This window comes from Entelurus aequoreus, linkage group LG27 (assembly GCF_033978785.1).
Source record: "Entelurus aequoreus isolate RoL-2023_Sb linkage group LG27, RoL_Eaeq_v1.1, whole genome shotgun sequence".
Lineage (NCBI taxonomy): Eukaryota > Metazoa > Chordata > Actinopteri > Syngnathiformes > Syngnathidae > Entelurus > Entelurus aequoreus.
In genome coordinates, this window is record NC_084757.1 from 24,431,065 (window position 1) to 24,503,153 (window position 72,089).

The 72,089-nt window shown below is 36.9% G+C and overlaps 3 protein-coding genes across 6 annotated transcripts in view; 1 reads left to right on the top strand and 2 right to left on the bottom strand.

Annotated features, from left to right (window-relative positions):
* Positions 1-19,605: 19,605 nt before the first annotated feature.
* Positions 19,606-29,741, bottom strand: sec22bb (SEC22 homolog B, vesicle trafficking protein b). The gene is made up of 5 exons (XM_062039355.1): positions 29,513-29,741; positions 25,493-25,602; positions 25,260-25,420; positions 22,967-23,113; positions 19,606-20,376 (listed from the first exon to the last, which is right to left on the bottom strand). The coding sequence occupies exons 1-5, from the start codon at positions 29,585-29,587 to the stop codon at positions 20,222-20,224; spliced, it is 648 nt and encodes a 215-aa protein (XP_061895339.1). The 5' UTR covers positions 29,588-29,741; the 3' UTR covers positions 19,606-20,221.
* Positions 29,742-44,627: 14,886 nt separating this feature from the next.
* Positions 44,628-65,120, bottom strand: npl (N-acetylneuraminate pyruvate lyase (dihydrodipicolinate synthase)). 2 transcript variants are annotated; one of them, XM_062038534.1, is made up of 12 exons: positions 64,964-65,120; positions 64,759-64,835; positions 61,410-61,483; positions 53,868-53,955; positions 53,473-53,530; positions 52,180-52,255; positions 52,014-52,106; positions 51,779-51,924; positions 51,645-51,691; positions 47,536-47,620; positions 47,424-47,463; positions 44,628-47,334 (listed from the first exon to the last, which is right to left on the bottom strand). In XM_062038534.1, the coding sequence occupies exons 2-12, from the start codon at positions 64,824-64,826 to the stop codon at positions 47,189-47,191; spliced, it is 921 nt and encodes a 306-aa protein (XP_061894518.1). In that variant the 5' UTR covers positions 64,827-64,835; positions 64,964-65,120; the 3' UTR covers positions 44,628-47,188. The 2 variants fall into 2 exon arrangements, with proteins under 2 accessions (XP_061894518.1, XP_061894519.1); XM_062038535.1 differs by having other exon boundaries at positions 64,759-64,831; positions 64,964-65,110.
* A 1,745-nt stretch (positions 65,121-66,865) lies between these two features.
* The window catches only part of edem3 (ER degradation enhancer, mannosidase alpha-like 3), a 34,868-nt gene continuing 29,644 nt past the window's right edge, over positions 66,866-72,089 (top strand). For all 3 annotated transcript variants that reach the window (XM_062039288.1, XM_062039289.1, XM_062039290.1), the window contains exons 1-2: positions 66,866-67,712; positions 67,799-67,844. In XM_062039288.1, the coding sequence (XP_061895272.1) occupies positions 67,624-67,712; positions 67,799-67,844 (135 nt within the window). In that variant the 5' untranslated portion in view covers positions 66,866-67,623. The remainder of the gene's footprint in view (positions 67,713-67,798; positions 67,845-72,089) is intronic.

Sequence of the window (72,089 nt, forward strand, 5' to 3'; positions counted from 1 at the left end):
GTTGATATCGGTATCGGTAATTAAAGAGTTGGACAATATCGGAATATCGGATATCGGCAAAAAGCCATTATCGGACATCCCTAGTTACTACCCACCTCTGCATCAATAGGGCCAAAAGTTGCAGAACAAGGAAAAGTGATGATAACCATAGAAAGAATGGCACTTAATCCAATGGAACAAAAGCAGTGTCTCATCCTGGCTGCTCAGTACAATATGAGCGCTGTGATTAATTCAATATGGACGAATATGTCTTCACCAAAACGATGCTAACCTAATTAGCGTGTTGCTAAAACCCCAACGGCCAACTGAGACAGGACTAATTGCTTCCGTCTTAATTTACCGGAAGTGAGTCTTGAGTTTTGAAGCAGCAAATATTTCTGCAACTGAATTTTATTACATTGAATAACAGTTAATTTAAACACGATGAATTTTGAAACAGTGTATTTTATCAAACATAATTTAACACATGCAACGCTACCGAGGCACGACGATGCCGGGGGTCGTCTTTCCGGGATGCGGCAGAACGACAGGAAGCAGCTCGCGGGTAAGAAGAATGATTTATTTGCATAAATCATTGAAAACAATACAAAACAAACAAAACGAGACCTAAATAGAGGTATTTGTTTCATGTCTCTAAGACGTTCCTACCGGAAGTTACAAGCAGTTTTGTCTGAGTTTTCCTCTGAGGAGCAGTTTTAGGTCGGTTTTTTTCAAAAATTATGTAGAGCACAATTTTGAGTTTTGGGGTTCGGTTTTTTTTTTTAGATCGCAATTTCTACCAGTCCCGATGTGTGTGAGAAGTTTGGTGAGTTTTGAAGTATTTTAAGGGGGTGAAATTACAGCTCAAAAATCAAAAATTAGTGTTTTTAGTCATTTTTTGTCTTGAAGGGGAAATAGCCAACTTCCTGTTGGTTTTCGCCCGAAGAAGTGAAATTATGAATTGTAGGTCTAAGTGAGACCTACATACAGGTTTTTGTTTCATGTCTCTACGACCTTCCTAGTGGGAGTTAGAGGCAGTTTTCTTCCTAGGGGGCGCTAGAGCGCAATGTGGATTTTTTGGGTTTGGTTTTTGAATAACTTGATCTGGCACACTTTTTGAGTGTGTGTAAAAAATTTGGTGAGTTTTGAAGCATGTTAAGGGGGTCAAAGTAGTGCGCAACGGAGCGGAAAAAAAATAAAAATAATAATAAACATTACAAATTCAATAGGTTCCTTTGTAACCAGTACAAAGGACTCCCTTGGGGAGTCCTTTGTACAGGGTACAGGGCGGACCCTAATTAAAGCTGCAAGCAGCGATGGACGGGACCGACTTTGAGGGCTCATAAAATCCAAACCGGAGCAGTAATTAAAACTCTTTCATCAACTTTTAATCAGAAGGGTTCAATCTCTCTCCTGTGCTAATTTGAAGCCGACACGACAAATGCGTTTAGAGGAGATAATGTTTGAAAAAAGGTGACTGTTTTTACTCAACTTTTCTTTTGAAGGGGGAATTGCAAACTTCCTGTTGATTTTTGCTGGGGGTTGTCAGTGTATGAAATCTAGGTCGAAGTGAGACCTACATAGAGGTTTTTTGTTTCATGTCTCTACGACATTCCTACTGGGAGTTAGAGTCAGTTTTGTCTGTGTTTTCTTCCTAGGGGGCGCTAGAGCGCAATTTTGAGTTTTGAGGTTTGGTTTTTTGATTAGACCGCAATTTTCGCCAGTCCTGATGTGTGTGTCCAATTTGGTGAGTTTTGAAGCATGTTAAGGGGGTCAAATTACAGCTCCAAGAGGCGGCGGTATAATAATAAAACGCTAGAAATACAATAGGGTCCTCTGTCCCAAAGGAACTCTGTCCCTAACAAGCGTGCCTAACACACGGGAAGCTAACAGGGTAGCTCACAAGGCGTACTAAGACGGGACTTAGCGGAAGTAAAACACAGGGAATCAACGTGACAGTTGCATACAGCAAATAAATGCACCAGGAAGAGAGAGGCGAAAAGGCAGGACGAAATAGCTCTCTGATTAGTGCCCGGCAGCAGGTGAGCGTGCCCAACACTAATCAGAGGCAGGTGAAACTAGTCAGCCCCGCCTGAGGGATCGGAGGTCCGTAATATCATGGCTTACGTGCAGTGATTTCTCCAGATTCTCTGTACCTTTTGATAATATTACGGACCGTAGATGGTGAAATCCCTAAATTCCTTGCAATAGCTGGTTGAGAAATGTTGTTCTTAAACTGTTCGACGATTTGCTCACGCATTAGTTGACAAAGTGGTGACCCTCACCCCATTCTCGTTCGTGAATGACCGAGCATTTCATGGAAGCTGCTTTTATACCCAATCATGGCACTCACCTGTTCCCAATTAGCCTGTTCCCCTGTGGGATGATCCAAATAAGTGTTTGATGAGCATTCCTCAACTTTCTCAGTCTTTTTTGCCACTTGTGCCAGCTTTTTTGAAACATGTTGCAGGAAAACTTGCCAACCTTGAGACCTCAGAATTAGGGAGATATTCAAAAGGCCCGCTGGGTGTCATATAAATATATACATATTAGGGGTGTGGGAAAAAATTGATTCGAATTCGAATCGCGATTCTCACGTTGTGCGATTCAGAATCGATTCTCATTTTTTTTAATTAATCAATCCAACAAAACAATACACAGCAATACCATAACAATGCTATCCAATTCCAAAACCAAACCCGACCCAGCAACACTCAGAAGTGCAATAAACAGAGCAATTGAGAGGAGACACAAACACGACACAGAACAAACCAAAAGTAGTGAAACAAAAATGAATATTATCAACAACAGTATCAATATTAGTTACAATTTCAACATAGCAGTGATTAAAAATCACTCATTGACATTATCATTAGACATTTATAAAAATAAAAAATAAATGAACAATAGTGTCACAGTAGCTTACACTTGCATTGCATCTCATAAGCTTGACTTTTATTTATTATTTATTAACCTTTATTTAACCAGGTAAAATCCCATTGAGATCAAAGATCTCTTTTCCAAGGGAGACCTGGCCAAGAGGGCAGCAGCAAGGTTACATTAAAAACAGTAAACAAATACATAAAACATCACATTTACGACATTAAAACTTGCTCACATAACACATGTGCATACAGACAAGGTAGACTGCAGTCCTTTCACAGAAGCTTTAAACTCATTCAACGTAACAAGGGTTTGAAGTTTAATATTCGATTGTAGGTTATTCCAAGCCTTCGCTGCTGAAAACCTAAATGCTTTCTTGCCCAGTTCAGTTCTTACTTTGGGTACGACAAATTGCAGAACATTCATTGAACGAAGATTGTGACTTCCTTGTTTCTTTGTTAAAAGACAAGACAGATAAGATGGAGTGATACCCAGAATGGTTTTGTAGATGAAAACATACCAATGATTGAGGCGTCGAGCACTTAAAGATGTCCAGTTAACCATTGAGTATAATACGCAATGACAACACACTGTGTCTAATATTTTCACAAAGATAAAATAAGTCATATTTTTGGTTCATTTCATTTAAAAAATGTACATTATTGCAATCAATTATAAAAGCTTTTTACAAAAATCTACTACTCTGCTTGCATGTCAGCAGACTGGAGTAGATCCTGCTGAAATCCTATGTATTGAATGAATAGAGAATCGTTTTGAATTGGGAAAAAAAATCGTTTTTGAATCGAGAATCGTGTTGAATTGAAAAAAAAAAAAAGATTTTGAATCGAATCGTGACCCCAAGAATCGATATTGAATCGAATCGTGGGACACCCAAAGATTCACAGCCCTAATACATATACATATATATAATATAATATAATATATATATATACACATATATACACACACACAAAAAAACAACAACTTGAATTTCAGTGTTTATTTATTTAAACGTATACACACATGTGGTTGTATTTGAAGGTGCAATGCTTCGCAGCCAGTAGCACGGCCCTTGAAGGAGCAAAGGTATGGGCAGCACCTCTGAAATTTAATTTGCAGGAAAGGAGTGAGTTAAGGGTTGAATTGTCCATCCTCGTTCTATTCTCTGTCACTATCTTTCTAACTATGCTGAACACCCTCTCTGATGATGCATTGCTGTGTGGCACGCACAAAAGTGCCTTCATCAAATGCACCAGAGTCTGGAATCTTCCATCTCTCCCTAGCATGGCCCAAAACCTGTCAATCCTTGCTTCCTGAGGAAGATCTTCCCTGCCAAGCACTTGGTACTCCACAACTTCTTCCTTAAAGGCCTACTGAAAGCCACTACTACCGACCACGCAGTCTGATAGTTTATATATCAATGATGAAATCTTAACATTGCAACACATGCCAATACGGCCGGGTTAACTTATAAAGTGCAATTTTAAATTTCCCGCTAAACTTCCGGTTCGAAACGCCCCTGAGGGTTGACGTATGCGCGTGACGTCAATCATTGAAACGGAAGTATTCGGACACCATTGAAGTCAATACGAAATAGCTCTGTTTTCATCTCATTATTCCACGTGATTCTGGACATCTGTGTTGGTGAATCTGTTCAACTGACTACGTCACGCTACTTCCGGTAGGGGCAAGCCTTTTTTTTATCAGATACCAAAAGTTGCGATCTTTATCGTCGTTGTTCTATACTAAATCCTTTCAGCAAAAATATGGCAATATCGCGAAATGATCAAGTATGACACATAGAATAGATCTGCTATCCCCGTTTAAATAAAAAAAATTCATTTCAGTAGGCCTTTAAGGCTATCCAGGTCCAACCGCAGCTGCGGCAGAATTTTCCCTATCTCTATAACTGCAGATGAAAATGAGCAAATTAAGCAGAAGTGAGCTGGGGATATAATTGCTTGCTTTCTCTGGTCTTATCCTCTAAAACTTCTGAAATTGATTATTAAACAACTACCGCCATCAATTAAAAAAGGGGATGCACCTGAGTTTGGGGAAAATTGATGCCGTGATTCTGGGTCCAACACGGTCAGGTTTTGGAGTAGCAGTATTGTTGTCCGGGTGGAAATCGGGAGAAATTCGTGAGAATGGTTGCCCCGGGAGATTTTCGGGAGGGGCACTGAAATTCGGGACTCTCCCGGGGAAATCGGGAGGGTTGGCAAGTATGGTTGCAGGCATGAAATTCCAAATGAGCTAATATTTGCAAAAAATAACAAAGTTTACCGGTTCGAACGTTAAGCATCTTGTCTTTGCAGTCTATTTAATTGAATATAGGTTGAAAAGGATTTGCAAGTCAATGTATTCTGTTTTTATTTACAATTTACACAACGTGCCAACTTCACTGGTTTTGTAGATCAGGCTTATGCGTTTTATTGTGTGTATACTAACAAGAGTGCTAACTTATTTTTACACTTGCAACAATACGATATTAAAGGCCTACTGAAACCCACTACTACCGAACACGCAGTCTGATAGTTTATATATCAATGATGAAATCTTAACATTGCAACACATGCCAATACGGCCGGGTTAACTTATAAAGTGCAATTTTGAATTTCCGGGGAAACTTCCGGTTGAAAACGTCTAGATATGATGACGTTTGCGCATGACGTCAATGGTTGAAGCGGAAGTATTCGGACACATTGTATCCCAATACAAACAGCTGTTTTCATCTCAAAATTCCACAGTATTCTGGACATCTGTGTTGGTGAATCTTTTGCAATTTGTTTAATGAACAATGGAGACTGCAAAGAAGAAAGTTGTAGGTGGGATCGGTGTATTAGCGGCCGGTTGCAGCAACACAACCAGGAGGACTTTGAGTTGGATAGCAGACGCGCTATCCGACGCTAGCCGCCGACCGCATCGATGATCGATGATAGCATAGCTCTGTGAGGTCCCGTAGCTAAGTTAGCTTCAATGGCGTCGTTAGCAACAGCATTGTTATGCTTTGCCAGGCTGGAAAGCATTAACCGTGTAGTTACAGGTCCATGGTTTAATAGTATTGTTGATCTTCTGTCTATCCTTCCAGTCAGGGACTTATTTCTTTTGTTTCTATCCGAAGTTAAGCCCGATGCTATCACGTTAGCTCCGTAGCTAAAGTGCTTCACCGATGTATTGTCGTGGAGATAAAAGTCACTGTGAATGTCCATTTCGCGTTCTCGACTCTCATTTTCAAGAGGATATAGTATCCGAGGTGGTTTAAAATACAAATCCGTGATCCACAATAGAAAAAGGAGAAAGTGTGGAATCCAATGAGCCCTTTTACCTAAGTTACGGCATACTTGCCAACCTTGAGACCTCCAATATCGGGAGGTGGGGGGTAGGGGGTGGTGGGTCGGGGGGGGGCTTGGTCGGGGGTGGGGGTGGGGGGCGTGGTTGGGGGCGGGGGGCGTGGTTATTTACAGCTAGAATTCACCAACTCGAGTATTTCATATATATATATATGTATGAAATACTTGACTTTCAGTGAATTCTAGCTATATATATATATATATATATATATATATATATATATATATATATATATATATATATATATATATATATATATACATATATATATATATATATATATATATATATATATATATATATATATTTTATTTACATAAAAGCAATACTTGAAAATCAGTGCTCCGGTGGCTATCCATTAGATGGCAGTATTGTCCTGTTTAACTTCTCCGTTCATGATGAGTATTTACTCATCATGAACGGAGAAGTTAAACAGGTTAAGTTAAACAGACTTCTCCATTAAACACGGTGGCCGAAAACTGCGCAGTTGTGCACTCTACTCTCTAAAAGCCCTAGATGTTATGACGTCATTGGGCAGGCAAGCTGTTTATATTGTGGGAAAGCGGACGTGAGAACAGGCTGTCCCCACTCAGTCTCAGGTCCGCATTGAGCTGGAGGGGGCGTGGCCTCCAGCTCCGGCTGAATACCGGGAGTTTGTCGGGAGAAAATCTCTGCCGGGAGGTTGTCGGGAGAGGCGCTGAATACCGGGATTCTCCCGCTAAAAACGGGAGGGTTGGCAAGTATGAGTTACGGTCAGAGTGAAAAAAGATACATCCTGCACTGCACTCTAGTCCTTCACTCTCACTTTCCTCATCCACAAATCTTTCATCCTCGCTCTAATTAATGGGGTAATCGTCGCTTTCTCGGTCCGAATCGCTCTCGCTGCTGGTGTAAACAATGGGGAAATGTGAGGAGCCCTTCAACCTGTGACGTCACGCTACTTCCGGTACAGGCAAGGCCTTTTTTATCAGCGACCAAAAGTTGCGAACTTTATCGTCGATGTTCTCTACTAAATCCTTTCAGCAAAAATATGGCAATATCGCAAAATGATCAAGTATGACACATAGAATGGATCTGCTATCCCCGTTTAAATAAGAACATTTCATTTCAGTAGGCCTTTAATTTAAGAAATGTGAAATGTCATGACTGTTGACAGGTTAGCAAATAAAGGTGTTAATATGGCCAATGTTTGACACTGGAACAACATGTTCTGTATAGAAGAAAGTTCCGGTTCTGCTGCATCTGCCACACACTTGACATCAATTATGTCTCTCCATTCATGCATTCATCTTTTTTCTTTCATATGACCCCCCCCCCCCCCTGTGTTTTGGTTTTGGTGTGGTCCCCTCTTAAGGAGACCACAGTGACCTCTGCCAGGGAGTAACCCACTGTAACAAATCCACACATTCTGATCCCTGGACATATTTGGATGTCGCCTTCCACGGAAGTGAACACGGCTATTTCTCCCTGGCATTAACACGCATGCAGGGGGCTAATGCCAACACATAAACAGGCAAAATAGGTAGTCTGCAGGTCTTATTCCGAGAGGTCACGCTAATCTGCAGTAGATGTTTACCACATGGACAGGCCGGGAAGAATGGACAATAAAAACACTCTGCAGCTTAACTAAATCACATCGTCTGGTGACAATTTTGTCAACTGCGAGAGTGAGAGGTGCTCTTGTTGAAGGTTGCATCGCAGGCGTGTAGCTCAGTGTCACGCTCAACGTTGCAGAGTGCAAAGTGAATGTGCGCCGCATATCTCCTGGGGATAATTGTATCATAAATTCACAGGCTGCTAAAAGACAGGCATGGCAGGAATTTACACTTCAGCCTTCTCTTTCTCACAGACTGCACAGCATTCTGTGTGCGTGTGTGTGTGTGTGTGTGTGTGTGTTTGTGTGTGTGCTTGTGTGTGTGTGTGTGTGTGTGTGTGTGTGTGTGTGTGTGTGTGTGTGTGTGTGTGTGTGTGTGTGTGTGTGTGTGTGTGTGTGTGTGTGTGTGTGTGTGTGTGTGTGTGTGTCGCATAGGACGACGATAATAATAAGCCAGCTGACAGACTGGAGTGGAAGGCTGGAGAAAAATTCTAGATAAGTAAAATAATTCAATTATAACAATAATAAAATATCAATATAAAATCAAGTGACTATAAAAGTAACATAATTCTACAGGTAATTTTAGAGTGTACTTAAATTGCATTTGTATTAAAAAATAAATAAAAAAAGAAGCTAAAATTAGATTCTGACCCTAATAATAAGCTGGGGTTGTTGTAACAGATTAGAGTAAAAGGTTGGGGTGGAAAATGTCATTATAATCACATATAAGCATGATAAAATTAATAATTAATAAATTATAATTAATATAATTAATAAAAAAGAAGATTTTGTAAGTAACAAAATTACATATATATATATATATATATATATATATATATATATATATATATATATATATATATATATATATATATATATATATATATATATATATATATATATATATATTTATAACTATTAAAAAAAATAAAATAAAAGTATGTTTGCAAATGTACACTACCGTTCAAAAGTTTGGGGTCACCCAAACAATTTTGTGGAATAGCCTCCATTTCTAAGAACAGGAATAGACTGTCGAGTTTCAGATGAAAGTTCTCTTTTTCTGGCCATTTTGAGCGTTTAATTGACCCCACAAATGTGATGCTCCAGAAACTCAATCTGCTCAAAGGAAGGTCAGTTTTGTAGCTTCTGTAACGAGCTAAACTGTTTTCAGATGTGTGAACATGATTGCACAAGGGTTTTGTAATCATCAATTAGCCTTCTGAGCCAATGAGCAAACACATTGTACCATTAGAACACTGGAGTGATAGTTGCTGGAAATGGGCCTCTATACACCTATGTAGATATTGCACCAAAAACCAGACATTTGCAGCTAGAATAGTCATTTACCACATTAGCAATGTATAGAGTGTATTTCTTTAAAGTTAAGACTAGTTTAAAGTTATCTTCATTGAAAAGTACAGTGCTTTTCCTTAAAAAATAAGGACATTTCAATGTGACCCCAAACTTTTGAACGGTAGTATATATATATATATATATATATATATATATATATATATATATATATATATATATATATATATATATATATATATATATACAGTTTAAACTGTGTGGAAATATTCAAGACTTTTGTAAAAAAACATCTGCTTTGTTTTTAATGAATTATTTGGCTTATTACGCTACTGTATTTTGATGTTGGTCATTATGGTGTTACTTGAAAAGCAAATTGTTTTCTGAGGTGGTCCTTGGTGAAAAAAGTTTGACAGCCACTGTTTTAGGCTTTGATGGAGGTGTGTGTGTGTGTGTGTGTGTGTGTGTGTTCCCTACTACGTTTCTTCCTGGTTATCTATGACATCAGCATGACTTTTAAGCAAACATGCCGTGATGGGAAAAAGATAATGTATCTCTTGGCTTTTATTGCAGGTAAAGCTCTGCTGTTTTTGTTTAATGTCGTAGTGCAAAATTATGACAGCAAGGTGTGATGGGACATCTATGATGAGGTGATAAAGACTCCACAGACCCAGGAGCAGGTCCTGGCTTGTGTATAACACTCTCCCACCCCCATCCCTCCTGTGAGAAGTTCCCTGTTCCCAGGACCCGGTGTGTGTACGTTTGGGGGGCAATAACTCACCAGGTCCACTTCACTTCCTCTTTCGGCCCTGCGCTCTTTTTTTTATTTTTATGATCTAGTACTCTGCCGCGCATCTGCCTTCTAGCAGCTTCCCACTGCTGCTATTGGACTAACGCGAGCTGGAGGGAGGAGGATGCAGCTGGGATGAAGTGGTCAGCTCCAAGATGGATTTTTTTTTCTTCTCCAATTGCAGCCACCACAGATGACTAAAGAGTGTAGTCTGCTTTTTACTAGCGCTCACAACATGCCTTTTCCATTAGAGCTAGAGAAAAACAGAAGCCGAATGTAAGGTAAGGTACAGTCGTGGTCAAAAGTTTACATACACTTGTAAAGAACATAATGTCATGGCTGTCTTGAGTTTCCAATCATTTCTACAACTCTTATTTTTTTGTGATAGAGTGATTGGAGCACATACTTGTTGGTCACAAAAAAACATTCATGAAGTTTGGTTATTTTATGAATTTATTATGGGTCTACTGAAAATGTGACCAAATCTGCTGGGTCAAAAGTATACAAACAGCAATGTTAATATTTGGTTACATGTCCCTTGGCAAGTTTCACTGCAATAAGGCGCTTTTGGTAGCCATCCACAAGCTTCTGGTTGAATTTTTGACCACTCCTCTTGACAAAATTGGTGCAGTTCCGCTAAATTTGTTGGTTTTTTGACATGGACTTGGACTGACATCACATGGGCAAAGATAAGACCTTCTGGAGGAAAGTTCTGTGGTCAGATGAAACAAAAATGTAGCTGTCTGGCCACAATATCCAGCAATATGTTTGGAGGAGAAAATGTGAGGCCTTCAATCCCAGGAACACCAAACCTACTGTCAAGCATGGTGGTGGTAGTATTATGCTCTGGGCCTGTTTTGCTGCCAATGGAACTGGTGCTTTACAGAGAGTAAATGGGACAATGAAAAAGGAGGATTACCTCCAAATTCTTCAGGACAACCTAAAATCATCAGCCCGGAGGTTGGGTCTTGGGCGCAGTTGGGTGATCCAACAGGACAATGACCCCAAACACACGTCAAAAGTGGTAAAGGAATGGCTAAATCAGGCTAGAATTTAGGTTTTAGAATGGCCTTCCCAAAGTCCGGACTTAAACGTGTGGACAATGCTGAAGAAACAAGTCCATGTCAGAAAACCAACACATTTAGCTGAACTGCACCAATTTTGTCAAGAGGAGTGGTCAGCCTTGACATTATGTTCTTTACAAGTGTATGTAAACTTTTGACCACGACTGTAGATTGAACCAATGTTCATGCAAACAAGTGAGATTCGACATGTGTTCAATAAATTGAGAAGTTATAATAAGAAAATGAAAAGCATCGTAACATAATCAGCAATACAGCATTGTGGTAGTAAAACCATTTGATATGTTGAAAAATAAAAAAATAAAAAAATAAAATTGTGATATTTATATGAGCTTGTGTGACAGATATGAAGTAAACACTAAAAATAAGTTGAGTTGGGTGAAAGGCTATGAAAACAAATTAAATACATAAACAACACAAACAGAATAAAAAACATTCCAAAAAAAACGCAAGGCAATGCAAAGTCACGTAAAGTAAGGCAACTTTACATAAAGTAATGCAAAGTAAATTATATTTATGTAGCGCTTTTCTCCAAAGATTCAAAGTGCTCTACATACTCAAACCCATTATCTAAAGTCAAGTTAAAGTCCCAACGATAGTCACACACACACTAGGTGTGGTGAAATTATCCTCTGCATTTGACCCATCCCCTTGTCCCACCCCCTGGGAGGTGAGGGGAGCAGTGAGCAGCAGCGGTGGCCGCGCTCGGGCATCATTTTGGTGATTTAACCCCCCACTTAACGTAAAGCAACACAGAGTACTTTAAAGTGTTGTTAAGCTACGCAAAGTAACATAACGTAACATAAAGTAAAAAAAAGTAACAAGTAATGCAACGTTACACAAAGTTAAGCAAATGTTTTTATAATGACGCAGAGTAACATTAAGGGACAAAATGCAAAGTAACGCAAAGTAACATTAGCTATTTCACTGTAATGTTAAAGGCTTTTAAGCAACACAAATTTTCCTAGAGGGGCGTTAAGTTTCGCAAAGTAACAAAGTAACGCAAAGTTACACAAAATTAAGCAAAATTTCGTAAAATGAAACAGAGAAAAGTAACACAACTGAAAAAAAAAAAACACAATATAGTGCAAAGTAACGTAAAGCAACGAGCTAACACAAAGTAGTATAAATTACCGTGGAGTAACACAAAATAACATTAATGTTAAGTAATGAATAGCAACCTAATACAACGTTAAGAGATGCAAAGTAGAAAAAGCAAAGTAACCTAAAGTAACATACTGTAAAGTAACACCATTTTTTTTTTAAAGCTAAGCAATGTCATGTCGAGCAACGCAACCTACAGTAACGCAAAGCAACGTAAAACATTCAAAGTAACGCAAAATACCATGGTGACAAATATCGTAGCGTGCCGAAACGTACGTTGTTTCACATAACGCTATGTAACGTAACACCATGCAACGTAACACCATGTAGCGTAACACCATGTAGCGTAACACCATGTAGCGTAACACTATGCAATGTAACACCATGCTACATAACACCATGTAACATAACACCATGTAACATAACACCATGTAACGTGTAACACCATGTAACGTAACACTTGGCAACATAACACTAGGTAACGTAACACTAGGTAACGTAACACTAGGTAACGTAACGCCATGCAACGTAACGCCATGCAACGTAACACTATGCAACGGAACACCATGCAACGTAACACTATGCAATGTAACACCATGTTACATAACACCATGTAACGTAACACCATGTAAAGTAACACCATGCAACGTCACACCATGTAACATAACACTAGGTAACGTAACACTAGGTAACATAACACCAGGTACTAGGTAACGTAACACCATGCAACGTAACACCATGTAACATAACACCATGTAACATAACACCATGTAACATAACACTAGGTAACGTAACACTAGGTAACGTAACACCATGTAACATAACACCATGTAACATAACACCATGTAACGTAACACCATGTAACGTAACACCATGCAACGTAACACTAGGTAACGTAACACCAGGTAACGTAACACCATGTAACATAACACTATGCAACGTAACACTATGCAACGTAACACTATGTAACGTAACACCATGTAACGTAACACCATGCAACGTAACACCATGCAACGTAACACCATGCAACGTAACACCATGCAACGTAACACCATGTAACGTAACACTAGGTAATGTAACACTAGGTAACGTAACACCATGTAACATAACACTATGCAACGTAACACTATGCAACGTATTACTATGTAACGTAACACCATGTAACGTAACACTAGGTAACGTAACACTAGGTAACGTAACACCATGTAACATAACACTATGCAACGTAACACTATGCAACGTAACACTATGTAATGTAACACCATGTAACGTAACACCATGTAACGTAACACCATGGAACGTAACACCATGCAACGTAACACTATGTAACGTAACACTAGGTAATGTAACACTAGGTAACGTAACACCATGTAACATAACACTATGCAACGTAACACTATGCAACGTAACACTATGTAACGTAACACCATGTAATGTAACACCATGCAACGTAACACCATGTAACGTAACACTAGGTAATGTAACACTAGGTAATGTAACACTAGGTAACGTAACACCATGTAACATAACACTATGCAACATAACACTATGCAACGTAACACTATGTAACGTAACACTATGTCACGTCATGTCACCAGTTTGATTCCACCCTTTTATAGTTGATAATAAAAAAATAATTAAGGTTATATGTAAAAATGCTGATTGTAAATTATTTTTTCAGGATTAATATGAGTAAGTAACGTTAAGCAAGACCTATTTTTACTTGCCAAACTAAACTTTAACGACACTTTACTTTAAAATGATCAACTCCCACAAAGAGCATGAGAGTGAAGATTTTGGACAGGTGAAAAAAAATGTCCAATCGTCTGCATTTTCCACTTTGATGGGTTTTAACGGTTGCACAAGACTCATCTGTCTGTCACTCTGTCTGTGGGTCCTAGGGTCTGTGGGCGGGTGGACAGACTCTTGTGTCTTTGACAGGAAATGTATCTTACATAGTATAGTAAGGGACTTTTTTTTTTTTTTGCTTCTTGAGAAGTGAAAAATTAAAAAAGGAAGCGTTGCCTGGCTTCGTTTGTATGTGTGTGTGTGTGTGTGTGTGTGTGTGTGTGTGTGTGTGTGTGTGTGTGTGTGTGTGTGTGTGTTTAGTACGTGCGCTGTGTCGCTGACCCCCTGATCACTTCAAGTATTTTAATCCAATCAGCTTCGTTTTCACATGACTGTCACACACTGGCCGCTGCCATGGCAACCTGCAGAGAGGAAGGAAAGTGTAAGAGAGGGGCTGCAATCACTGACATTTAAACCTTCACACACACACACACACACACACACACACACACACACACACACACACACACACACACACACACACACACACACACACACACACACACACACATATACAGTATATACAAATGTATTCTGTACGTATATATACACACCTATATGCTGCAGACCGCCACTTCCTCGAAAGACGAAAGTGAAATAAAGTAAAATGAAATAAAATAATTGATCTGGAGTCGCACATCACAGTTATGGCTGCCTTCAACAGGCCACTTGTAATTGCAATATAAATAAAACAATACAATAAAATAACTGATCTGAAGTCGCACACTGCAGTTATAGCTGCTCTCAATGGTCCACTTGTAAGTGTGAATGAATAAAAAATAAAATAAATCAAATCAAAACATTATGCATAAAATAAAATAAATATTAAATTAAATTACATTAAATATTATATTAAATTTAATTTAATTAAATCCCTGATCCCAAGTCTTGCATTCATTTATTTATTTATTTATTCTGCAGTTGCAAGTCGCAGATGTTAAGGGCAGATGTAACTGAATAAAAAATGTAATTACAATAAATCAAATCAAATCAATATACAATAAATACAATTAAATATTAAACGAAATTCAATGAAATATGAAATTAAACTAAATTAAATTAAATTAAACTAAATAAAAATAAAATAACTAATTTGGAGTCTCACATTGCAATTATAGCTGCTCTCAATGGTGCACTTGTAAATGTGAAAACATAAAAAATTTAATTAAAATAAATCAAATCAAAACAATATACATTAGATAAAATAAAATATTAAATGAAATGAAATATGAAATTAAATTAAACAAAATTAATTTAATTTAATTAAATCCCAGATCCCTGATCCCAAGTCTCGCATTCATTTATTTATTTATTCCGCAGTTACAAGTCGCAGATGTTATTGCGAAATAAAATGAAAATGAATTGAAACTAACTAAAACACTGATCGGAGGTCTCACATTGCACATCACAGTTGTGGCTGCCCTCAACAGGCCACTTGGAAGTGCAATATATATAAAACAATAAAATAAAATAACTGATCTGAAGTCTCACATTGCAGTTATAGCTGCTCTCAATGGTCCACTTGTAACTAAAATTACATTAAAATAAATTCAATCAATATACATAAAATAAAATAAAATATTAAATGAAATGAAATATTAAATAAAAATATACAAAATAAATAGATAAATTAAATTCCTGATCATAAGTCTCGCATTCATTTATGTATTTAGTCCACAGTTACAAGTGGCATGTTAAGGGCAGATGTAACTGCGAAATGAAATGAAAATAAATTAAATCTAACTAAAACACTGATCTGAGGTCTCACATCGCAAGTTCCCGTTGCCCTCAAGGGGCCACTTGTAACTGCGAAAACCATCCAAATGTGTGATGGCCAAGTTATACTGCACGACTCCTTTCATATTTCATTATTCGTCACGGAAACATTGATCTGCAATCAAAAGTCAAGGTGACAATTTGATTACATGCTATATTATGATTTTATTGTCATAATTTTATTGCATGATTTTTGTATCCCTTTAATTTAGGTAGCCAGGGACTGCAGATGGAAATTAGCTATTTAGCTATAATCTGGTACAGAACATATCTGTCTTTGAGCTTAATGTTTCTGTGCATTGTCCCTTCAAATTAAGACTAAAACTAACAAGCAGATATTAAAGTTCAGCTATTAAAAAAATCCTTTTAAAAAAGGGTTAATTTATGTGGTGGGCCAGATGTGGCACCGGGGCCTTGAGTTTGACACCCGTGCTTTACAGAAACCCTTTATGTTGGACTTGTGGGGCGTAGACATTTCAAGGAGTTCACTTTTTGCAGGCAGTCGACTGCAACACTAAAAGGATGACATAAGCGTTGGCAGGATGATTGAAAGGAAGGTTTGCACGCTTCTGATCATCAAAACCACTGCAACGAAACACAAAATAGCAAAAGGCAGATAAAGTGAGACATATCATCAAAACCAACTTCCTCTCTCTGCAGAGGTGAAAAGTTGAGTCTGTGCCCTGTGGTTGGTTTTTTTGGCACACTTTCACCCCCCTCCCCCTCCCTATATTACATGTTCTACTTCATCATGTTGGTTCTTGTTTTTTAACCTTCTGTTCAGCATCTTTGTTCTCCCACCGGAAACTGCTGACAAGAGTTTTATTTTTTATTTTTTTAAATGTAACTTAAGGTTAAATGATGATATAGAGAGAACCCTTTTCTCAGCTACACAGTAATCAAATGTCGCCTCCTGCTGTATAAAAGTGGTATTGAACAGATGCTCTCTTGACCCAAGTGCCCCTGGCTGTGGACCTAAATGTATGCAATTTGGGGAAATATTGACTTAATTTTCAACCTTGCAAAGCTATACATACAGCTATATTTTAGTAAAATGTGTTAAAAGTGTGTGTGTACATACATACATACATACATACATATATATATATATATATATACATATATATATACATATACAGACATACATACACATATATATACACAAACATACATACATATATATATATATATATACACATGTATATATACACACACATATGTATACATATATACACACACATACATACATACATACATATACATATACATGTATATATACACATACACATATGTATACATATATACACACACATAAATATATACAGTATATAGAAACACACATATATATGTATATATATATATACACACACACAGACATACATACACACATTTATATGTATATATACACACATGTTTATATATGTATGCGCACACACACACACATATATATATATATATATATATATATACACATATATATATATATATATATAGCTATATACACACAGTATTAATTGGTGAATAAGACAGGATAGACTAATTTATCCCACGATGGGGGAAAAAATAAATAAACATGTGTATATATATATATATATATATATATATTACTAGTATATAATAGGTATCAATTTTAACTATTAAAGATCGTATTATTATATTTTTTTATAAGTAAACAATAATTAACAATTAATTTAAACAGTTTAAACAATCCTCAGCCTTCCCGGTAAGGTCTCTATTCAGGTGTACTGGAGAGGAGGCTACGCCGGATAGTCGAACCTCGGATTCAGGAGGAACAGTGTGGTTTTTGTCCTGGTCGTGGAACTGTGGACCAGCTCTACAATCTCGGCAGGGTCTTTGAAGGTGCATGGGAGTTTGCCCAACCAGTCTACATGTGCTTTGTGGACTCGGAGAAGGCATTCGACCGTGGGGAGTGCTCAGAGAGTATGGGGTATCGGACTGTCTGATTGTGGAGGTCCGCTCCCTGTAGGATCAGTGTCAGATCTTGGTCCGCATTGCCGGCAGTAAGTTGGACACGTTTCCAGTGAGGGTTGGACTCCGCCAAGGCTGCCCTTTGTCACCCATTCTGTACATAACTTTTATGGACAGAATTGCTAGGCGCAGTCAAGGCGTTGAGGGGATCTGGTTTGGTGGCTGCAGGATTAGGTCCCTGCTTTTTGCAGATGATGTGGTCCTGATGGCTTCATCTGGCCAGGATCTTCAGCTCTCACTGGATCGGTTCGCAGCAGTGTGAAGCGACTGCCATGGGAATCAGCACCTCGAAGTCCGAGTCCATAATAATCAATATTTTATATATATACACTGTATGCAGCTTAAATGTAATAGTTGAGCAATACTGTTAAAGGTATTATACATTTTTATGACAACAAAATACAATTCATTTGTATTAAAAATATTTAAAAATAACAATATATAATTAGGTTTTATTAATAATTTATTAATGTATGAAGGTAGAAAATAATAATCAAGCAACATTGTGAAAAAGGTATTATTCATTTTTATAATTAAACACTTTGCTAAAAGTAATAATATATAATTATGTTTTAATATTTTGTACAGAAATATTGTACTATATGTATTTGTATAACTAAGGAATACAATTCTTTATTATTTAAAATATTTATAAATAATATACAATTAGGTTTTATTAATATTTTATTCACATATAAAGGTAGAAAATATTAATCAAGCAACATTGTGAAAAATGTATTATTCATTTTTTTAATAAAGAACACAATTCTTATTAAAATTAGCTATAAGTAATAATATATAATTATGTTTTAATATTTTGTACAGAAATAAACGTATTATATATATTTGTATAACTAAGGAATACAATTCTTTATTATTTACAATACTTGTAAATAATATACAATTGTTTTTATTAATAATCAATTGTATAAATATATGAAGCTTAAATGTTAAAATCGAGCAACATTATAAAAAATAATATATATTTTTAAAACAAAATAATAAAAACATTTAATATTAAAAATATGTGTGTAATAATATACAATTGTTTTTATTAATAATCAATTTTATAAATATATGAAGCTTAAATGTTAAAATCGAGCAACCTTATAAAAAATATATATTTTTAAAACAAAATAATAAAAACATTTAATATTAAAAATATGTGTGTAATAATATACAATTGTTTTTATTAAGAACTGTTTTGCCAATATATATATATATACAGCCTAAATGTAATAACTGAACAATCATTTTAAAAAGATGTATTTTTTAACAATTCCGAATATAATTCATATTTACATTCACAAAAATAGTAATATTCCTAAATATTGTATTCATAATCAATTATGCATGTACTATTTGACATGTTTATAAGGATTTATCACCATTACAACATTTTATTAGTTTGTTACCATGATTATACAGTAGCATAGTACGGTAGCATTGTATCCTATTCACCGGTTTCTCAAACTGTGGTACGTGGGCTCTATCTAGTGGTACGCCAAAGAATAACTTTAATGATTAGTGTTTTATTTTGAAATATTCAAACACAGTATTACTGTTCAAACTGGGTGTGATATTACAGTGGCCAAAATATTAAAAACTTCTGCCTTGTTTTTGATTCATACTTAGGCCTACTACGCTACTGTATCATAATGTCGGTCATATTGGTGGTCCTTAGAGAGCCTCAGAGTTCCGTAAGGTAAAAAAAAAAAAAGCTTGAGAACCACTACATTTTTATTTGAAACATAACTGTAGTATTTAAATCTATCCCTGAAAGCTTGTTGAAAAAATAAAATAATGTTTTTGTTGTATTATTTAACAAGCACACAATGTAGTCACACAGCAACTTGTTGATAAAGGCTAGACTCGAGCCCTTAGAGAACGGAGGCGCGTGCTGTGCAAACCATTTTATTCATCATCGCGAGCAGACAAACAGAAAAAAAGAGCTGGTTTGTGTTTGCTGCTCAGCCTGAAGCCACTTTTGCATTTACATGAATAAACTTTGTACAAGATAAAAAGGGAGAGCATATATTATCATCTTTCTTTTTTCACTGTTTTTTTCAAGGTTGCTGGTCAAGCTAGAAATGTCACTATGGTGGGAAAATAATAATCTGCCATTAAAATAGAAATAAAAATAACATATTAAACGGTGTTATGATCCGATTATCGGTACGTCAGTCAAATAGTGAATAGGATTAGCAATACCCACTCAGGATTTTCTACTAGACACGATACAGTATGTAAGGTGGTTACTGAGCAGCTTGGAAAGGTGTGGAAATTTACAACAAAAGTCCCTTCATTTTCCCTCCACTTTTGCACGCCATCACCCTCAACAACACCCACTTTCCACTATTATGAAAGTGTGATGCAATACGCTATCAGAGCGCGCGCAACTAAACGGGAGGTGATATTGTTTGTAAGGTCATATTAAGGATGCCGCTTTTAGTGAAAGGGTTTTGGTTTTTTTGGAGATGCCGAATCGCTCGCGTACGTTTCCCTCCTTGAAGCTCAGAGCCACCAGAAGCGCACGTAGACGATGAGCATGATGAAAAAGACGCCGCCGGCGGCCAGCTTGGCGTAGGTGGAGCGGGTGTTCAGGTACTTGGCGTCGCTGCGGTACTTCTTGGACAGGGTGGACAGGTTGCTGGCCTTGGAGTCCAGTGCTGAAGCAGGAAAATGCCAAAACGTCATATAAGTTTACTAAGCACTGGTTTTCTTGGTGTTGTTTCAAGCTAGCTCAGCGGTTAGCTTAGCTATTAGCATGCTTGCTCCTGGCATTTTTAGCCTCGTCCTCCAGTGATAACGTACTTGATAATGATACTAAGAATTGCAGTTTATTTGCCATAATAGAGGTGATTATTATTAGATGTGTATGGAGACGCTTGATTAGCTGCTATGGGAATACAAATAAATACAGTGCCAACCAAAGGGGATCGGCGTTTGTGATCTGCATAGAAAAACCTGAATCAGCAATGGTGACCACGTACTTTTTCACGAATGTCAGCTAATTGGCGTCCTTCATAATATCTTTTAGACTTCATGACAAAAATCACTCTTTGACCACATGGTCACTTACGACTGAGTGCATTCCACGACACAGCAGCTACAGAACCAATGTTGTAACAGCGGGAGATAAAACTCCTAAACGATGACCCGTAATGATACTTCAAACTACATCAGGTTGCCTACAGCCACAGTTGTGACATCTTAGGACTTTTTTCATTTTTTTTTTTTTTCATATTTGACCTAATTACAGACTGCAGTGAATATTTTAATGGAGACCATGCAGGTTAATTGAATGGAGGCATACATTAATAATAATAATAATAATGGATTACATTTATAAATTGGGGCATTTAAACCAAAACATTGTACAGTAAGTAAGACAAATTTAAAAAGAAAAATCTAACATTTTACGCTTTTTATTGGTCCCAAAATATATAACATTTAGACCAGGGGTGTCAAATGTACGGCCCGGAACAGTGAGTTTGCTAAATATAAAAATGAGCAAAAATTTTTGAATGAAAGAAACTGCTGTTCTAAATGTGTCCACTAGATGTCCCAATAGCAATTCTTTGTATCTTTGTAGATGATGCTACATATGTAAAAAAAAAAATAATACACATAATTTTAGTGCACCATTTGAGGAAAATGAGCAAACTATATAAATAACATCCTGTAATTTGATTTTGATATTATTTTTTTATCTTGATAGATTGAAAATGAACACCAATGAGTTGACTGATGAACATTATCACATAATTTCTTTATAATTACTTATTTACATATTTGTTTGAGTATAAAAAACAACAAATAAAGACAGAATACTATTAACCGCAACATGTAAGTGTAAAAAAACAACAACAACATTATGATTTCTACATTTTCAGAATGTGTTTGCTCTATTTTTAAACAAAGAAAACAATCTGTAGTTGTCTTTATTTTTAAGATATCATGCCGTGTAGGGATGTCCGATAATGGCTTTTTGCCGATATCCGATATTCCGATATTGTCCAACTCTTTAATTACCGATACCGATATTAACCAATATATACAGTCGTGGAATTAACACATTATTATACCTAATTTGGACAACCAGGTATGGTGAAGATAAGGTACTTTAAAAAATATATATATATATAAAATAAGATAAATTAATTAAAAACATTTTCTTGAATAAAAAAGAAAGTAAAACAATACAAAAACAGTTACATAGAAACTAGTAATTAATGAAAATGAGTAAAATTAACTCTTAAAGGTTAGTACTATTAGTGGACCAGCAGCACGCACAATCATGTGTGCTTACGGACTGTATCCCTTGCAGACTGTATTGATATATAATGTAGGAACCAAAATATTAATAACAGAAAGAAACAACCCTTTTGTGTGAATGAGTGTGAATGAGTGTAAATGGGGGAGGGATGTTTTTTGGGTTGGTGCACTAATTGTAAGTGTATCTTGTGTTTTTTATGTTGTTTTAATTTTTTTTTTTTAAACTAAAAAAAACAAAACGATACCGATAATAAAAAAAATGATACCGATAATTTCCGATATTACATTTTAACGCATTTATTGGCCGATAATATCGGCAGGCCGATATCATCGGACATCTCTAATGCCGTGATTTCACCAGTCCGGCCCACTTGGGAGTAGATTTTTCTCCATGTGGCCCCCGATCTAAAACTAGTTTGACACCCCTGGTTTAGACTGACCAATGACTGCATGGAGAGTGACTGAAAGGTCGGCCAATGACAGTCAAGATTGTGCAGGAAGGCGGGACTTGGGCAGAACAAGTAGTGCACTCTTTTTGCCACAATAAAATCCACAAAATCGCCATAAATAGCCAAAGGTGGCGAATAGACTGGCCAATGACTGCATGAGAAGACTGATTGAAAAGTCGGCCAATGGCAGTCAAGGCCGTGCAGGAAGGCGGAGCCTAATCTCCAATCCTAAGTATCATGTTGTAATTGCATGCATGTTCAAAATAAACTCAAACATAACATAAAGTGTGGTGTAAAATGAGTGACATAAACATTTGAAGTAAAGCTTTTAGTTCATGCACCTTTTAACTATAATTTTTAATCCACTTTTATTGTTTTAATTGAAGTTTTGTTTCAATTAACCCATGCTTTGTGATTTTATCTGTGAAAAGCGTTAAAATGTACTTACTTACAAGCGGTAGAAAATGGATGGATAGACTTTTAGAGACATACTTTTATTCATCGAGTGTATGCACTTTGCTGTAAGACTTACCAGAGAGCGCCTCTCCCCTCTGCAGCACCTCTTCGATGTTGGCCACCATGATCTTCTGCACGTCCTGCAGCTCCGTGTTGATGCTGCCCAGGTTCCTTCTGGCTCGGCTGTCTATGTAGGCCTTCTTGGTTTTTTGGATGTAAGTGTCTGGTCAGGGGAGAGGAGTGCAGGGATTACCGTATAGAAGACGTCCCTCGATATAAGACCAGCCCTCTTTCTCAAGACCCGCTTGGAAAACGTTTTAAAATTACCGATAGGACAAAACTGCAATGGAAAACATCGTAATGGCTGGTATGTGTGTGAGTGACAGGAAGAAAAGCTCTGACTTGCACCTGTATGGATGCATGTATAAATCTATCTATCAGAATACAAGCCAACCCAAGATTTTTCAAAAGGGAAAATACTGTCTTATATTCGGGTCGATTGTGACAAATTGTCTTTGGGCCAGTTCCAACTTGTGGGGCCTAAAACAAGGCTTAAAACTAGGGCCTTCTCTGTTGTTGGCCCTAAACTTCGGAATGTTCTTCCCCCTCATGTCAGAATGGCCCCCACTGTTGAATGTTTTAAGTCTCGTCTAGAACCGACTTTTATTCTCTGGCTTTTAAATCGGCATGAGTCTTATGGTCCTCTGTTTCTTTTATTGTTTTATTCTATTACATTGATTTGTTTGTATTGTTTTATTTTATTGATGTATTTTATTATTCTATTATTATTATTTGCTTGTTTATTATTTACTTGTTTCATTTTAAATGCTTGTAATTTGATTACTTTTATTGTTGTTGATTCTTTTTGTATATAGGCTTTGAAGTTATTTTTTTACACTTTTAAATAATGTCTATGAATGTTCTATTTCACTCATTTTCAAATAATAAAACATAGAAATATATTGGCAGAATTTACTGATTATTGGGGGAAAAAATGTTTAATAATGTATTAACACAAAAAATAAAATGAGATGCTATATAAAATCGCACCCAATGCTATATTGTGAAATGAGCAAGCAAAGCCATCTGCTGCCTACTGCTTGAAAATATTGTAGCCCTCGATTGAAGTTATTTAACAAATAACTTTAATTAATTAAAAAAATAGAAACTGTTTGTTTATATTATTTTTCAACAAAAATATAAAACTTAAAATATATAAATGGTACCTAGTGCTACATGATAAATTGAGCGAGTACTGCCATCTGCTGGCTACACCTTATAAAGGACATATCGTTTTGTATTAGTCATATGTTAAGTTATTATTTAACAATATTAAATTTTTTTAAAAATATAAATATATTACAATTTTTTTTAAAATTGTATTACAATGATAAAAAAATATATATTATAACACAAAAACAGGTCAAATGAGCAAGTGCTGCTATATGCTTAGTTGTTACCCCTTGCAAGGCATATTTTTCAAGTTATTGTTTAATTAATCATTTTGAATGATTAAAAAAATAGAAAGTATTTGAATAATTTACAGATTTATTTCAAACAATATGTTTTATTACTATTAAAATAATAATAATAATAATAATAATAATAATATATAATATAATATACAAAGGTCACCTTATGCTACATGGTAAAATGAGCGAGTGCTGCCACCTGATGGCTTCCCCTATAAAAAAAACATTTAATCTTCTATTCGTTGTTCTTCCAAGTTATTATTAAGTAAATCATTTTAAATAATAAAAAAATACAAAGCAGATGGGAATAATTTGCAAATGTATTTTATATATTTTTTCTATGTTATTAAATGCTAGAATATAAAAATGTCACCTACAATACAGGTGAAACTCAAAAAATTTTAATATTTTGCACAAATCCATCTATGTCAGCAATTCAACTTCAAATGTGAAACTGATATGTGAATAACTCATTACATGCAAAGTGAGATATGTCAAGCTTTCTTCTTTTTTTTAAACTATGATGATAATGGCTGAGTTCTTTTTTAAATCTTAAAATTTTCTAAGATGTTCAATTTGTTTTTCATAAGCTGTAAGCCATAATCATTTAAATTATATCAAAAGGAGGGCATATCAAATTATATCTGCTGGCTATCATTTATAAAAAGAAATTTAAAACAAAAATATATTAGCAGAATTTACAGATTTATTGTATTATTTTTTTATTTCAATAACACAAAAATAAGCTGCATGAACCAGCACATGGTCAAATAAGCAAGTGCTGCTATCTGCATTCCTCAGCTTGTAAAGACATTTAACATAGCGGTGATGTGTCTCGAGCAGATGTCTGTCCAATAAAGTGCAGTAAACATAAGTCAAGTAAATCTTCTTGCTTACCAAACTCAATAAAGGAGTAAGGCCGGGACACAGTGGGCACCCTCTTCCCGTGCTGCTCATGAAACTCGGCCTGCAGATCCTCCAAGTAAGCAAAGGCAAGCTTTTTGGGAAAGCTCGCTTCACACAGGACGAGGTAGCACACTCCTTTCTCGATAACATAGCTGCAGACAAGACAGGAGGATAGTTACTTTACTAAGACCAACAGCAAATGAGATACAAAGTATGCCACTCACTGAAACGACATGGAGCCCGCCTCCAAAGTGCAGCGTGTGGGACTCTGCTCGTTGAGTTTTCTGAAGAGCTGCTTGGCTTGACTCTGGTACTGCTGCAGATCCCGGCCCAACTTCAAACACGCAGGAAAGAAGACGGTAAGGCAAACAGCTTGAAGCACCAACAGTAGACATGCTTGAACCCACAAAACACTTCAGTGTGAAGCGTGGTGTTTGCATAAAGTACTGTCGAAAAACTACGGTGTGGAATGTTTATGAACGCAACACAGTAGCATCAACACAACCAACCTTTTCGCTTCCCTTTTTGAGAGCAAGAAAAACAAGGAGAAAAGATAATATTTTAAATGATGTCACACAATCTTATTTTTTCTGAATATTGCTGACTTTATCAATTAAAAAAAATCCTTATATCTCACCACAAGACATAAATAACTATGCCTTTCAAACAACATGTGCAGAAAAATAAAAACACCAGGAATAATCAATATTATTGTCAATTGAAAAATATGGTACAAATACTAAAATAAATACATGTAAAAATTACATGTAAATAAATAAATAAAAACATGTTTCTCATCAATTAGCATTAACACCATTTTATCTTAAACTGTAATGGGAAAACATTGACATTTATATTTACTCATTTACTTTTGGCAAATTATGTCAAAAACATATTAAATAAAAATAACTAACAATAAAACATAAATATATATTTATTGCAAATACCATTTGCCTATTACCTGCCACATTCATACCAACCCACTATGGTTATGGTTTTAACTATAGGTAACTAGGAAGAAAACAAATTATGTTCATTAAATGTTTTTATCAAATGATGTTTGCATAGAAAAATAAACACTATGCGAGAGTACATGTGACACTCACTGTTGACAGTGAACCTTCCACTTACCTCAACTCCTTTTTTTGTTGTTTTTATTCAGTTACACTTCTCTGTATGTTTGTGATTTTACTTTTAATCGGTTTGTGTGATTCTATATCTGCTTGTGGCTAAGAGGAAGGCAGTACATAGATAACGTTGATAATCTTTAATATTTTCAACATTTGACTGGTCACAGTATTTTTTTCCCCAGTTACCTATCTTTGGTTTATATTAAAGTAGACAATTTTCAGTGTTTCTTTTTCTATAATAATTGTTTAGTCATTTGATAGGGAAATCATAATACAGGTACTAAGAAAACAGACACTTTTTTTTTGTTCCCCCCCATAAAAAAAATAAGAATCCATCCACCCATCCATTTTCTACCGCTTATTCCCTTCGGGGTCGCGGGGGGCGCTGGAGCCTATCTCAGCTACAATCGGGCGGAAGGCGGGGTACACCCTGGACAAGTTGCCAGCTCATCGCAGGGCCAACACAGATAGACAGACAACATTCACACTCGCCAATCAACCTATCCCCAGGTGCATGTCTTTGGAGGTGGGAGGAAGCCGGAGTACCCGAAGGGAACCCACGCAGTCCATTACAAAAACATTTTTAAAGTAAAATTCCTATTTTACTTTTAAAAAATTTTATTTTTTAAAAATTACAAAACAAATGTTAAAGTAAAATTCTTATTTTACTTAAAAAAAAAAAACATTGGTAATTTTTTTAATTTATATTCGGGGGTTTTTTTATGGGGGGGAACAAAAAATAAAGTGTCTGTTTTCTCAGTACCTGTATTATGATTTCCCTATCAAAAGAATAAATACATATTATAAAAAAAGAAAAAGAAACACTGAAAATAGTCTACTAGAATATAAAAATGTCACCTACAATACAGGTGAAAATTTTTGCACAAATCCATCTATGTCAGCAATTCAACTTAAAATGTGAAACTAATATGTGAATAACTCATTACATGCAAAGTGAGATATGTAAAACCTTTTCTATTTTTATTTTGATGATCATAGCAGTTTTTTTAAACCCCCAAATTTTCAAGTAAAAGAAGATAGGTGACTGTAAAAAAAAAAAAAAAAAAAATATGGTAACCAGTCAAATATTGAAAATATTAAAGATGATCAACGTCAGTAGGAAAAAAGGTGCCTGAAAAGTATCACCTAAAACAATATACATTAAAATAAATCAACTGTAGGCCAGTCAAATGCTGAAAATACTATAAAAAAAAACAAAAAAAAGATGATCAAAGTCAAAAGCATTTTATTTTAAACTGTGATTGGAGGAGGGCGGACAATTTAATATATTAAGCTAAAGTACCAATGATTGTCACACACACACTAGGTGTGGCGAAATTATTCTCTGCATTTGACCCATCACCCCATATCACCCACTGGGAGGTGAGGTGAGGGGAGCAGTGGGCAGCAGCGGTGGCCGCGCCCGGGAATAATTTTTGCTGATTTAACCCCCAATTCCAACCCTTGATGCTGAGTGCCGAGTAGGGAGGTAATGGGTCCCATTTTTATAGTCTTTGGTATGACTCGGCCGGGGTTTGAACACACAACCTACCGATCTCAGGGCGGACACTCTAACCCAGTGGTTCTTAACCTTGTTCGAGGTACTCAACCCCACCAGTTTCACATGCGCATTCACCGAACCCTTCTTTAGTGAAAAATAAAAATTTCAAATTCAAGACAAAGTCATATGATTTTTTACTGGTGCACAAAATGAACCGTGCATGAACATCACCTTGTTCAAAGAACAAAACCAACACAGTGCATGAACTCATAACAAATGACACACCTGCAAATCAGTTTGACTTCTGCTGTTGCCGTATCCATAATATGCCGATAGGGAGAAGTTTTTATGTACACGATGAGTTGGGTGTGGCTTGAGGCTCCACCGAACCCCTGAGGCTGACTCACCGAACCCCTTGGGTTTGATCAAACCCAGGTTAAGACCCACTGCTCTAAACACATATCTGTATTTTTGTGACTATATTTAATAAATACAAGTATTTATTACTAATACCATTTGGCTATCACTACTTTATAAGTAAGTGGGGGGAAAAATAGTATAAGTAAAAAAAAAAAAGTTAAAGTATATACCGTATTTTTCGGAGTATAAGTCGCACCTGCCGAAAATGCACAATAAAGAAGGAAAAAAACATATATAAGTCGCACTGGAGTATAAGTCGCATTTTTTGGGGAAATTTATTTGATAAAACCCAACACCAAGAATAGACATTTGAAAGGCAATTTAAAATAAATAAATAAATAGTGAACAACAGGCTGAATAAGTGTACGTTATATGAGGCATAAATAACCAACTGAGAACGTGCCTGGTATGTTAACGTAACATTATGGTAAGAGTCATTCAAATAACTATAACATATGGAACATGCTATACGTTTACCAAACAATCTGTCACTCCTAATTGCTAAATCCGATGAAATCTTATATGTCTAGTCTCTTACGTGAATGAGCTAAATAATATTATTTGATATTTTACAGTAATGTGTTAATAATTTCACACATAAGTCGCTCCTGAGTATAAGTCGCACCCCCGGCCAAACTATGAAAAAAACTGCGACTTATAGTCCGAAAAATACGGTACTTTGAAAACCGAATATTATTTCCGTTTTAAAAGTTTGTATAAAAAAATATATATATATACAATGATTCGTATCAATACAAATTAATTTTAATAATTAAAATATTGATATAAATAATAATAATAATACATGTTAACATTTTTCATCCCACTGTGAAGGAAAAATGCACAATGTCCTCAAATTGTATAAACCTTTGTGGTTATATAATCCAAAATGTGTTAATGAAGACATCATTCATGATGTACTATTTGATGCATTATTTATTATTCATTACTAAGAGGAACCAGGCTATTGTGTATAATATTCAAGCACTAATGGTAAGACACTTTTATTAGTATATTGATAAATAGGAAACAGCATTTTTTTTAAAATAGTGTTTTTCCACATCATTCATGTACTGCATTAAACAAATCAGATAGTTAGTGTACATTAGCATGTCAACCAAGTATGAGTACATAGACAGTCTATATTGAAATGGCTGAGTAATAATACGACAATAAAATGATGGACGTGTAACCTGCTCGTCCTCCTGCATCGAGGCGGCCAGCGGCAGGCCGTCAGCCAGCCGGGCGATCATGGTCAGCAGCACCATCTCTGCCCGCCTAAGATATTATATTAGTAGGAAGAAGTGGAGGTTATTGTCGTGTGACAAGACAGCTTGGACACACGCAAGACTGACGCTGAGCTGGCCGGAAGAGCGTCAGCTTTTTGTGTCCGTCTGCTTGATCGTTCCGTCACGTCGCAAACCGGAACCAAGAAAGGTTCCGCCTCGTTTTTCATGGCTTTGTATTTATTATTTTCAATGTAATTTGTATTACTGTTGATACATATATTTTGTTTGATACCAAATCTTACTAGGCGCGTGAACAACAGCAAAATATAATGACATTTAATAAACGACCTCAGTCCCACCTTTTTTTTCTTTACATTACGTTACTTGAAATTTTCATAAAAGTTTATTAACATTCATATATATATATATATATATATATATATATATATATATATATATATATATATATATATATATATATAGTTATTGTGTTCAACCACTCAAACTAGTCCCGCCCTTTCCGCTACACAGCGAGTAATGTGTAAAAATAAACAAAATAATCGGTAATTTTTTTAATTTGTGGATTTAACAATAATTTTCACTAGTTGCCAGACAAAAAAATCCGAGATATTATTAAATACTACTAGTAAAAGACATAGAGAAAACAAAACATGAGAGATAATGTTTAAAAAAGAATGATACAATTATTATGGATATTTTTTCACATTTTTTTTATTATAATATTTTTAGATTGGGGAAGTTTTAATCACTTTTTTTTTTAAATAATTTGGGAAATATACACTTTTTTTTTTTTTTTTTTTTTTTTTTAGAAAAAACGTCATATTTTTGTTTTACATGACATTTTCTTTCTTTTTTCTTTCTCTAGTTTATTTCGAACATGAACACACTTACAGCATGATACATCACACAATTTCATATCATTCACTTTACATCATGTCCGAAAAGGAGTAGGAAGAAACAAAGCTTATTTAATCCTACCCCTTTCCCACTTCAGAGCGTTTACAAATACATACATCATTTACTGACCTTTTTTTTTTATAATAGAATGACATCTGTGAATTAGTATATACAACAGTTTTGTAATATGTAATTAATTAATTCAGTCATTATTAACATACTAAGATGAAGAATATCTTATACTTACAAACACCCAAAAGCAAAGGACTTTTGTCGCTAGAAGGATCTCAAAGATTTCATTGAAATTGCGAATGCTATACCTTCATGTATAAATGTCACAATTGATCAATTGAATGATGGTTCAAGTATCGCATCAACACTTGTATTAAATAAGGCCAAATATCACAAACGCTGCAGAAGCTACTGTAGTAGTTCTCGTGTTAAAAGGGCTCGAAAGCATGAGGATCACACTGTCCCCTCCTTATTAAGTCCTAAAAAGCTTTGATCAAGTCATCCCCAAACCAGTGGTATTCATTGGGTGATATGTGAAGGGGAGGATATGAAAGATCTGCACAAGGCATTAACAAATAATGTTGATTCCAAAATGAAAAGCTGGGCAGAATCTAGTAAAGATTTTAAACTTCTTGGGAGATTAGTTACTCAAGCGTCTGATGTGCATGCAGCAGATGTGTACTATCATCCCAAATGTTATCTGAACTTGAGATATGCAGCACAAGTTGCACAACATAAAACATCTTCCAGCATATCAGAAGAAGAAGCGTCTACCAGTGAATCCAGGGAAACCTTTGACCCTCTGACTATATTGTTGCCCTAGTTGAGGATTCAGATTGGGGACGGCGTGGCGAAGTTGGTAGAGTGGCCGTGCCAGCAATCGGAGGGTTGCTGGTTACTGGGGTTCAATCCCCACCTTCTACCATCCTAGTCACGTCCGTTGTGTCCTTGGGCAAGACACTTCACCCTTGCTCCTGATGGGTGCTGGTAGCGCCTTGCATGGCAGCTCCCTCCATCAGTGTGTGAATGTGTGTGTGAATGGGTGAATGTGGAAATACTGTCAAAGCGCTTTGAGTACCTTGAAGGTAGAAAAGCGCTATACAAGTATAACCCATTTATTATTTATTTATTGCTCCTTCACAATTTCAAATTCAAGGCAACTCTATAGAACCCTTATGAATGAACGTGGGCATGTCTGTTATAATGAACCTCACACAACAAGATTCAAGACACATCTCTCTTTTCTGCCTGACTGGAGTGAACACTAGAAAGGGAGGGAGACGTACATTGCAAGCAAACAAAAAGTGGCAGACAGTGTAGCTAGAGGCCATGATCCCAACCTGATTGATCAAGATGAGGTACTTTTGTTGACAAGGGCTGCCTTGGTTTTACACAAGTATTGTTTACAGCCAGGACACAAATTTGATGGCACCTTACCTTCCAACTGTCTTATGGTATCTGTTCCTGAACCTTTAAGAGTATTCAATGACATTGTCCTTCAAGGACCAGGACTCCTCAAAGCCTATGAGGGTCCAGCACACTAACCTGGATGCGCACACTTGGTGCAGCTTTTGTCAAGTAATTGGGGAACAAAAACAACCACCCCCCCACACCCCCCCAAAAAAAAAAATTACCAAAAAAATAAATACATTTTTTTTAAAAAGGGAGCGAAGAAGACAGCCTCCACGTGGCCTCCCCCGCAAGTAGCCAAAGAGTAGTTGCCCTTTAAGCGAAACCAATGTCTTCAAAATGTCACAACCACAACCCCCCGACATTTCATGTAAAAATTACAAAGGAATCATGCATGTTGCTCTAGGTTGTTAGGAATTGGTGAGGTGGATCCCAAGGATGCAGAGACATATTGTGTGTGGACAATAGTTCTTCCTTTTATTAAGGAGAAAACACAAAGTAGCAAAACAAAGGCGATGGTGGTAAACACAAAAAACACACCATGTAACAAACTACTAAGAGAAACAAAATGCACAAAACTAAAAGCGCTAGACAAGGCTAGGAAAAATACTTCATGAAAGAAGTAAACAGAAAAACAAAGTACAAAATAAAAGCGCTAGACAAGGCTAGGAAAAATACAGGCAAACCTTCAGAAGATGGACACAAGACGAACTAAGGAGTTCTCTGGCAAGACCAACAACATGTGTGTCTGTTGCGAGCTGAAGACAAAGTTCCGGCGCTCCCATGTTGTCAGCAGCCAGGTTAAATAAGCTCAGGTGTGTGCTGCTGCCTCACGCCAGCTGCACCCCACACTGTGGACGAGAGAGAGAGTGAACAGGTGACAAACAAAACAGAATTGAGCAATGAATTTCAGATTACCACACAGGTTTTACTCATAACAATGCCCAAGTTACGTCCAATGTCTTCAGAATAGCAAAACGCCACATTGAAATTTGCAAAATAGGGGTCTAGACCAGGGGTCCCCAAACTTTTTGACTCGGGGGCAGCATTGGGTTAAAAAAATTTGGCCGGGGGCCAGGCTATATATATATATATATATATATATATATATATATATATATATATATATATACATATATATATATATACACTACCGTTCAAAAGTTTGGGGTCACCCAAACAATTTTGTGGAATAGCCTTCATTTCTAAGAACAAGAATAGACTGTCGAGTTTCAGATGAAAGTTCTCTTTTTCTGGCCATTTTGAGCGTTTAATTGACCCCACAAATGTGATGCTCCAGAAACTTAATCTGCTCAAAGGAAGGTCAGTTTTGTAGCTTCTGTAACGAGCTAAACTGTTTTCAGATGTGTGAACATGATTGCACAAGGGTTTTCTAATCATCAATTAGCCTTCTGAGCCAATGAGCAAACACATTGTACCATTAGAACACTGGAGTGATAGTTGCTGGAAATGGGCCTCTATACACCTATGTAGATATTGCACCAAAAACCAGACATTTGCAGCTAGAATAGTCATTTACCACATTAGCAATGTATAGAGTGTATTTCTTTAAAGTTAAGACTAGTTTAAAGTTATCTTCATTGAAAAGTACAGTGCTTTTCCTTAAAAAATAAGGACATTTCAATGTGACCCCAAACTTTTGAACGGTAGTGTACATTGTCTTTATAATCCATTTTGTCATTTAACATCAATTAACATTGATGTTCTTCAACATTTAACATTGTCACGTTGTCGATGGGAAAATTCATTTTTAGACAATATGATTTGCCTGAGCGGCTAGGAGACACCAAGAGTAACAAGCGGTAGAAAATGGATTAGAAAGGAAAGATTAAAAAAAATTTTTTTAAATTTAAAAATTACTTGGTCCTGTGGGCCGGATTTTGGATGCTGGAGGGCCGGATCCGGCCTGCGGGCCGTAGTTTGGGGACCCCTGGTCTAGACACACCCAAAAATAAAAATGAGCATTCCAACACATTTCTAATTGTCGCAACACATGAAATAGACACCAAGTTTACATTTGAAGCTCATCTGTTTCAAATGTTAGAGACAAAAGCTATTACAAGTGGCGGCCATATTTGATTGGCCGCTGTGGCGACCCCAAAGGTCACCGGCGCGGGCGCCCTAGCTAAATCATTTAAGTATGCCCTGAGCTACCATATTTGGCGCTTTTAGACAAAAGTGAATGAAAGTGAAGTGATTTTTGGCCCAGGACGTATTTTGCTTTATTCATTATTGAAATGTTTTTTGCCACCTTATGTTGTATATTTTGTATATGAGATTTCCAGTTCATTTGATCATCTATTAATACTCCCAAAAATCTGGTTTCTTTTACCCTTTCAATATCTACTTCATCTATTTGTATTCGTGTATGATGCTCTTTTCTACTGTTACCAAATAGTATTATTTTAGTTTTACTGAGATTCAAAGAGAGTCTGTTTTTGTCAAACCATTTTTTAAATTTGTTAATTTCTTCTGTTATTTGTATTATCTTCTGTGTGTTCTCTCCTGAACAGAAAGCAGTTGTGTCGTCTGCAAATAAAACTAACTTTAAGTCCTTTGTAACTTTACAAATGTTGTTTATATACAGATTAATACTCATTTAGGCTATAAACTGTAGCTTTTAAATAGACTCCTGTTAAAAACAGTTGACCCACCTCTCTTCTTTTCTGTTTTGTACCCCTCTGAAGAGGTACCAGTCTGGATGATGCACTAGCTGTCCCAAGTCAAGGGTGGACCGGGGTGGACCACTCTTCTATGCATCAGTTAGTGTCTTACACTATATTGCCAAAAGTATTTGGCCACCTCCTTTGACTGACATATAAACTTGAAGTGCCATCCCATTCCTAACCCATAGGGCAGTGTTTTTCAACCACTGTGCCACGGCACACTAGTGTACCGTGAGATATTGTTTGGTGTGCCGTGGGAAATTATGCAATTTCACCTAATTGGTCGGAAAAATATTTTTTGCAAACCAATAATTATAATCTGCAAACAATGTGCCGTTGTAGAGTGTCTGTGCTGTCTGGAGATCAGCAGAGTAACCATGTAATACTCTTCCGTACCAGTAGGTGGCAGCAGGTAGCTCATTGCTTTGTAAGCCTACTTTGAGACAAGAGAATTAATTAAATTTTGAAGTCATATCATCATCATCATCATCATTTTTATTTATCTCCTTCATTGATGTGCATCTTTGATAGACAATTATACCACAATTATTCAGTTACACCGTTACACACCAATGCCTGAGAAGGAGCAGGATGAAGAAAAATCTTATATTTTCCTGCCCCCTTCACACAATACACAGTCCCACCCAATGATATGTGAACCAACAATTACATCCAAATATAACGAAAACAAAACAAAACAAAAAAAAACAAAAAAAACACAAGTGCAAAACTTCATGAAGTACAAACCGAACAAAAATACAAAAGAAGTAATATACAGGTACACCTCACAGGATGATACAAAACAGATACAAAACCAGGCAAAAAACAAGTAAATTAATAAATATAAAGCAAAATGTAAACACTTATGGCTGTCCATATGATTTTATTGTTCTGTCTTTATATATTTTTTTCAATTTGAATATATTTTTACAATCTTTTATCTCATTGTAAAGAGAATTCCATAGTTTAACCCCCACCACTGATATACACATTTGTTTTAAAGTTGTCCTTGAATACTGATGTTGGAAATGACCTTTTCTTCTATGCTCTTCATTCTCAGAAGTGATGACAAACATTTTTTGTAAATTTGCTGGTAATGTTTTGCTTTTAGCCTTAAACATGACACATAATGTCTGTAACTTTACTAGCTCCTGTAATTTCAATAAACCTGAATTAATGAATAATATGTTAGTGTGTTCTAAGTAATCTACTTTATGAATAATCCTTATAGCTCTTTTCTGTAGTTGATACAATGCCTTTATGTTACTCTTATATGTGTTCCCCCACACTTCCACACAGTAGTTGATATATGGCAATATAAGTGCACAATACAATATACGCATTGCCCTATAATCTAACACATATTTTACCTTATTTAATATAAAAATACTCTTAGACATCTTTTTCCGCAGATGTGCAATATGAGATTTCCATGTCAGACCGTCATCCAGCATCACTCCTAAAAATCTAAGTTCAGAAACCCTTTCAATATCTATTCCATTTATTGACAATTTGATCGTTTCCTCCCTTTTCCTCTTACAAAAAATCATGAACTTTGTTTTTTCTACATTTAATGATAATTTATTGGCATCAAACCATCTCTTAAGTTTAATCATTTCCTGTTCAATAATTTTTGATAATGCTTTTAAGTCGTGTCCCGAACTATAAAAGTTGGTGTCGTCCGCAAATAATACAAATTTCAATAACTTTGATACCTCACATATATCATTAATATATAAAATAAACAATTTTGGTCCCAAAACCGAACCTTGTGGAATTCCACATTCAATCCTCATTTGTTCAGATGTATTACCCATAAAATCCACAAACTCTTGTCTATTATCTAAATAACTTCTTAGCCAGTCTAAAACTACTCCTCTCACACCAAATGAATACAACTTGGACAATAATATAGAATGATCTATAGTATCAAATGCTTTTTTAAGATCGATAAATACCCCTATAGTGTATTTCTTATTATCAGTTGCTGTTGCTATATCCTCAATTATATTCATTACAGCTGAAGCAGTGGATCTATTGGTCCGGAATCCATACTGGCTCTCACTCAACAGCATGTTCTTTTCAATAAAACTATCTAATTTTTTTACAAATATTTTTTCAATTATTTTAGAAAATTGTGACAGTAGTGACACTGGTCTGTAATTAGTGAATCTATGTTTATCTCCCGTTTTAAAGAGTGGAATTACCTTTGCTACCTTCATTTTATTTGGAAAGGTCCCTGTTTGAAAAGAAAGATTAAAAATATAACAAAGAGGTTTGATGATACAGTCAATAGTCTTTTTTACAATTATCATGTCTATACCATCACTGTCTGTTGATGTCTTATTTTTCAGTTTTGTTACCACCGATACAATTTCATTTTCACTAACATCTCCTAGAAGCATGGACTGTAGCACTTTGCTTCCCCCTCTCCATCCACTCTGTATATCTTTATGTTCTCCAATACTCTCTGCCAATTTGGGTCCAACATTCACAAAAAAAGAATTGAATCCGTTTGCCACTTCATTCATATTTGTTATCATCTTATTATCCTCATTGATAAAATGGCTTGGTGGGTTTGTAGGCCCAGATGTTTTTCCTATTACCTTGTTCAGAATATTCCAAGTTCCTTTGATATTGTTTTTATTTTTTTCTAGTAAATTATTATAATATTCTCTTTTTGCTTGTCTCATTATTGTTATCAATTTGTTTTTGTAAACCTTATATTTTGTTTCAGCATCCTTTGTTTTTACTTTTATGAAATCTCTATAAAGTTTGTTTTTCTTTTTACAAGCATTCTGTAGTCCCTTTATAATCCAAGGCTTTTTATTGTAGCTGTCTCTTTGTTTCCATACATTCGGACAATGCTTTTCATACAATGATAAATATATATTAAGAAAAGCCTCATATGCAGCATTTGCTTCTCCCCCATACACCTCATTCCAGTCTGTTTCAAATAAGTCCTTCCTAAACCTATTTATTGCCTCTTCAGTTCTTTTCCTTACATATCTATGAGTTTTTTCCTCCCTCTTTTTATCAATTGGACAGTCATAAGTAAGAAACACAGGTAAGTGGTCACTTATATCATTAATTACTAGTCCACTTTTTATATTATTTTTTATGTCATTTATAAAGATGTGATCAATTAACGTTGCACAATTTGTCGTTATTCTACTGGGTTTGGTGATCAATGGATAAAGCCCTCTACTATATACCACATCCAAGAAGTCTCTTGTTGATTTATTTCTGGGTGAGCTTAGCAGGTCTATGTTATAGTCGCCACACATGACAAATGTTTTATTTTCCTTCACCTTACACAATAATTCTTCCAAACTATCATTAAATGCTTCTACTTTAGACCCAGGTGTCCTATACATACACGTAACAATAACATTTCTCTTCTTTTCTATTTCTACCTCTACAGTTACACATTCAAATAAATCATATCGAAGAATTGCGTCACGTATTTGATGAGAACGACTTTATATTGTTTCGTTTTTACCATTTTCTGCTGGTGGTGTCTGTCATGTATTGGTGACTCGGGTCACAAGACAATACCGGAACCATTGTAAGGGGAACTTAAGGGTGGGGGACACAGGATATGATGACATGTGTTGGACACCTGGAAGTGGAAATAGTAAGAGCGGTAATAAAAGGCAGAAAAACACAATAAGCTTTCTTTTGGTGTATTTTACTAAGTTTAGATTGCTAATAAGTGACAAGCTTGGCACACAACAATGGCGACGAGGATGGGATAGTGTCCCCCTGGATTTTTTCAATGAAAAAAATGTGCTCGGGTCAAAAAAGGTTGAAAAACACTGCCATAGGGTTCAACATGATGTCGGTCCAACTTTTGCAGCTATTACAGCTTCAACTCTTCTGGGAAGGCTGTCCACAAGGTTGCGGAGTGTGTTTATAGCAATTTTTGACCATTCTTCCAAAAGCGCATTGGTGAGGTCACACACTGATGTTGGTCAAGACGGCCTGGCTCTCAGTTTCCGTTCTAATTAATCCCAAAGGTGTTCTATCGGGTTCAGGTCAGGACTCTGTGCAGACCAGTCAAGTTCATCCACACCAGACTCTGTCATCCATGTCTTTTTGGACTTTGCTCTGTGCACAGTCATGTTGGAAGAGGGTCCGCTCCAAACTGTTCCCACAAGGTTGGGAGCATGGAATTGTTCAAAATGTTTTGGTATCCTGGATCATTCAAAGTTCCTTTCACCGGAACTAAGGGGCCAAGCCCAACTCCTGAAAAACAACCCCACACCATAATTCCTCCTCCACCAAATTTCACACTCGGCACAATGCAGTCCGAAATGTACCGTTCTCCTGGCAACCTCCAAACCCAGACTCGTCCATCAGATTGCCAGATGGAAAAGTGTGATTCATCACTCCAGCTGGCATCCTATGACAGTTACACGCTGGAAATCACTGAGCTACTGAGAGCGGCCCATTCTGTTATGTACTGAGAAGGGAAGGAGGCGACAACCAAGGCAGGACTGCAGTTTACAAGGTTTATTGAAACCTTTAATGAGTGAGTGGAGTGTGTATGCTACTTCAAGTGAATGAGTGCGGACGAAGTGTAGAATTAATTGTGTAAGTATTACCAGGGGTTGTTGTCTGTGTGTGTTGGATGAATCTTTCGTCGAGTCAAGAGGGCAAGGCGAAGAGGCAGTCCGTAGGGAGGCAAGCAGTCTAGGGGTGGAGAGAGGCAGCGATGTCCGAGTCCAATCTAGCTTCCTCTTCACGGCCGTTGTGTCCTTGGACTAAACACTTCACCCACTGTGCTGCTCTTGTGGCGGCCCATAATTCTGCCTGTTCAAAATTTCCCCACAGGAACAAATAAAGTTTAAAAAAATAAATAAATAACTGTACCCACTCGGCATCCATTGCAGCCGGTCACCCAGAAGGGGCCCCTCATATCTGTGGCCCCTCCGTGTCCCAATAGGTTTCTTCATTTTTTCAGCTCGGCCTTTTGGAGTTTCTTCTTGCCCGGATGTGAGTTCAGACCAGGGGACGTCATTGTTGATAAATAAGTAGAGATGGCCGATAATATCGGCCTGCCAATATTATCGGCCAATATATGCGTTAAAATGTAATATCGGAAATTATCGGTATTGTATTTTATTATCAGTATCGTTTTTTTATTTTTTGTTTTTTTTATTTTTTTTAAATCAACATAAAAAACACAAGATACACCAACCCCAAAAACCTCCCTCCCCCATTTACACTCATTCACACAAAAGGGTTGTTTCTTTCTGTTATTAATATTCTGGTTCCTACATTATATATCAATATATATCAATACAGTCTGCAAGGAATACAGTCCGTAAGCACACATGATTGTGCGTGCTGCTGGTCCACTAATAGTACTAACCTTTAACAGTTAATTTTACTAATTTTCATTAATTACTAGTTTCTATGTAACTGTTTTACTTTCTTTTTTATTCAAGAAAATGTTTTTAATTTATTTATCTTATTAATTTTTTTTTTTAAAGTACCTAATCTTCACCATACCTGGTTGTCCAAATTAGGCATAATAATGTGTTAATTCCACGACTGTATATATCGGTATCGGTTGATATCGGTATCGGTAATTAAAGAGTTGGACAATATCGGAATATCGGATATCGGCAAAAAGCCATTATCGGACATTCCTATAAATAAGACATATTTTAATAATGGAGATGAAAGAAGGCTTTTGTAGTAACATTCCTAAACAATCAAATTGGGCCAAACATTTTTTTTTTAACAGAGTCGCTTTGGATAACATTATGAGAGCCCTCGAGATGTTGAGGTTGTATTTGTTTATTTGAAGGACAATGTACAGTTCCATTAAAAAGATGGCTGTATACTGTACATATACATTCACTGTACAAACATACATTCACTGTACAAACATACAAATACACATACATTCACTGTACAAACATACATATACACATACTGTACATATACATTCACTGTACAAACATACATATACACATACTGTACATATACAAGTACATATGCATAAATACACTCATGCATATATTTACATTTCATCAAACATATATTAACGTTGTTGCCCTAGGGGAAACTGGGTAACCCCACATCTGCGGTTCTCTCCAAGGTTTCTCATTGCCATCCCACTGGGTTGAGTTTTTCCTTGCCCTGATGTGGGATCTGAACCGAGGATGTCGTTGTGGCTTGTGCAGCCCTTTGAGACACTTGTGATTTAGGGTTATATAAATAAACATTGAATCTGATTGGTTTTGTCTCATTTAGTGGCCAAGACTAATATAATATTGATATTCAGTTTATTTAACCGTTTATACGCTTAAAAATGCAAAATGGATGACAGAATCAATGGTCTTCAACTACACGATATAATAAAATTCAACAAGAGTTTTTTTACACTATAAAAGTGATGGTAAATCTGTTGAGTACATGTTTTGTTGTGTTTTATTGTTCTCTGCCTTCTCTATCATTTTGTGCCTGCATTTTCCCTGTTGTGCTTTTTTTTCTTTCTCCTCAGTTCATTCTTCCTCGGCAAGGTGCGGACCTTCGCTAATCAGTCCAAGGACTACTTAACCTTGGCACAGACAGCTGTGCCTTGTTGGTTATTGTTCCCTGTATTCTCTCCTCGCTAGATCTCCAAGTCCGGCTACGTTTTGTCACCTTATTTTACACCTCACCTCTGTGTGTTTTTTCTATCCAGTGGATTTCTTTTTGTGGACTTTTCATTCACTCTGTGCATGCTGGCCTTTTATCTCGCCGACCTCTGAGGTTTCGGTTCATGGACTACTTTATATGGTGTGCGTTTCTGCCCCATCTCCTTTTGTTTAAGATTTTTTCTGTTTTTGATCTCATCCTGTGTACAGTCTCTCAGGGGCGTCACTAGCTTTTAAGGACAGGGGGGGCTTAGCCCCCAGGAGATGCACAGGATGCAAGCGAACGTAGCGCACGACCACAAAACTTCACAAACGGCTAACAGAGACTTAGAAATTAATCATTGTTATTATTATTATTTCAATCGGTTTATTTTCAATCTGTGTTCAGTACAACAACAAACATGGGTTTACACAGTGACATTTTGTTTACAGCATCAACAAGAAACAATTACTTGCATGATACTTCAAGATACACTCAAACACAATGAAAGTCATGGCATTAGCCTCTATGTTATTACTTCACAACATAGAGGCTAATGCCACAACTTTAGCTCACAATACTATAATTGTTTGTTCCCAAATATTTTGAAGTTGCACAGATTACATTTTGGACACATATGTGACTAAAATGGTTGTAAATTCAAGCCCTGGAAATATTACTTAATTACTTGAATTAAAGTAATATCTGGATCGGGATAATTTGGCTGGTATATAATATATTTATAATAATAATAATAATAATAATACCTGGGATTTATATAGCGCTTTTCTAAGTACCCAAAGTCGCTTTACATGTTAAAAACCCATCATTCATTCACATCTGGTGGTGGTAAGCTACTTTCATAGCCACAACTGCCCTGGGGTAGACTGACGGAAGCGTGGCTGCCAATTTGCGCCTACGGCCCCTCCGACCACCACCTATCATTCATTCAACATTCATTCACCGGTGTGAGCGGCACCGAGGGCAAGGGTGAAGTGTCCTGCCCAAGGACACAACGGCATGGTAAGAGGCGGGGAGCGAACCTGCAACCCTCAGGTTTCTGACACGAGCGCTCTACCCACTACGCCATGCCGCCCCATAAATAAAAAAATAAATAAAATAAAATAAAATTATATATATATATATATATATACATATATATATATATATACAGTATATATATATAAGGAAATTAAATATATATGGAAGTCTGAATAGAAATGAGAAACCTTTATATATTCTGTAAATAAGAAAGACTTAGAGTCCGTCTGCTGATCTGAAAAAGAGCCAAAGCCGTCAAAGAGCTGAGGGACCATCTTCAAAGTGCAATGCTGAAACAAATAATGCAAACAATAAAATGTAACTTCCAGGGTTTGAGATTAACGTAGTCCCGTCATCCGGTAAAAAAAAATGCACGGGAAGAAATGAAATGCTCCCCGGGACGATGGATTTTAACCATTTTTTTTCTTTTTATATATCTATTCATTTTACATTTTATATTAAATGTCTTGGTTTTTCCTCCCTCTGAAAATCCTATGAAATGTTTAACAAGCCATCCTATAATAATACAACAGCTATTAATGTAACAATACAATAAAACAAATATATTTAATGATGTTTTTTTCATTATTTTAACAATAGGCTAATGCATATTACTTTATATAGATTGTACAAGAAACACAAAACTTAAAAACTAAATTATTTACAATTGCAGACACAAGGTTCTTGTTCTGCAGTGCTGTGTGCTAATGTGCTTCGTACACCTGCAGGACCGCAAGCAAGGTCGCAGAGAAAATGCGGACTGGATTTTGAGTGATGTGGGTATTTTCTATATGAACAAGTCCAAGGACCGCAAGCAAGGTCGCAGAGAAAATGCGGACTGGATTTTGAGTGATGTGGGCATTTTCTATATGAACAAGTCCAAGGACCGCAAGCAAGGTCGCAGATAAAATGCGGACTGGATTTTGAGTGATGTGGGCATTTTCTATATGAACAAGTGGAATGGATTGGATAGCGACACACTAAAGGGGCTCTCTACCTTACACTATGAAGTGAGGGGAAACTGAGTGAATAATGACAGGTTATATGATTATTTATTTAAACTCATATCCGGGCCACTTTATAATGAATATGTCGGCATGTATTTGTAAAAAAAAAAAAAAAAAAAAAAAAAATTGGATTTTATATTTTTTTTTAACACCAAATTATTTAGGGGGGCTTAAGAACATTTTAGGGGGGCTTGAGCCCCCCTAAAATAGGCCTAACAACGCCAATGCCGTCTCTGCATCGGGGGTCAACTCCTTGTCCTAGTCCTAACATGTCTTTTGTTTTGGCGTTCGTAAAATGAACAAAGTTTTAGAAAGTGTGGTATGTGCCGTATAATAGGGAAGATAGTCATATTCATGATCATTTTAAAATGGAGTCTGCTGAAAAGCGCCACTCTACATCGCAACTCAGTGGCCTAGTGATTAGTGTTCGCCCTGAGATTGGTAGGTTGTGAGTTCAAACCCCGGCCGAGTCATACCAAAGACTATAAAAATGGGACCCATTACCTCCCTGCTTGACACTCAGCATTAAGGGTTGGAATTGGGGGTTAAATCACCACCGCTGCTGCTCGCTGCTGCTCACTGCTCCCCTCACCTCCCAGGGGGTGATCAAAGGTGATGGGTCAAATGCAGAGAATAATTTCGCCACACCTAGTGTGTGTGTGACCATCATGGGTACTTTAACTTAACTTAACTGACACCGTGGTCAAAGTTGGATTTGCCACAAAACACATTTTAAGATTGTCACTCTACTGCCATCTTGTGGCTGAAGTGAATGGTGCACCCCAAATTTGTCACTTTTCACCGTGGGGCCATACGAATTCCTGAATTCCTACTGTATGTGGTTTGTCAACATTGTAAAAACCATTCATTTTACTGTACAGGCGATGTTTAACATAGTTAAATGGTATGCCCTACTGTATGTGGTTTGTCAACATCGTAAAAACCATTCATTTTACTGTACAATGGTATGCAAGTCAACTACTGCATAATAAACCTAATGTAAAGTTTTGTTAGCATTTGAGTAATACAATCAATTTCCTTATATGAATACTATTTAATTTGTTTTAATTTATTCATTCATTAATTCAATGTAATTACATTGCTAATTTTATACCGAACAATGGGTAGCAAAAAGGTCCTGTAGTTGTCGTCACACTTTTCCATTGGTACCCCGCAAAAAAAACCTCTGAAGGAGAATTGAATTCTCATGAGATTTGCAGAAGTCTCGAGTGATGATTTAAAAAGAAAGGTTTTGTTTACTTTTTGGAAGCCAGATAAGTCGTGTTCCAAGTTGTACTATGATCTGGTCATGGTGACTTGGAACACCGACTAGAGAACAAAGTACAAGAATATAAAAATTCACCAAAGAGGTAAAGAAATCACTTTATTAATTGGATTACAAGCCTACTATCATTCAGTCGGAAAACTACACATGTTCTTGATTTGCAGAGGTGAAAGAAAGTCAGTGATTTGAAAGTCTTCAGTATTTAATCCTAAAAATCTCAAGTCAAGTCTCCAATCAAGACAATTCCGAAATTCGCTGCATGAAATTTTCAAGTCTTTTAAGTCACAAGCACAGTTAAATAAAATGCTGTTCAGCAATGTATATGTAATTAAATTGACACATACAACACTCACATTCTGGATTGTTCTGTTTTTAAATAGATTACAACCAGAGTTTAATTTATTCACATCCTGGTAGTGTAATCTTGAACCTGATTGTTACTTTAAAAGGCACAGACGTGATATTTACAACCCACAAGACTGTCCTCCACACTGATGGTTTATCCTAATTAATAGAACTTCCGCCACACGGCGGCCGAGAACCGACACGCCCCTTTGAGCTGAAAATAAGCTTTCTTCAGTAACAATTTTTTGGTCTTGTTTTTTAATTCAATGTTTCGCATTAATAGCTCATGTTTTGATGTTAACAATAAAGTAAACCGCAAGTAAATTGGTTGAGAAATCGCAAGTTATAACAGTGCCCTCACCAAGATGGCCGCCACATAGACACGTCAGCGTTAGGTTTTCCTTCATTCTTTGTTTTACAGAATACAGTTTGGTTTTATGACGTATTCATTGTCGATTACTCCTCCACAGTAAAGCAGTAGTCAGCGTTACCTTTGAGAATTTAGCAAATTATGACACCGCCCTCACCAAGATGGCCGCCAACTAGACACATCAGCGTCATGTTTTTCTTCGTTCTTTGTTTTGCAGAATACGGTTTGGTTTTATGACATATTCATTGTTGATTACTCACTTCTCCACAGTAAAGCAGTAGTCAGCGTTACCTTTGAGAAATTAGCAAATTATGACACCGCCCTCACCAAGATGGCCGCCACCTAGACACATCAGCATCAGGTTTTTTTTTGTTTTGCAGAATACGGTTTGGTTTTCTGACGTATTCAATGTTGATTATTGCAGTGAAGCAGTAGTTAGTGTTACTTGTGAGAAATTAACAAATTATGACAGCACCGTCACCAAGATGGCCGCCACAGACACGTCAGCACATGCGCTGTTCCGGTTTCCCATTGCTCTATGCGGCTCTAGTTGTACAAAATGTTTGTTTAATGATGTGTTTATTGCCAGTTATTGTTAATAATGTATTCCCCCACAGTAGACCTGGGTAAATTAAGGCCCGGGGGCCGAATGCAGCCCGTTGAGCTTTTCAATCTGGCCCGCCGGACATTCCCAAATATTTTTTTAGATCTTTAAGATGGAAACTGTAGCTGCCATTATGATATATGCAGTGATGTTTTCAAATTACCACAAGTCTTGAATTATACAAAGTATTTCAATGGTTGGAATCTGCGCTTTTGCATGATATACTAGTTACTATGGTTTGTAACTAGTATATCAAACCATATAGATAGATATACATCATATACATATATATCACAGCAGCTCAGACGAGGCACCAAGCAGTGATTCCAGAGCGGCCAGCCTGAAATGCGGGTGTCAGGGACAGACCCAGAAGGAGATTTTTACAGCAAAGTTCTTAAGCTTAGTGATGTATCAGATGTATTAGATTGTAGATGGGTTTTTTTTTATTACCCTTCGCGTTCATATTTTTTCTGTGTTTGTCGCATTTTTGTTGCGTTTTGCTTGATTGAAATATACGTCGATCGAGAGGGGGTGTGACGTTCATACGTTGTCAATATTCAGTGTTTTATCGGTCATAGTTAATATTGTAAATCCCACATTCTTTATTTTCAGGCACATTCTGGGTGTCTCGTTCAGTAAAAAAAACTTAAACTTCCATTCCCTCTTAACGTTTTTAGCATTCAATCAGACATTATTGTGAGGTTTTGCATTAGTGTTCCTAAAAATCAGATATACCGGCCCCCAAACACATTTTTTTCTCTAAATTGCCCCCCCCGCGAGTCAAAATAATTCCCCTAGCATTAGAAAGCGTTTACTTTTGTGTTATAATTTTGTTAGAGTGAGTTTATTCAACTTCTTGCCTTTTTCAATAAGGTGTATCCAGTGAATGTTAAGGATGTTATCGACATAAGATTGTAGCTATTTATTGTATTGTTTGATTGTTACATGCATTTAAAGTCTCTATAAGCCCTCTACACACACTTATACACACATCCTATACTCTTACAACACACACACACTTAAAAACGTACTTCATTTTAACATGAAACGCAATTCTAATTGCTCTTTAAAATTTGCGTTGCACTCAGGCCGTAGTAAGTGAACCGTGGAGGAGTGATGGAATACTGCATTTTCAAGTCATCAAGTCCCGAGTCATTGACGTCAAAATCCAAGTCAAAGCGCCAATCATTTGACTGTATTGTCAAGTTGAGTATTAAGTCATCAAAATTGTGCATCGAGTCCAAGTCGTGTAAATCGAGTCCACACCCTTCTTGACTTGTAACAAAGAGGATTTGTTTGTTTACATTAATACTGGCAGGACACTATTATTACTGTACAGGAAAGAGATTCTGATACTTCTGTTTGATGGACAGAGCCTGTTGTTGAGGGCACGGCGTCAGAGGAAGCCGAGGGGGGCCGAGGTGCACGCCCGACACCTCCGTCATCAACTGCTTGTTCACGCTCAGGTTGAATCCTACCAGTGTGGGGAAAGGGGGGGTAACATATCAGAAATGGACAAAACGGCTCAGAATGGAATGATCAGTTTGTTGAGAGAACGCGCACCCAGTTTTACAGCGTAGCTGATAAGTTCTTGCATCTTGAACTGCACAAAAACACCACAAAAAAACAGATGAAAAACGTCGAAATGGAGAAAATGGGACAAGTGTCAAGCTACCTGAATGCTTCTAGCGTTTGCAAGGTTGCCCTTCTCAAACTCAGACAACAGCTTGTTCATGTGAGATCCCAGATAGTTGTACGTGCTGCAGGCGGAGAAAGAAACACATATTAATGCCTATAATAATTTTAAAAAATTGGAAAATAAAAATTGTTAAACTGTTAACTGTTTGTTTATGAGCAGCCTATTTCCTGGTTCATAGGTGCTGACGGAAGATTTTGCAATGTTACATTAGAAGGGTAATTAATTTTTTTTTTTTTTTACTATATTTAAAACACTTACTTGTGGTCTACATCAGGGGTTCTTAACCTTTTTGACCTCACGGCCCAACTTTTCCAGTACAGAAGGGCACAGGACCCACTCAAATATTAACACAAAATGTGTCATTTCAGTCTTGATTGTAATCATATTCATAATGATATCTAATCTACTTTCAGTTTAACAGGATAAACCTTGTCAAATGATAACAAAGCATGTGTTAATCACAAAGATTATTATCAAGGTTTACATCAGGCTGATTACAAAAACAAATATTAAAAGGACCGATGAAAAAATATATTTACATAAAATCACGCATAGCTAAAATAAATACAGTCTAACTTAATAATACTAATAATATGTTTGATGTTAAAATAAAATTGTCACCAACATTTTACAGGTTCTTTCCCTGTTTCATCCTTTTACAAAGTTTCGAAAGAATCGGCGAGATCGTTTGTCTTACACTGATAACCAACAATGCCAATCGCACTTCTTCCTGGTTGATATTATAATAAATAAATGATAAATGGGTTATACTTGTATAGCGCTTTTCTACCTTCAAGGTACTCAAAGCGCTTTGACAGTATTTCCACATTTACCCATTCACACACACATTCACACACTGATGGCGGGAGCTGCCATGCAAGGCGCTAACCAGCAGCCATCAGAGGCAAAGGGTGAAGTGTCTTGCCCAAGGACACAACGGACGTGACTAGGAAGGTAGAAGGTGGGGATTGAACCCCAGTAACCAGCAACACTCCGATTGCCAGCACAGCCACTCTACCAACTTCGCCACGCCGTCCCTTAGGTCACGTTTGATGTTATCGTGAACACAAACAATTCATGGGTTCTTTCTTTGTTCCATCCCTTTATAAAGTTTAAAAGAGATCTGTCAGGTTGTTTTTGCACATCCTGGTTCATGGACATATGATGCAATGATGTAACATCAATAGACAGACGGAAGTTGGATGTACACCAAAATTCGATGTGTCGTCCTGCTAATTGACAACGTATCAGTCAACCCATTCATACCATCAAATGTAGGGGAAATAACACAATGTGCACCTTTCAAAAGATCAGAACCTTTTTGCCGCAAAAAAAAAAAATCTGCGCAATTTACGGTAAAATACCGGTAGCTGTGATTGCAAGGAATTGACTGTAAAAAATACAGTCATGATGTATAGGACATTATGGTATGTTGATGTTGAATCCGTTAATTTTACAGTTGATAACTGTTTTTGCTTACAGTTAATTACTATGAAAATAAATTATATGTTGTTAACCTGTTTACAAAAAACAATTCTACAGAAATTACGGTAAAATACTGGCAGCTGTGTTTGCCAGGAATCCCCCATAAAACAAATTAGGGCCAATTTTAGTGTCGCCAATCAGCCTAAGGTGCATGTCTTTGGAGGTGGGAGGAAACCGGAGTACCCTGAGAAAACCCAATGGAACCCAGGACCTTCTCACTGTGAGGCACGAGCGCTAACCACTGTGTCACCGTGTTGCCCTGTCACAGATACTAATGTTGCAAAATGCCTGTGTTTCCGAGACATGTGAGCGGCACATGAGGATTTTAACTTGGAAAGTATTTGTACAACCTTTCACTGGACATCTCACAACATGGCCTTCAGAAACACATTCCTTAAAGTGATGTATTAAAAATGTGCCTTAAAAATGCTCCGTATCTGTTAAAAAGCTGCTTGCAACCAGTTCCAGCACACTTAAACACGCAAAAAAAACAAAAAAAAACACGCAGCGTGGTTCATTTCGATGCAGTTTACAATGAAGCACATAGATATAACCCCTAATTGTCTGAAACAACTTGCCACAAAAATAAAACAAAACATGTTGTTCGCCAAAAGTTAACTAAGCTAATGCTTTAACACAATTAAGGTATGCTGTAAATGTAAATGTACTATCTGCAAAATCTTTAATTTAGACACAATAATACTGTACATTTTAGGATTTGCATGCTTGTGACATTACAGTATTTGCAAATGCATTGTACAATTTTTCATGATTTTCACAGTAAAGTCATGTGCTTTGTACGTAATTTAGTTTATCTACTGTTTCTCGGTTTGCAGGAATCCACTGCATTCACTAGTGCAGGGGTCGGCAACCCAAAACGTTGAAAGAGCCATATTGGACCAAAACTACAAAAAACAAATCTGTCTGGAGCATACTTGCCAACCTTGAGACCTTCGAATTCGGGAGATTGGGGGTGGGGGAGGGGGGTGTTTTGTGGTAGCGGGGGTGTATATTGTAGCCCGGAAGAGTTAAGGATGCAAGGGATTCCGGGTATTTGTTCTGTTGTGTTTATGTTGTGTTACGGTGCGGATGTTCTCCCGAAATGTGTTTGTCATTCTTGTTTGGTGTGGATTCACAGTGTGGCGCATATTTGTAACAGTGTTAAATTTGTTTATACGGCCACCCTCAGTGTGACCTGTATGGCTGTTGATCAAGTATGTCTTGCAGTCACTTTTGTGTGTATGCAGAAGCCGCATACAACATTTTACTGGGCCGGCACGCTGTTTGTATGGTGAAAAAGCGGACGCGTCGACAGGTTGTAGAGGACGCTAAAGGCAGTGCCATCATGGCACGCCCTTAATATTGTAGACCGGGTGAAAATCGGGAGAAATTCGGGAGAATGGTTGCCCCGGGTGATTTTCGGGAGGGGCACTGAAATTCGGGAGTCTCCTGGAAAAATCGGGAGTCTTGGCAAGTATGGTCTGGAGCCGCAAAAAATCGTATATAAGTCTTATAATGAAGACAACACATGACATAAGTGTCTATATTAGCTATAATAGCCTACTATCAAAATTACTATGTGTCGCAGGCTGACGCCAATCTTTGTTGACAGAAATGTTGAAATGTAATATTTATTCTACACATTTTTACAACATTAGAAACCATTAGTAACTCAGAGGCTACTCAGAAGGTGAGATAACTCCTGGAAATGACTGGCTTTTAATGGCCAAATGTATAGATGTGTGTGTCCAAGTTAAAGGAAACGGCAGGCTGTCTTCTTCTCTTGTATGTATGACAATCTTTGACAAACTGGGTAACGTATGCTGTGGTCTGGAACAACATGGCAACAACGATCTGAAATGCAGCCAATATTACATACAGATAATGTGTCATGAGACATGCAAAACTAAATTATATACAAAGAGGATAAAAGTAAAGGAAATTAAATGAGCTCAAATATACCTACAAATGAGGCATAATGATGCAATATTAAAATACAGCTAGCCTAAATAGCCTGTTAGCATTAATTAGCTTGCCGTTAAGCACTGACCAAATATGCCTGATTAGCACTCCAACAAGTCAATAACGTCAACAAAGCTCACCTTTGTGCATTCACGCACAGCATAAAATGTTTGGTGGACAAAATGAGACAAAGAAGGAGTGGAAGATTTTACATGTAAACATACCGTTGCGTCACAGTCCACACTATGGTGAGTTCAAGAACCGCCGAAATTAGTAGGACAAAACGATGTTCACCAAATACTCTCATCAGTGAAGCATACACACAAACATATCAGTGGTTTTCTAACAATTGGGAAGGTTTGTGTCATGTTTGTCCTCAAACAAAAAACAAACTAAAAAAAATGTTCCCACATCTTTTTCCATTTTCCATCCTTTTTTTAAAATGCTCCAGGGAGCCACTAGGGCAGCACTAAAGAGCCGCATGCGGCTCGAGAGCCGCGGGTTGCTGACCCCCGCACTAGTGTGATAGACTTTTTACAGTGTTTTACTGTTGCTATTTAACAATTGATTCCCGTAGTTATTAACGGTCATTTTTTTACAGTGTAGTTATGGATACATAAACTAATAAAAGCACCCACCTGCCGACTGCTCCGTGGGCTCCTAACACAAGGGCTGCCAACAGTTGCTATAAGAGAGTAAAGTCTTTAGTGTGTTAACAGTGGAGGTCATAGGTCACAGCACAGAATGTCATCATGCAGCCTGAGCACCACACCTCGTCCACGCCGTACAGGACTGAGCAGTGGGGCTGAATGTGGCTGACGCACTGGCCAAAGTCCATCAGGTCACTTCCTGAGAACTTCACACCCCTGAAGGAGGGAATGAGGGTCTCGATTCCTTCCAGTAAATCTCTAACAGGCACTTGAGGACAGACAGGAGAAAGGAGAAATAAAATTGCTAAATAATGATTGCTTTTACCTTGTTGGAAAGAAATCATTAGTGACACTGACCATTAACACCAGTAAGAGCTGGAATATGGTAATAATAGAAGGGCACTGATGGGGCCACAGAAGCCACTTCCTTGAGGTACGTCCTCAGCGCCTCTGAGACGAGACAAACGTGTCATAATTGTAACTCCAACTTTAAATTTAAACGTTTTTTTTAAGCATCACATACCTGCAGAGCTCGGTTTAAAGAAGGAGGGAGCGATGACGGCTATCCCATTAGCATTGATTGAAGCTGCGTGGCTAGCCTGATAAACCGTAAGAGCAGAATTGCATGCGTTATATGGTCAACTCATGGGAATAAAAGCAGTCATTTTTATTAAAAGATTAAGACTTTACATATTTGCACAAAATAATTATTTCCTATCTTTTTGGTTTCTAACTGGAAATCAATTGTACCTTTTATTTTGTAAACAACGTTGGTATACTTATGGCTATTTTTTTATCCTATACTATGGCATAACCAATTATATGCAATTAATGTGGAGCTGTTGTTTTACTTTGAATATGCTATTATTTGTTATGTATGAATGTTTTCCCTTCTGTCTTAATGTTGTACATCAAAGCATTGTGAAATTTTAAAGAATAAACACAAAGCTAGATATCAAAATATAAATGATATGATTACAGTAAATGTTATTTCATTAATAAAAACATCTATTGCACAGGTGTCAGACTCAAGGCCCAGGCACTTCATTTTATAAGCCTGGAAATAATATGCCTCAATAAAAGTACTTTTTCTTTTGCATGCTGTCGCATACTTTTTGACTGTAATATTATCAAAAATTTAAGAAGTATTATGTTATCATATCCATTCCTAACATTTGTTATGTTTAAATAACAACTTGAATATATGCTTGACTAGTTATTTCAAAGGTAAGTTATCCACCAAATTGTAAACTGTAAACATTACAATAGATTTTACAGTAAAAAAAATTTTTTTTAAATAAATAAAAACACAGCTCAGTCGCCATAATTTTATCATAATAAAAAAACTGTGGTACCATTTTTCAATTTACAATAATAACACTGTAATAAATAGATTTTACGATCAAAAAAACTAACTAGCAGCTAAGTCGCCAGAGTTTTTACCATAAAAACAGTAGTACCGTTTTTCTATTTACAGTAACATGCTGTAGTTTACGGTAACATTCTGCCAGTTTTTTTTTTTATTGTAAAATCTGATTTTTTTTGTGTACATTAAAAAAAAAAAAAATCAAAGGCTTTGGCAATTGTGTAACAATATCATGAGGTAAATTCTTAAACATTTATATTCATACCATATCATTATTTCAGTAACAATTAATTGATTCAATGGTGTTTTTAAATTACATCTTTATACAACCAAACTAAGGCGTTGGTAACTGGTGTAAAATGTTTAACTATTGTCAGAAACTCGTAATGTTCAGACATGCAGGCTTTAGTGTTAGTAATCTGCAATGCTTCATTCCAAACAGGAACTCACCAGGTCTTGGGAGTCTTTGAGACTCAAGCAGCCAACATGCACGATCACCTGCTCCAGTCTGCACAAACATAAAAACAAGCGCAATCCTTCAAACTCGGACCTCACCCAAGAAATCTGACTGCAACATTCACTGTTCACTTATGGAATATATATGTGTGTACAGAAAATGTCTCATAATGTATATAGTGCTGTTTGTTAGAAGTAAATGCTGTTCCTGCCGAGTCTCCGTGTCCTTTACAGGCTGTGTGAGGCACCAAAGGCCTGTTAGCTCAGTCCTACTATTCAATTGTGAAGTTTTAGAATGAACTGCAAAGACTATTTGTTGTCAGTTTGGTTTGGTACATTCAGTTGCTGCTGAAGGGAATACCGGGCAAAAATTGTACTTGATAACTTACTTGCCCTTGGCTTTCTGACACCAGTCGTGCGCTAGTAACTTCCTCTCTTGGACGCTGAGAGACATGCCCTCTCCTGTAGTGCCATTCACTGTGAGCAAGTAGGGTCTTGTTACATGTTTTGCCAGCATTAAAGGGGGATTCAAAAACATCTTAACAAGCAACGACAGGAACAAAACAATATACAGTAGTCCAGCGGTTCCCTTTTTTTTTTTTTTGCCACAGTGCCCGTTAGAACATAAAAATGGCTGAAAATAACAGTTCGGAGCTAAAAGTGTATTTTTCTAACTTTTCTGGTATTTGTCAAAACAGACACAGAATGGCGGCATCTGTGGTTGTGGTATACGTTTATTTCAAATACAGTTACAAAGTGGCACATCAAATATATACAGTTTCCTATTTCAACATGTCCGAAAGAGAGTAGGAAGAAGCAGAGTTTATTTAATCCTCCCCCTTTTATGTTTCATAGCAATTGCTCACACATTTGTTCACTTCCTGTACTCAATCTGTAACACAAACAATCACAAAAGTTCACATGGAAAGGTATTAAAGGGGAATTGCACTTTTTTTTTGGGGGGGGGGGGATTTTGTCTATTGTTCTCAATAATTATGAAAGACATGATGCATTCTAAATATGAAATAAACATAAATAAAAGAACAGCGGAGCCAATGGGAGCTCCACTATTCCGCCCATAAAATTTGATAAATAACCATTCAAAAAGTGCCAACAATACTCCATATACATTTCGTGAGTTGAATATTAACCAAGTATTAGGGATATTATTATTATAAACGCTAACGAAGACAAATTATAGCGGCGACGTGCTCACTACCGTGTCTCCCTGTGTTTACATCATCGAGTGGTCTGCTGTTTCCTCGCTTCCCTGCAAGTTTATTGTAGATCATAAATCATGCAGCTCACCTCTGAGTAGGGAATCCGACAAGTTGGTACACTTTGACAGCCAATTTAGGACCTGGAACTGGCGAAAATTACACGAAAAGCGCCTGTTCCCCGCTCGCAGCACCCCGTTTCTTCGCAAGGATTATGAGACATTCTTTACCTAAAGGGGAATATATGAACATCCCAGCAGTCAGCATCCTAATCACAGCAGACCTTGTACAGTAAGTATGTTTTTTAGGGGCTCCATATGAAGAATTGAACGGCTCCCATAGGCTCCATTGTGAGTGCACTTTTAATATTTTTTATAAAAATATTTAGAACCCGTTCAAAAAAAAAATCTGTCGTCATGTCTTTCATAATGATTGTGAACGATCACTCAACATTCAATCCTTACGTGAGACAATCAAAGTTATGTATGATATTTTTTCATGCATTCTAAATAAATAGGTAAATAAACGCTATCAAAAAACATCTAACAATGCCGATAATGGGATTCGCTCTATAAAGCACTATAAAAAACATCCATCATTGTTTTATACACACTGTATGTATGTAATGTATGTAATGTAGTAACAGGTAATATGTACGTATTTTGCTCATTTTAAGCATATGGTGCATCCCAAAGTTCACTATTTCCTTTAACAATAACGCTACTATTCAAGGGACTGCTTTGGGACAAATTATGACCCAGAACCTTACATTTTTTAGCCTGAATATAAGGAGGATGAGCCACAAGTTTTAGAAGCTGACTGCTAAGCAGATCCAGCAATGAGCACTATCGCTAAGTGCTAAACAAGAAATACAAACTACAAACATAACAAATCACTTGCTGTACAATGTCCGCTATTACTGGGATGCCGACTGATGGGATGTTTATATCTTTCCGTTTAGATGAAGAATTAATCATAAACATTACGAAGGGTAAGAAAAAAAAAGTACTGCAAACGATTGTCTCTTCGTATCTTGACCAACTTCTCGGTTTATGGCCACAACCTTCTACTATACAAGTGAGAGGCATGATTTATAACTTAGTAGAAACTTTTACCAACTCAGAGGCAATGCAGCAGCTCAGTATGTCAATAGCTGCATCAGCTAGTTACCTGTGTGATCAAGGCGCCGCTAAAAGTAGTTCCTTAGTGTTAGCGCTTAATATAACAATAGCGCTAATACTTGTTTAATATTCAGGTCACGACATATAAATGGGAGTATTGTTGGCAGTTTTTGACTCCTATTACCTTTATAGTTTGCCACCTTGTATATTACAAATTAGAATGCATTAAGAAAAGAAAGACATTATCATTTATTTACGTGTCTTCTTGTCTTAAATACGGACTGTGACTAACAGCAAAATTCCCAAAATGTAATAAATTGTGAGTCACATAATTTGCGGGATTATTATAGGCGAGGTCTTTATCGGGGGATCTGCGGTATGAAGCCTGGTGCCAATCACGTCATTCATTTGTGTATTCTGGTCTCTTTCATCTATTGTAATCTTCAGAGCAGTGTTGTTTTCTTGTAGGATCTTTATCACGGCGCAGTCCTCTCTAAGGTTCTTCATATCATCTATAAGATTGCTAATGTCATCACAAAGCTCCTTTTTCAAGCTGATAATCTGTGATTGTAGACGTTCTGTATTTCACTGCAGACTTTCCACACTTGATACTAGAATGTCTGATGTTTCCATCATTATCAACTGAGTATCTGTTTCCAGAGACTCGGTCTGTGGGTGCGGTGTAAGAGTTTTGTTCTTTAGTTTGCATTATTGCATTGTTCCTAAACAACCACTTGAAAAGGCGGTTGACGCTGGTTAGGGATCACGTGGAGTGAAAGGAAAGCTTTAAAATGTACTCAAAACTCCGGTAGCGAGAGAGGAGCGTTTACTTTGTGTGTCTTTTCCGGATGACAGGAAATTTACAAAAAGTGGTGTGAAGGCTAAGCGTGAACAAAAATATCAAGACTCAAAGGTCACCAACATTTTGAACTGAAGATCTCCAGTCAAAAGGGGAACTGCACTTTTTATTTTTTTTATTTTGCTTGTTGTTCACAATCATTATGAAAGACATGACGACGGATGGATTTTTTTAATGCATTCTAAATATTAAAATAAACAAACATAAATATAAGTCTGTTTACAGCGTGGCTAATGGGAGCTCCACTATTCCGCCCATAAAATCCGATAAATCACCACTCAAAATGCGCCAACAATACTCCATTTACATTTCATGACTTGAATATTAACCAAGTATTTGTGATATTATTGTAAACGCTAACGTAGACAAACTATTTATCGCCGCCCCGTGATCACTACCGTGTGTCCCTATGTTTACATCATCAAGTGGTTTACTGTAGATCATAAATCATGCATCTCACCTGGAAAGTAGATGGCTAAGGCTATAATCCGACAAGTTGGGACACTTTGAGAGCCTATTTAGAACCCACAACTGGCGAGGACGACACTATTTCCTCGCCAGTTTCTTCAAGAGGATTATGAGACATTTTTCACCTAAATAGGAATATATGAACATTCTAGCAGTCAGCATCCTAACGAGAGCAGACATTATACAATAAGTGATGTTTTATTATGTTTGTTGACTCCCATGAAGTCTGCAGTGAGAAATAATCAGTGATGAAGAAAAAAAAAGCAAACGTTGTGATGCTTTTTTTAAAATTAATGCGCCGCATATGCTTAAAATGATAAAAAATACCTGAATATTAAATATTATAAATGCACCCATTACTTCATTACATATATAATTACATCATGTACAGTCGCGATCAAAAGTTTACATACACTAGTAAAGAACATGATGTCATGGCCGTCTTGAGTTTCCAATCATTTCTACAACTCTTATTATTTTGTGATAGAGTGATTGGAGCACATACTTGTTGGTCACAAAAAACATTCATGAAGTTTGGTTATTTTATGAATTTATTATGGGTCTACTGAAAATGTGACCAAATCTCAGGAGAAAGGGTGAGGCCTTTAATCACAGGAACAACACTCCTACCGTCAATCATGGTGGTTGTAGTATTATGCTCTGGGCCTGTTTTGCTGCCAATGGAACTGGTGCTTTACAGAGAGTAAATGGGACAATGAAAAAGGAGGATTACCTCCAAATTCTTTAGGACAACCTAACCTTTGATGATATTATGGACCGTAGATGGTGAAATCCCTACATTCCTTGCAATAGCTGGTTGAGAAAGGTTTTTCTGAAACTGTTCAACAATTTCCTCACGCATTTGTTGACAAAGTGGTGACCCTCGCCCCATCCTTGTTTGTGAATGACTGAGCATTTCATGGAATCTACTTTTATACCCAATCATGGCACCCACCTGTTCCCAATATGCCTGTTCACCTGTGGGGTGTTCCAAATAAGTGTTTGATGAGCATTCCTCAACTTTATCAGTATTTAATGCCACCTTTCCCAACTTCTTTGGCACATGTTGCTGGCATCAAATTCTAAAATTAATGATTATTTGCAAAAAAAAAATGTTTATCAGTTTGAACATCAAATATGTTGTCTTTGTAGCATATTCAATTGAATATGGGTTGAAAATGATTTGCAAATCATTGTATTCGGTTTATATTTACATCTAACACAATTTCCCAACTAATATGGAAACGGGGTTTGTACAACCTCAATGGAGGTGTTTGGATGTGTTTTATGGGCTCTATAGGCAGAATTGATTGGCCCATATGAGCTCCATTGTAAGCAGCTTTTGATCACATTTATTTAATATTTAAAACTTTTTTTTTTTAAATGATCGTCATGTCTCTCATAATGATTGTGAAAGACAAGCAAAATTCCCAAAAAATTGCAGTTCCTCTACAAGGTTAAAAAAGTGAGGCACAATTACAGAGGAAGTTTTGTGGTACACTATTGTTACTGTTTATTTGTGTATTTGCCATTGGCAACAAAGAATGTGTGCAATTTCCCAGAATCACACTCACTAAAGGAAATAAGTTTCAGGGGAAGTAAGATTTAACAGGAAACCAATTTGACCCACAAGAAAACGCTGACTGGCCTTTTCCAGGGCGGACATTAGGTTGCAACACTGCCTGTGACTAGAAGGGAACATCTTGTCACATTAAGCATCTTTTGTAAAAACACACAACCGGTTATGTTGCTGAGGTACAGTAAGGCAAGGCAGTGCATTTCATACACAAGGTAGCGCATTGTCCTTAACGTCATGAAATGTTCACCTTTTAAAGCCATTTTAGAACTTAATTCACTTCTTTGGAAATTTTGCCCATCATTCAAAATCCTTATGTGTAGACAAGAACATACATCTTTATCTTTTCTGTGGGTTCCAAATACTGAAATACTGCTAGCAAGAGGCGGCTAGCAATGCAGTTAGGGGGGAGTCATTTATTCGGCGTACTAGGCCCTTTAAAAAACAAAAAGATTCCAAATACTGAAATACTGCTAGCAAGAGGCGGCTAGCAATGCAGTTAGGGGGGAGTCATTTATTCGGCGTACTAGGCCCTTTAAAAAACAAAAAGATTCCAAATACTGAAATACTGCTAGCAAGAGGCGGCTAGCAATGCAGTTAGGGGGGAGTCATTTATTCGGCGTACTAGGCCCTTTAAAAAACATCCTTATAGCAGATCGACTGTGTTCATTGTGTCTTCTTTAAATGCAGGTAAAATAATTTTGTGAGCAGACATTTTTTGAAGTAAGAGATGACTCTTACTTGCTGACACTTCAGCCTTCGTCAGAGCTTTCCAACAGCGCTCCATTTCCAGTCCCTTCAGGATTTTTGCAATTTTTAGTAATTGCCGCGGCCTGTTCTATTTAATAACTAACAATAGTCGTAATTAATTATAGTTACAGAAAGAAACAACACCAACTGCTTTATTATTGTACACTGTCTGTTCTGTCATCCACAAGTTGCAGACATTCTCTGTGTATATTTTACGTAGAAAGTGTTTGTTCATCTTAAACATTCATTCCAACACATTTACTTCCATATTAGGAACTGTTGAGAGCCATCTATAGCAGTAATTTTTGTTGGTAAATGAGAGACGATGAGAGCTTATCATCACACTTCAACATCTCTAACATGTAAATGCTGCATCTTTGCTGGATCAACATTGCCAATTAAAATCTGTTCTCAATTGCCTTACAATGAATAAATAAAGGTTATCAAAAATAAATGTATAAATACACATAAATTAGGAAGTACATGTTTATATACTACATTACCCAGAAGGCTTAGTGCTGTAGACAGGAACTGGAAGTAGGTCTGAGCAATGTGGGAGGACGGCAATTATACCGTTTGAGCAAGAAATAGTTTATATATTGTTACATGTTGATGTTCCAGCTTCATCTACACAAGAAACAAACACGCTTTGATTAGACAGTTGACGTTTGCGTTTGAGTGCCGCTGATTAGCCAAAATGTGCAGTGTAGTTACAGGCTTTGAAGAATAATTTGTGCATACTTTGCAGTGAATGGTTAACATTTGCGTGAATTGGCACGGTTGGGACATTGCTAAATCCTAAAATAGACTGATTTACATACCCTGACCTATATATCAACCAAGCTAAAGTTAAAGTTAAAGTACCACTGATAGTCACACACACACACACACTAGGTGTGGTGAAATTACCCTCTGCATTTGACCCATCCCCTTGTTCCACCCCCTGGGAGGTGAGCAGCAGCGGTGAGCAGCAGCGGTGAGCAGCAGCGGTGGCCGCGCTCGGGAATCATTGTGGTGATTTAACCCCCAATTCCAACCCTTGATGCTGAGTGCCAAGCAGGGAGGTAATGGGTCCCATTTTTATAGTCTTTGGTATGACTCGGCCGGGGTTTGAACTCACAACCTACCGATCTGAGGTCGGACACTCCAACCATATTTTACAAACGAAACCGTTTGTAAACAAAACACAGGTCACTGTCTGGAGTGTTGTCAGCATGTCTGTGATATGGACGTGATTTTAAATATATCCCAGATATACCCGCGGACAGCGATCTACAAAATGTGCAAATATTAAGGAGGACTGTGGCGACTTTTAAGGAGAGAAAGTCCAATCGGAGCAACAGCGCGAAACAACTGTGAAGTCATGCTCGCGGCAGCTCGCCTCTTTCGTCAGGGACATCCAGGGACAGAAGTAGTCTCTCAACATTCTATAATTACACGAGAAGAAGATGCTAGATTTGTTGCTAGTTGTTTTTCATAAAAAAGTAATTGAAAGTCTGTAAACACTTAAAAAAATCTCAACAAAGTACATTGTACAATAAGCAGCAACAATTGAAAATACGGCAAAACGATTTAAAAAAAATATATATATATATATTTTAAAAATAAAAATATGTATATATATATATATATATATATATATATAAAATACTAATTAATAATAACATATTTGTTTTTAAATGTTTGTATACATTTTTGAGCCTTTTTAAAGAACTAGAATATAATATATCATCATAGCAAAGCATGCAACCAATTTAATGACATCATGGTGACCAAGCCCATAAGCGCAGGTATCTTGGCAGTCATGGGAAAACCCTGGCTTTATAATTAAAGTTGTACATGCAGGTGGGTTGACTGAGGTAGGAACAAAGATAATGACAGGACATTGAAATTGATAATATATGAGTTACCACTTATGTATACTCACTTGTATAACTTACCAAATACGCTATTTACACCTTGCTTCTCTGTCAAGTAGTCAATATAGGGTCCAATCTCTGAAAGGTTGATTTCACTGTTTTGGGTGAAACAAATATACTGTTCTTTAACCCCTTGTTTTGTTGTCTGCCTGTATCTGAAAAGGCATTTTTCTATCTTGCAGGAGGAAATACAATTTTACTGTCTCCATGTCTCATTGTACTGTGTATATATACACATATTAGTGTTGTCAAAAGACAGATTAATCACACATTTGAGGTGTGATTAAACATGATTAATTGCATACGGACCAAATTACTAGCTTGTATAATTTAAATTAACTAAAAAAAGATCCCAATATTTTGACAAAAACGCAATTCATCTGTCGGAATGTCATACGTGAACATTTATTTGCTCCTTTATCGCACACACCTGTCAGAGTCTACTCACTGATCTTTGGGGCCTCATGTAACAAGCTTGCATACGGACGGCAAACTTGTGATGTATCAAGACTGACTTTGACGTGAAAACGTGCGCTGTTTCACGCCAACTCTATAGCTGCCATACGTACATTTCCACAGGCTTTGGACACTTAAGCGACAAAACAGACATGATGCTGGCTATCAATTCACATAAAAAAGTGGCAACTTTTACTCTTTAGACCAGGGGTGTCAAAGTGATTTTCGCTCAAGGGACGCATGGAGGAAAATCTATTCCCAAGCAGTCTTGGGACTAACGTAACGCGTTAGTGTAACACCGTTAGTTTCTAGTATCTAGTAGTCTAACGCGTTATTTTTTATATTCAGTAACTCAGTTACCGTTACTACATGATGCGTTACTGCGTTATTTTTTATGTAGTATCGGCTAGAAAGAGAAGATCTGAGTGTGTTTTATTGGAGCGCTGCGGTGTCGTCCTTCTGAATCTTCTTGTGTCACAAGCCAGAGAAGAAAGACGTGTGTCTGGGTGTGGGTGTGAGGAGGGGAAGGGGAGGACGGGAGGGAGGGGGCGTGTCTGTGTTTACTTACAACACATCACGGCTGAGCCGCAGTCGAGTTTTTTAACATGGAGATATTCTCACTACTTTTCATTTGTCGAGCACAAAGAAAATAACATTTTAGTCAAATGTAAGTTGTGTCTTGGATCAAAGATCCCATCTACTGCCCAAAACAGAAATTCAAATCTGCTAAAACAGCTACAAAAGCAACATGCTTCGACGAAGCTAGTAAAGTAAGACACAGACTCCAATGCCACTTCACTTAGGCTTTGTGTATGTCATGTGTGCCTTCCTTGGGTGAAGCCAGCTTTACAGCTATGTTGTGACATGTTGTTATTATGCTGTTTGTTACATATGTATGTTATGTTGCAGCTATTTAAAATAGCTTTGTCTATATACTTTTTGGTGTAAGTAACTGAGTTAGTAACTCAGTTACTTTTGAAATAAAGTAACTAGTAACTGCAACTAGTTACTGGTTTTCAGTAAGTAACCCAACACTGTTCCCAATTGAGCCAGAATGGTAAAATCATGGCATGATAACTTAAAAAAATAAAGACAACTGGAGGTTGTTTTCTTTGTTGTACTTTGGCCAAAAATAGAACAAGCACATTATGAAAATGTACAAATCCCTTCTAGGTATCAAATACCTCCTTTGTCATGTCCGCGCATCAATCCAGTGCTAACTCAACAAACCGTAAGAAAGGGAGTTAAAAACTATTCGAAAGAGTTAACTTCACTTTTCTTGTGTTTGACAGAGATATTATGGGGAAGTAAGGGTGTCAAATAACGATGTGCTCGAAGCCAAAGACATACAACGTCAGGTTTTAAGTTTCATGAGGGTCGAGGAGGAGGAGCCACAGTCACCCTTTACTGTGTACCTCTTGCTTGGCCTCGGTATAAACCGTTTGCTTACCTAACAGAATTGCTACTGTGACATCCAGTGGACACATTTAAACAGCAGTTTCTTTCAATTAAAAAAAAAAAAAGCAGCTTATTTTTTATATTTGGCAAACTCATCACGCGGGCCGAATAAAACCTGTTTGCGGGTCTGATCCTGCCCGTGGGCCGTACGTTTGACACCCCCGCTTTAGACCGATTGATGTACCCATCACAGACATACATCAACAACTATCCCATCGTGATGTAATAAAGAAATATGCTTGGATTTGTGCATGCAAAGTGCAATTTAATACATCTGAATTTTTACTTGTGTACTCTGTTTTTTTAGATTTGAACTTACGTCTATTTTTAGTAGAAAAGCCACGCAACTGTTATGGGAGGCCCCAGATCACTGAGCGTATAACAACCCCGCCGCCTTTTACATAACCAAGGTAAAGGAGCGTGTCCGGTCAAAATACATTGCGGGATTAATCTGCGTACCGTATTTTTCGGACTATAAATCTCAGTTTTTTTCATAGTTTGGCCGGGGGTGCGACTTATACTCAGGAGCGACTTATGTGTGAAATTATTAACACATTACCGTAAAATATCAAATAATATTATTTAGCTCATTCACGTAAGAGACTAGACGTATAAGATTTCATGGGATTTAGCGATTAGGAGTGACAGATTGTTTGGTAAACGTATAGCATGTTCTATATGTTATAGTTATTTGAATGACTCTTACCATAATATGTTACGTTAACATACCAGGCACGTTCTCAGTTGGTTATTTATGCGTCATAGCGCGTACACTTATTCCGCCTGTTGTACACTATTCTTTATTTATTTTAAATTGCCTTTCAAATGTCTATTCTTGGTGTTGGGTTTTATCAATCACATTTCCCCAAAAAACACGATTTATACTCCAGTGCGACTTATATAGGTTTTTTTCCTTTTTTATTGTGCATTATCGGCCGGTGCGACTTATACTCCGGAGCGACTTATACTCCGAAAAATACGGTATATACATGAATAATGCGATAATATTTTGTGATCAATCACATGAGTTAAGTCGTTAATTGACAGCCCTAATTTTTTTGCCGAGTACACCCCTCACTTTTAAGCTTTTGTATTATAGTATATCATCTCATGCAGTGTATTGTTTTTACTTCATAAAAGTGGTTGATATCTGTTAGTTAATTAATTAAGTTTTTTTTGTGACAGTTTGACCCTGTATCGGATGATTTATCTTTTTTCTTACAAAAAATCTGATGCCAAAAAGTTTTTATATAAGTATTGTGTTCAAGGCAGAATAATTCTGACAATAAAATTGCACTTGTGCCCAAACATTGGTGTCATTTAAAATTATGCATGCGATAATAACCTGTGATTTACCATCATTACTCCAAATTTAAGTGTGATTAATCTGATGAAAATAATGAATCATTACCAGCATTATGCACATAAAAATAATGTGTAAAAGTTATGTACGTACCCTTGAGAGGTGAATGGAGTGAATGTAGCTGCAACAAGCCCTTCCAATTTATCAGCAGACTTCGCCATAATAGCTGACTGGTCCAGCGCACATTAACATGGGAAAAAAAAAAATTAAAAAAAATGAACAGGGTTGTTGTTTGTATCAGACACATTATTAGCACACAAAAGCGAAAAAGCGAATAACGGTCGAAAATAGACCTTACCTGGTAAAACTCGTCCCTTTCCTTGTGAGTGCAAGTCACATGTGCTTTTGGACAAGTGAAGTGCGGATTCTAACCATCGTTTAAACACTTCCTACAATTTTCATAAGTGTTGTTGTCGTTCCGGTCACGTGATTAAGTCCAGGGCAAAGCTTCACGGGAAATGTAGTTTCAAAATAAACAAGCTAAACCGCCAGTCAAATGACCAGATATAAATCACCGCGAGCACAGATAATAATTACATTGATTGATTGATTGAAACTTTTATTAGTAGATTGCACAGTACAGTACATATTCCGTACAATTTACCACTAAATGGTAACACCCGAATACGTTTTTCAACTTGTTTAAATCGGGGTCCACATTAACATTTGAGAGGTTATGGTGTTACTAGTAATGATTTGCCAAAATGTTGACTTTTTTTCTATCGTAATAGTCAACCTTACGTTTGGTTGGCGACGGGAGGTATCATGTGACTGTATTCTGTCGGCCGCTACAGTTTTGTGTTGATAAAAAGTCATTTCAATTAATTCTACAGGAAATACTAACAGGACTTGCTGAATTGGTACTTTTTTAAGATTACAACTCAGACATGTTGCATTCCTATTTTTTTCTCCCTTTTAAAAAAAATAAAATTATTTATTCATTTGATAGGGAAATAATACAGGTACTGAGAAAACAGACACTTTTGGTGATTTAAACCCCAATTCCAACCCTTGATGCGGGGTGCCAAGTCCCTGCTTGGTAACGGGTCCCATTTTTATAGTCTTTGGTATGACTCGGCCGGGGTTTGAACTCACAACCTATACCGATCTCAGGGCGGACACTCTAACCACTAGGCCACTGGGTAGGCCTGTGGTCACTTTGTTGAGATATTTTTTCCTAAGATGATCTTCTTGTTAATGTTTATTTTAAATATAAATGTCCAATAACTCCAAGTTGCAGTTATTGGACAATGCCCCAAAGCCAATTAGGATGTAAAAGTCCATAATTTTTTAAAAGGGTGAAAACATTTTGGAATTATATATAAATATTTTTTTATTTACTTTTTTTGCTCAAATCTGTCAATCAACTTCAGTGCTAAACAAAAATACCAAACATGTAATGTTTTATTTGATCTATTTTAACCCTTGTACTAATTTAAATATGCAACATTATCTGATCAAAAAACATTCAAAAGGGTCAAAATAACAAAAAATACAATCATGTTTGATATGTTTAATTAGGACTGACGTTTATTGAAAAACTTGAGCAAAAAAAGTAAAAAATTGTCCCCCTCCCAAAAAAAAAAAAAAAAAAAAAAAATTATAACAACAAAAAATAATTACAGAAAAATAATAAAAGTAAAATAATAACACCCCTTCCCACCCCCCGTCCTACATTTCAGTCACAGTGGGTAGCAATGTACTGCCTTCCTCTTCACCACAAACAGATAGAGAATCACAATAGCTGATTAAAAGGGGGGAAGGTAACAACAAAAATAAAAATCACAAACATACAGAGAAGTGTCACTGAATAAAAATAACAACAACAAAGAAAAAAGAGTCGAGGTAAGTGAAAAGGTTCATTGTCAACAGTGAGTGTCGGACATGTTGCATTCCTATGTAGATTTGTAGATCGCACCAACGCTATAATCGAGGTGGTGATATTTGTTTTTCCAAAGTCCGTACAACACTCTATAAGTGCGATAGAAATATACCCTGACTTTGAATTGGCAGGTACAGCCTCTGCCCGTGCAAATGTAGAGTGTGCGCTCATACGGTAAATAAACATGTTCCGTGGTGCACAATAAGCTGTTCATTGCGTTCCATGGTCATTATTTATAATAATTACCATAAAAATGTAAAATGATTTTACCTGAAAGGTAAAGCTTGAAAAATACTTGGTGACAGCCACCACCAGGAAGCGGATGTTGTTGACGACTTTATTTCAACTACTTCCGGTTTTAATGGACGTCTCACCCCAAAAAAGCAGAAGACGGCTAATTCGAGTTTCTTCTCCCTGAAATTTAAAGGACAGGCGGCGTCTGGCGAACAATGGCTTTTGTTAACCGGCGGAATCGTTTTTAACCGTCTTACGTTTTCGTCGCGTCCGTGTGGCGAACAGCTCGGCGAGTTAGCACACCGGCTGGCTAGCTCGCTAATGAAATGGCAAGTGCTCGGCTCCTTCTGACTAAAGATGACGACACACATTTGTCAACAGGGGGGGATTATTAACTTCACAAGGACTGATGGGTTTTATTCATTTAATAATAAGGGGAGTGGGTATTTGGGATGTATAATTAAGTCAACATTTCAACATTTTTTTTTAAGGGCCTTAATAAAAAAGTTTTAAATGTTGCCAAGGAAAGGATACATTTTAACGCACGGGAATTCATCAATACATTTGCAAATTTGAACGCAATCTGGGGTTAATATACGTACGTTTCAACGTGTCACACATCCTGAGTAGAGTAGATCCGGTTTGGAAAAGTAAACAAACAGCCGAGAATTACCAATGACATGTGACACATATTGCTAGTCATCAGTAAACAAAGGATTGCATGCACCTGCCTAGACTTCACCATCATTAACCCGCTATTTATAACATGATTTCAGAGGTGCCGTCTGCTTAGATGTTTTGTGAAGTGTAGTTTAGGTACTGTGCACATCTGATCCATTACAATGCCATCCGCACTGTTCGTCTTGGTGCTGCTGGCAGCCTTATGTAGCCTGGGATGTGCCATGTCGCAGGAGGAGAAACACAAGTTGAAGTGAGTTGGACAAAAACAAAATAAAACACATCATGAGTTGTTCCTAATTATATTCATTCAGGCTATCTTTTCGCTCTTCTCTCAAGGACTCAAGTGGTTGAGATGTTTGACCATGCATACCAGAATTACATGGTGAGTGATGTCCATCCATCCATCCATTTTCCTACCGCTTGTCCCTTTCAGGGTCACAACACATTTTCCCGTCGTAAATAACAGAAATAGACAAAACCTGTTCCAGACTCAAAATGTCACCGTGATAAGCCCCGTAACACTTTCCTGGGCAGGCACTGTTTAGGTAACATTTTAACATAACTTACTGCCATTAACTTGTAAAAAGAAGATACCCGCTGTATTGTAATATGATTTAAACTTGAAGTATTTCATTATTTATTTAGTGTGACAAAAGTAGTAAATGTCACACATGGCACTTTTGATTCCAATGCACCCCCTCGCCACTTACACACACACACACACACACACACACACACACACACACACACACACACACACACACACACACACACACACACAAACACACCTCCCTTGTATTTGTTACCTTCTTGAGACCTGAGAAAAATGCCTACCTCTTTAGGACCAGCCTATCTAGATATATAAAGATTTGTATTTACAACATTAATAATATATACATACTATGCAAATGTAAAAAATTTAAGCTTTTATTTATTTTTGTTTGTTTGTTTGTAATGGGTTTTTAATCTCCATTATTTCAAGTTATTACAGTAGGTCTCTTTATACATATTTATTTTATTTTTTTAAATTAATTTTGGCCAAAAGGAGTGCATTTCAATTTCTTACACACACTTGCTATTTCATATGTTGACCAGAGGGGGAGAACTTTTGAAACCGACACACAGTCAATTTGAAAAATCCCTCCTTTTTGGCACCACCGTAATTTTGGTAGATTTCACTACCAGGGGTGCAAATGAGACATTCTCTATTAGATGCAATGGTTTTCCGTATTGGGACCATGATTGGAATGACTGCAATATTCTGATAAAAGTCAGAATTTTATACGACAAATGTCACCATTTTGCATTAAAAAGTAATAATTTTACATAAAAAAGTAATAATTTTATGAGGAAATATTGCAATATTACAGAAATGGAAAGAATGTGAGAAATTGTTCCCAATTTTCTAAGAAAAAAGTCAACACATTGTGAGAAAAAGACTGCTTTTAGTTTTTTGTTTTTTTAAATTTTTTGTTTGTAATTGATTTTTAATCTTCATTATTTCCTTTGTTATTACAGTATGTCTCTCTCTCTCTCTATATATATATATATATATATTTATTTATTTTCTTTTCTTAATACAATTTGGCCAAAGGGGGCGCATTTCAATGTCTTACGCACACTTGTTATTTCATATGTTGACCAGAGGGGGAGCACTTTTAAAACCGAAACACAGTTAATTAAAAAAATCCCTCCTTTTTGGGACCACCCTAATTTTGATAGATTTCACCACTAAATGACACATTCTCTAATAGATGCAATGGTTTTCCTTTTTGGGACCATGATTTTGGTCCTAACTTGTTCACCGGTCCTCATATGGAAGGTACTTTTCCTTGTTGGTGTCTCAAGAAGGGTTGAAATACAAGGACGCACACACACACACACACACACACACACACACACACACACACACACACACACACACACACACACACACACACACACACACACCCACACACACACATCCCTTGTATTTGTTACCTTCTTGAGACCTGAGAAAAATGCCTACCTCTTTAAGACCACCCTTTCTAGATATATAAAGATTTGTATTTACAACATTAATAATATATACATACTATGCAAATATAAAAAAGGTTGTTGTGAAAAATTAGTTGGAATTTCACAAGAAAAATGTCACAATTTCACAAGAAAAACTTGGAATTTTGGCAGTATTATAATAAAAGTTATAATTTTACTCAAGGCAAGTCAAAATTTTACAAGAAAAACGGAACATTTGTGCGATATTATGATAAAAGTTGGAATTTTACTCAATAACAGTCGCAATTTTACAAGAAAAGCTTAATACTTTGGTAATTTTATGAAAAGAGTCATCATTTTACTCGACAAAAGTCACAATTTTATTCGAAAACTTTCAAATTTTGGCAATATTACAATAATAATCAGAATTTTACTTGGGAAAATGATGACAAAAGTCATCATTTTACTCACAAATGTCACCATCCATCCATCCATCTTCTTCCGCTTATCCGAGGTCGGGTCACGGGGGCAGCAGCCTAAGCAGGGAAGCCCAGACTTCCCTATCCCCAGCCATTTCGTCCAGCTCCTCCCGGGGGTTCCCGAGGCGTTCCCATGCCAGCCAGGAGACATAGTCTTCCCAACGTGTCCTGGGTCTTCCCCGTGGCCTCCTACCGGTCGGAGGTGCCCGAAACACTTCCCTAGGGAGCCGTTCGGGTGGCATCCTGACCAGATGCCCGAACCACCTCATCTGGCTCCTCTCGATGTGGAGGAGCAGCGGATTTACAAAAATAGTGTTCATATATGAGAGATCTAGGGCCAGTCCCTATACACCCCCTCGCCCTACTTTTTAGCCCTATCCCTACAATTTGCACGTTCCCGTGAAGGTAGTGGTGTCCCAATGACTCTTTGCATGTAGTGGTAGTGAGGCATTTCAGATGGTGACTCACTCAGGAAGGGCCAGAGAAAATGTCACAATTTCTGCATAAGTCATGTAATGTTAGCCAGCTAACCACACTAGCTAATGTTATGCTAAAATTTTAAATACGAATACTAAAATACTAAGACTGAAAAACTTGCGAATGTGAAAACGTAACGCAAAATACCTTCAAAAAATTCACAAGAGACAACAGTCGTAGATGGCGGCTTCTTCTCTGAGTAGTTCTTCGTTTAGTCACGAACCGAAGCATGAGGAATGAAAAAAAAAAAAGATCTCAGCCATTGACTACATTGATGGGGACGGCGTGGCGCAGTTGGGAGAGTGGCCGTGCCAGCAACCTGAGGGTTCCTGGTTCGACCCCAAGCTTCTACCAACCTAGTCACGTCCGTTGTGTCCTTGAGCAAGACACTTCACCCTTGCTCCTGATGGGTCGTGGTTAGGGCTTTGCAAGGCAGCTCCCGCCATCAGTGTGTGAATGGGTGGATGTGGAAATAGTGTCAAAGCGCTTTGAGTACCTTGAAGGTAGAAAAGCGCTATACCAGTATAACCCATTTACCATGATGTCGGGTTTGTTGTGTAATGGTGGGGCTACAGGGTTGTACAGTTTATTGCTACTACTAAAGTACCACAATACTAATGAATTAAAAAGGGCACCACTGCCTTTGGAAAATACCTGTAGTTTTTATTCATCTACATATGCTGCCGTGCGGCGGCGCATACCTGTGTCAAAACGCACACACTGACTGAGCGCATACAAGCAGAAAAAGAGTAGAAAGGAATCATGATTTTTTTTTAAAGTGTAAATAAAAAGGGTGGTTGAAAGTCAATATGAAGGTATTTGGGCTTCAAAACTATCAATAAAGATGACACTTTAAAAACAGAAGTGCAGCGCTGCTTTAAAACATGCCTCGCCAAATGTGTCAATACAGCATTAACATTTTTGCTTCAAACTTAGGTAAACACAACATTTCGATCTGCACAAGTTTAAAGAGTGGCAGGTTATAAAGTTAACAGCCTCCCCTTGTTTGTAGTATTTACTGATGTTTGTATTTATTTTAAAACACCTTTCAAAATAGGCAACCATAAATCACAGAGCATTTAATACAATGTCAATAAAGCGTTCTATTCTATTCCAACCTAATTCTAGATTGTGGCAAACTATATCTAATATGTAAATTAGTTGTAAACTGGTCTTTTGAGTGAAATAAGAAAAGTCCATGTGTTTAAGGCGCCTTTTAATTTTAATTTAAATCTCTTAAAATTGTTCTTCGGGTGCAATAAGAAACATGTTTAATTATAAATTTTATCATAAAAAGTTATGTTAAAAAGAAGGCAATAATGAAATTTTTTTTGTGGTCCTCTTTATTTTGAAAAGTATCGAGCAGTATTGAAATACATTATGATACACATTTTGGTACTAAAATATTGGTGTCTAGGCAGCTCTAGGTGGGACACATGTGCAAACAAAACTACATAGTTGCTTAAGTCACGTGCCCAAACGTAAATTATGCATTAACGTAGTAAGTGGTGTCCCAACTCCTAGGGAAGATTACACAACTCTACCCTTTGTTGCTTCATGTTGAGGGTGTAGTGGTAGTTGGTAAGGACTAGTTGTAGTGAGTAAAGTGTAGTGGTAGTGAGTGGGAGGGTCTATTTATGGTCCCTAGTCTCACACATTTCAGAAGACTCCTCAACTATTAGAAACTTTGGCAA

Bases quoted from the DNA above. Each gene is read 5' to 3' on its own strand.
- npl (XM_062038534.1), bottom strand. From the start codon at position 64,826: ATGGCGAAGTCTGCTGATAAATTGGAAGGGCTTGTTGCAGCTACATTC. The intron at 51,692-51,778 runs GTGTGGTGCTCA...ACTCTCTTATAG, and splicing joins TCCTGTACGGCGTGGACGAG to CAACTGTTGGCAGCCCTTGT. The intron at 47,335-47,423 runs GTGCGCGTTCTC...CCACACTGGTAG, and splicing joins CAGCTACGCTGTAAAACTGG to GATTCAACCTGAGCGTGAAC.
- sec22bb (XM_062039355.1), bottom strand. From the start codon at position 29,587: ATGGTGCTGCTGACCATGATCGCCCGGCTGGCTGACGGCCTGCCGCTG. The intron at 25,421-25,492 runs GTGAGTGGCATA...TCTTGTCTGCAG, and splicing joins GCGGGCTCCATGTCGTTTCA to CTATGTTATCGAGAAAGGAG. The intron at 20,377-22,966 runs GTAAGTCTTACA...TTCCTGCTTCAG, and splicing joins GAGGGGAGAGGCGCTCTCTG to CACTGGACTCCAAGGCCAGC.